Consider the following 72,089-nt stretch of genomic DNA (forward strand, 5'->3'; position numbering starts at 1 on the left):
ATCACAACGAAACCAATCGAGCTAAATACACCATTGGCAACGTCGGTTACTGTGCATGCGTCCGTCAAGATAGAACCCATGACATGGGATTAGTAACGTGCCTAGACACAAGTGTATGAAGGCGCGTCGAGACAGGGAGGATCCGACAAGGGCAGAGAGACGTATGTCCCACTATGGCAGCCTTGCATCACATAACGCAGGGGAAGGGGAGTGAACCAAGAAACCCATGTACATGGCAGACCCTAAACGGATTCATCAGTCCATGCATCCACACATCATTCCCTCATCCCGCAATGAAAACGCATGAATATTCACTCACATAATATGTGAAACTTCCATCGCGTCTGTGCGTAATGCAGTCCGCAAAAACCACTGTGCCCCTGGCCGGATCTGTAGTGTTGTGAAGCAAGATGGATTTGGGAACGTCCTGCCTCATCGTCCACTACGCTATTGCGCATCCCAATCAATTCATATCATTCATTGCCTGCTCGTTATGGGCCATGTCCCAAGGACATTCTACAATAGAACGTTACATTTCCAGCCAGACCTGTGGGCGTATCCTCGCCGCTACTTCAAAACCAAAAATGCTGGCCTTCGAATTCCTCACTTGCAACATTACGTCGAAAAGGCTTCTGTGAACGCTTGCATTCACAATTACATCAATGTAGTGCGGCTGTGTGTCATGATGCTAACTGGCTGCAATCACAAATGGGACGCCACGCCCGTCGGTGAAGTACGTTACTGTGCTGCATGAGGGTCGGCCATCGATCGAGCCCTACATACCACTGACTCTTCACAGGTATGTAAGCGGCTGCAATCATAGCATGTGTAACAATGGGAGCATAGCATGAAAATCAGTCAAAGTACATCACACTGCCATCGGGATTTGATACATGATTCCAATCCCAAGATGCCATGCGGCCAAATGCAGCCTTACGTGCGGGCCGTGCTCGACCAGAAGGGATTGCATCTGCCACAGATTCATTCAATCAGCACAGGTGGAGGCCATACAGGCCGACAGCACATATATTGCAGACCCAAACCCCTCCCACAACCACTCCCACTCCAAAATGCTACCGGCAGGACTAGCGATGTTGGGCCTGGGGTACCAGATAGCACTGCAAGTGCTACAACTACAAGAAGACGACGAACAACAACAGGTACAACAACCGGGCGCACAGGGGAGACGGAGGAGGAGGAGGAGGAGGAGGGCAAGGCAGGGTCAGCAAGGCCCACAAGCACTGCCACCACCACCACGCAGGCGGCCCGCAATCCCACGCCTCCGAGCCGATCCGTTCAACCTCACTGCTGAGCAGATCCACACCCTCTACCGTTTGGACCGGGACACCATAATCGCCATTGTGGACATGACACATGCTGACCTCGTGAGCATGATAGATAGCCCAACCGCCATCCCACCCCTACTGAAGGTGGTGTCTGCACTCCACTTCCTGGCCACAGGCACCTACCAGCACACAGTGGGACAGTTGCATGGCATTTCACAGCCACTGTTCTCACGGACACTCTTCCAAGTGCACGATGCCCTCCTGAAGCACGCCGACGACCACATCACACTACCACGCACGTACCAGGAGATTACCAACGCTAAAGTGGGATTCCATGCACTTGGCGGCATCCCGGGTTGCATTGGTGCCATCGACTGCACCCATGTTGAATTGGTTGTCCCACATGCCATGGAGGTCCAGTACCGCAACCGGAAACAATTTCATTCAATCAATGTGCAAATGGTGTGTGACTCCAACAAGATATTTACGCATTGTTGTGCCAGATTTCCAGGATCTACCCATGATTCTATGGTCCTGAGGAACACAAGAATACCACGCTACATGGAGCGACACGCAGGGCACAGATCCTGGCTACTCGGTGAGTCTCATTTCATGCATGACATCGTGGCCCATTTGATGCGTCAATGACCTTGCAGGGGGGGGGGGCTACTTAGCACTATCATTCCACTGACACCCTTTATTCGTCTCATACAGGTGATGCCGGGTATCCACTGAAGAGATGGCTCCTTACACCAATCCGGAACCCACAGAACGAGCATGAGGAGGACTACAACCATGCCCACTCACGTACCCGTGTGGTCATTGAACAGGCATTCGGCCTACTGAAGGCTCGTTTCCGCAGCCTCAGCAGGTCTGGCGGGGCACTCATATACAGCCATGAGAAGGTTTCTAAGATGGTCATGGCATGTGTCATGCTGCACAACATGTGCATACGTAGGAATGTGCCCATGCCCCCTGACGCTGTACTGCATGCACCTGAAGATGATGATGATGATGAGGGTGGGGATGTGGAGGCACCTCAAGGAGTCCATGAGGCACAGGATGCACGTGCAATCCGACAGAGCATCATAGATGCATGCTTCTAGCAACCACGCATGGTGCCTATTACACGGAAAGGGGACCTGTGGCACTGTGTGTGTGTAGTACAGGCACATTGTGGACTGTACGCCTATGAAGGCCTCGTACGCAAATATCAATGTCCACACATGTCATTGGATGATAATGAGGTGCTGTATTGTTAATGTGATTTGATTCATACACCCTATGGACCCGCCACCCAGTGAAGCCCAACACACCCCCTCCACCCTACTACCTCCCCCCCCAACACCAGTGTCCAAATATGCATGCTGTCCGTGGGTAGACGCTATTGCAAGCCCCCTCTACGGGTATCAGGGGCACCCCTGCCCGTGGAGCGCAGGTTCCTGCCAGATCTGCGTTGGGGGCTGCCCTGGACGGAACTTGCCACGGATGAGGTCTCTGCCTGCTCGCGTCCATGCATGTCTCTGAGGGTTTGTGAGAGCTCCGAGAGCACACGGCGCACAGCAGCAAGTTCAGCACAGACGTCTTTGGACGTCGCATGCAGTTCCCCCCTCAGGCTCTCGGTGCTTTTCTCCATTTGTGCTCTCAGGCTCTCGGTGCTTCTCTCCATTTCTCCCCTGAGGCTCTCACTACTTTTCTCTATTTGTGCCCTGAGTGTCTCGGTGGATGTTTCCATGGCTGCCCTGGAACCCCCGCATTCATTTGCATGGTCCTTGAGTAGCGTGGACGCTTCCTGCTGTTGCTCGATCAGCAGGTCGAGGGACTGTTGCCTCTGCTGGGCCATGGACATTTGCGGTGGTGTGACAGGGGGGCTGCTCAACACATGTTGCCTTGGCACAGGACTTGTGGGGGTTGGCCAGTCGTCGTCTTCAGGGTGCCCCTGCGTGGTTTCGTCATGGTGTAGGGGATGGAACATGCAGGGGGATTGGGAAAGGTCATGGATGGTACCTACGTCGCCAGCACTGTTTTCCGTGTCGGAGCATGCTGGCATGACAGCTGTGTCACCTATGGTGCTGCTACCACCAGAGGCGGTGCCATCAGATACGTTCTTTGGGGGGACCTGTGGTGCTGGGGTTGTGGACTTGCTGGCTGCTGGGGTGCCTGTTGCAGTCCCCTCCAGTGTGCTGCCACTTGATTCCTGCTGCTGCCGTGTCTTGATCCTTGCACCTGAGGTGGAGGCTCTTGGGACGTTGGTCCTGGCCCTCTTTGCAGGCGTGCTGGTAGGGGTGTCCTGCAGCTCGTCGTTGGTATCGGACCCTGTGGTGGAGTAAAGAGGGGCGAGCGTTAGTTATGGGTCTGTCGGATTTGGAATGGCAACGTATCAAATGCATTGGGGTGGTACATGAGGCTGATTTGGGACTGGGCCTTGGAGGTGGTCTCATTTTCGTGTGGATTGAGGATGCATTCATTTGGCTGCCTGCAGTTAGGGGGTGCATGCTGCACATGTAGGGGTTGTTTATGGCTTCTTGATTGATTTGTTTGTTCATTCTGACTTTTAGAGGGCGCTGTCAGGGCTAAGTATGTATTGCACTATGGGGTCACATGGTACTGCACATGTTCGTGGTTTGTGGATTTCGCATTGTTTCTCTTGGCCAACCTACCTGATTCTCCGGATGTCGGCACTCCTTTCTCCATCCCTCCGACTCCCTCTATGCTCTCCATTCCTATGGTGGAGGCGCAGATTTCCTCCCAGGGGGTCAACTTGATGGGCGACTCTGAACCCCCCCCGGTAGCTGTGGCGATGTTCCTGTTCGCAGAAAGTATGCTGCGTACGCGGATCCGCAGGTCGTCCCACCGCTTGCGACATTGCTGTGGCGTGCGGGGTGTTGTCCCCACCGCACTTACGCGCTGTGCCACCAGGGCCCATATGGCCTTCTTGTTGGCAAGGGCCGTCCTGGTCATTTGACTGGAGAAGACGACGGCGGAATTTTCCTGTAGGGTCTCGGTGAGCACGGTCAGTTCCTCTCGGGAGAAGTGTACCTGCCGCTTGCGGTCACACGCTTTCTTGGCTACCTTTCCCATATTTATTTTTTTAACTGGGGTTGCTAACGGGTTGGGATGTGTGTCAGGGTCGGATTTTTTATGGTTGTGTTGGGATTCGGATTTTATAGTTGTGCGGCGTGCTGTTTCCCGTTCCGGCCACATGCTTTTACTTCCGTTTCCGTATATTTACGGTGGCCGTAATTTGCGGTGCACGCTCGTTACGGTGACCGCTCATTACGGTGACCGCTAGGATGGGTGGCGGTATTGCACCTGGTGCAGCGTACGGCGGCGGTAAGGGCCGTTTTGGGGTCATTTCCGCCATCGCAGCCTTTCGGATTCCGCCATGGCGTAATGCTCGTGCCCGATGGGTCGTGATTGGCCGCACTTTGCTCCTTCGTGCAATGGCGGAAACGCTATTTACGCTGTTGCGGTCCGGTCAGTCAATTTCCGCCAGGGTCGTAATGAGGGCCATTGTCAGAAGTTGTTTAAACCACACAAAAGCATTGACAAGTGTTGTATAAGAGGAAAGGGAACAGATTTAAGCATGGAGGACATGACTCCATCAGCACATTTATGCAAACAGTTGCCAAAACACCCAAGCTAAAGAAATATAGTACCGAGTGGGTTAAAGGTACCATCCACAAGATGTTTATGCCATGGCCACAAAATAGGTCTTTATCCAAAGCCATTTTACATCATATGACGACATATTTGCATGCCACACATACAGGCAAGAAGTTAGAAAAAGGCCTTGCTGTTCTCAAGTTGTGTCAAATGTATGAACAGGTAAAGGAGGAAGAGCCGCTGACAGATTGGATACTTAATGTATGCACAGAGGGGGGTGAGACGCCTACTGCGCCACCTGCCCCTCCCAAAATGAGAGTTGAAGAAAGTAAGGACGAGGGGTTATACCCACTGAGAGAACTTAAAGCAGCCACGGGGTACAGCAATCCCGCATATGAGTCACCTACGCATAGTAGTGACAAAAATCGAGGGGAAAGATAAGGACAAGAATATTATCTCGACAGTCTCAAGGGACAAGGAGAGACATGATAACAAAAGAAGAGATCAGGCACAGACAAGTGCGTCTCTCTACAGAGAAAGAGAAGGAAAGAGATGGAAGGGAAGCAAAGGTAGAACTGATGAGATAGCATTCGCAAAGGATGAATGGATGGGAGGACAAATCTTATTGAAACTCGATGGCAAAGGCATTGATGACGCAAAACAAAAGGAGAGGCTAGATGAGACACAGAGAAAGGGGAAGGCGAAGGAGTTAAGAGACGAAAGGATAAGAAGGAAAGACAGACAAAGGCGTGAACGGCTATATCGCGAAGAGCAAGACAGAAAGCTCGATCGCAACCCAAGAGCAGCCGATGATCAAGACAGACAGAAACAGCAAAAGTTAGGGGAAGAGCAAATAATATGTGAGAAAAGAATAAGAAGACGAAGAGATGAGGAAATTCAAAGGGCAGATGAACATAGAAATGAAAAGAGAAAGGAGGAAGATAGGGTCAGAGAAGAGGTGAGGAAGCGCAAAGAATTTGATGACGATATCGAACCTAAGCGAAGACAGAGAGCATGCGATCCTCAGTATTTGGAGAAGGAGGTTAAAAAACCCGATCCAGTTGTAGACTGGGAAGACATCGAAGAATTATTTTCTGCGTACGATTCAGTACCAGGCACGTCTAGGGCAAATATTGAAGATGACTTCGACACCAGAAGCATCGAGGAAACGATCGATAGAATATATGATGAAATGGGGCTAAAACGGACACCCCAAGGGGAGCGGGAAGACAAGCGCCTGTAGAGCACTCAGCTGTATGACACTGGGGATGTCTAGCGAAGTAGTGGAAATAGAGACCTATTCCTGGATAGGCTAGAAATAAATAGGGATAAAGAGGATATGAGAAGTTGCGTGAATTGGGGACAACAAATGTCTGGCTCCGAAAGGGAGGAGCGCAAGGAAAATGAAGAAGGGAGGCGTAGCGAAAGACGACTCCCAAGGGATAAAGGGATACGATGGTCAGACACTAGCGAGTCTGCACCAAGGGCATCAGAGTCAGCCATGCAGTCTGACCGACATGAAGGAGTATCTCATGGTCAGAGGGGGGTGTCTTCACCGCCCTATGTAGACAGACTAAGGACATTGCCAGGTAGACGGCGATGCAGGAATATTACCCCTGCAATAGACAGGAGAACAATGAGAGAGGAGAAAGGGCCACACATTCCAATTTCCACTACTAGAGAAGGGGGAGTAAGACCACAATATATTCCATGGCCACACATGTATCACGAAAACTTGAAAAACAAGCTTCCAATGCTGACATCGGGATCTGGAAAGTGGATACATGAGTTAGAAAAAAATGACAGGACGAAACACATTAGCTTTTGGGACATTAAGGGTCTCCTAATCGCCATACTTGGTGAGAGAGCAGACGATGTGTGGACACGAGCAGGCTACCCTGGTATAACCACAATTAATACCTCACATGACGGAGCTCCATTTAACAATTGTAGAACCGCAGTATGGAAAGCGCTATAAGTACTGTATCCAGATACTTCTGATATGGGAGATATAATGACTTGCAAAATGAAGGATTCTGAGGATCCGTTACTTCATATACAGAATTTCCAAGACATGTGCCAAGGACTGCCAGAACCGGTGTAATAACAACTCAAGAAATTGGTGGGAATCGAAGCCAAGCCTTGGGCAGGAATACAGTTGACCATCGCACATTATTGTAGACTGTTACAGGAAAAGAATCGCAAAAAGGACGCAACTCGAAAAGGGTGAGGAAGCGAAATTGCTGCAGAAGAAATTATCAAAGTATACTCTTGAAGGAGCCATGCTAACTAGCGCAGCTGAATCAAGCATGCAGCAGGTGGCTAGTACACAACAGAATAACAAGGGTAACGTAGGGTTTTACCCAAGGGGAAGAGGATTTAGAGGAAGAGGATGGCAGAGTAATCAGGGAGGCTTCCAAAATAATCAAGGAGGATTTCAAAACATGCAAAATGGAAACCAAGGTATGTCAAATGGGCAAATAATCCGACCACCGCCAGTATGTTGGCTGTGTGGAATGACAGGGCATTTGGCACGCACATGCAGAAATCAAGGCATGATACAAAATGACCAAGGAATGGGAACAGGCATGGAGAATCCACCTGCAGTTTTACAACAGGACATTACACAGAATCACACGGTACAACAACAAGCGCCAGGAGCACAACAAGGAGTGCAACCTCAGAGCAATGCCAATTTTCCACAAGGACAATCCCAACAGGCACCATTGCAGGTGTCACAGGCAATGAGCACAGGGCAGAATCCAAACCATGGAAGGGGAAGTAACAATGGGAATGGGGAAAATCCGCAAGTGCATAGTGGGTCAAATTTGTATATGAACTAGGACAGCTCACTGAGAACCCTGATGTGTTCTATCCTATCAGTGACACCATACCCTCACAGGGAACCTAGGGTGGATGCCGTTATAGGGGGTAAAGATTATTCCTTCCCAGTAGACACGGGTGCAACACGCTCATGCATACGTGAAGGCAAGTTTTCCTTGTCCGGCGAGGCCATAGATACTCAGGGTTTTACAGGAACTCACAGTCGAGTTCCCTTTACAAGCGCACCCCCAGTCTCCATAGGAGAGTGCGAAATGAATGTACCATTATAATATTCACGTCAAACCCCAGTAAACATTTTGGGCCGAGACTTAATGACAAAGTTAAACATGACAATCTCATCCACGGAGGAGGGCATAGTATGTTCCACTCCAGGAATGCACTACTCAAATGTATGCGAAATGATTAGAGCATACTCAGGACGCATAGCCATGAGGGCTATACCATTAGAGCCAGAAATGTTTGCATATGGCATGCGTGTGCTTATGGCAGGATTGCCAGGCCTTGGAGACAAAATCATGAGAACCTCTGATGAGTTCCTATTTGGACTAAGCATACTGATGCATGAGGAGGAGGGACAAGTATTTCCTTTGATGATAAACACAGCTGCAGTGCTAGGGAAAGTGGTTTTGGTTGAGGGTTACGATGACGAGGACAGAAAATGGTGCGCAGTAATCACCATCAAAGAAGGATATCGAGTGACTGACGTTACCGATGACGATCTGTTTGAAGAACAAACAGATATAGGATAGACAATGGTAGAAGTGAGTCTCACCTTTTTGGTAAAGATGATCAAGAGAGAGGTACCTCAGAGAATGATGCTAGCATTAAATCGTCCTGAATATTTTGACGACAACATTGCTCAGGTGCCTGTCTCAGTATGGACTACAGGACCCTATGACGTAGCCCTCTTGAAGGGAGTGGGAGAAATGAAAATGAGACTAAAACCAGGAGCAATTCTACCCAAGGCATGACAATATCCCATGTCCAGAGAGGCAGATGAAGGAATTTTGAAGACAATTTCTGTCATGATGGACCAGGACATCTTAGTGACGTCAGAGTCGTCATGCGATACCGCGGTTTATCCGATCAAAAAATCAAAGGGAGGGTCTTGGTGTTTAATCCAGGATTTACACCCAATAAATGATATTGTCGATGTTGAATTCCCTCTAGTTCCTAACCCGTCTACAATCCTATGTAATATACCTGTTGAGGCAAAATATTTCACAGTGATTGACTTAAAAAATGCATTTTTCTCAATCCCGTTACACCGTGACTCACAAGATCTGATGTCATTCACGTTCAGACAAATGCGTCTGAAAAGCATGAGGCTGCCACAGGGGTACTGTGAGTCTCTGTCTATTTTCAACAGAGTCCTTCAGATGGATTTGAGCAATATTGCACTAAAAAGTGTTGTCTTACAATATGTGGATGACATCTCAATCTGCAGCACAACAGAAGAGCAATGCAGGCACGATTCTGTTCAGCTACTGACTATATTGGCTGAGAAAGGATATGAAGTTGACAAGGAGAAGTTACAACATTGTCAACAAGAAGTGCTGTACATATGCCAGCTGATCTCACATGAGGGAAAGAAGGTGACCCCAGAAAGGGCTGCAGCCATATTGAACATGGCCAAGCCATACACGATAAAGCAAATGCAGAGCTTTCTAGGCCTATGCAACTATGTTAGGGCATGGGTTTTCAACTACAGCTCTTATACTAAGCCTTTATTTGAGTCCCTAAAGAAAGCCCATGTAACGAAAGAAAAGATTGAATGGTCTGAAACAATGGAGAATGTGTTTCCTGAACTCAAAAGAGCTATTTGTGCAGCTCCAGTTCTCGGAATTCCCAATTATGCAGAGGAATTTTCACAAACAAATGGCAGCATCAACACAGCAGTGCTTGCTCAAAGAACCTTGTAGTGGTACAAGCCCCTGGCATATTACAGTGGGAATCTGGACCCAGTAATGAGAGGCCACTTTCCATGCGATCAAAGTTTAGCTGCCGCAGCATTTGCCATAGAGAAGGCGACAACCATTGTAATGGGATGCTCCATGACGTTATGCGTCGAGCACTCATTATTTGCCATTCTAAAGAAACCAAAGGGCACATTGGCATCTCAGAGAGCTTCTGCTTATGAAGTGATCATATCAAACCCATCGATTAAAATAGTCCGATGTAAGATAGTAAACCCAGCTATGTTCATAGCAGAGCCAGTCACTGAGGGAGAGCCGATACATGATGGCGCAAATTATGAAGAATTCTATGATGAAATTCCCGGGTAAAAGAAAATGCCTTGGCAGGAGGAGAGATCGTCTTTATTGACAGGTCTTTGAGAATCGATCAAAGTGATGGGCAAAGATACACAGGCGGTGCTGTGATGAAGTACACAACAAATGGAGAATTGTGAGTACTTCTTAGTGCACGAATACCATCTGATTATTCAGCACAGGCTGCAGAATTATTGGCGTTGATACTTGCCATTGAGAATTACACAGACCGGGAAGTAACGGTGTACAGTGACTCTGCCTATGTGACGTCGACAGTGCACGCAGGCTTGGCGCGCTAGAAAAGGAGAGGCTACCTCCGAGCAGACGGCACGCCAGTGCAGCACGTAACTTTATTGGACAGGCTAATTAAGGCACTACAGCTCCCAGTGGGCATAGCTGTCATAAAATGTGCCGCCCACACCAAGGGGACACATTTTATTTCACGTGGAAATCAAACAGCAGACACAGAAGCCAAGCGTATGGAATCCAAAAATGAGACGGTTATGGCAGTGGAAGCTATCCATGCCAATGGACTAATGATGTTTACACAAACCGCACCTGAGGGTTACAGCAATTTGGGGCAAATGCAGTTAATGGAACTCCAAGGGGAGGCACCGCAGGAGGAAAAGAACCTGTGGAAATGTTGAGGGTGTTCTTTAAACCCCTCTGACAGCTTGTGGTGACAAGACAGCACTGGTAAACCAGTAATGCCAGTTCCCTATTAAAAATAGCGCTGGAGCAACTACATTACCCAGCCCATATGACAAAGGAGAATCTAGCAGCAACGCTCACAGAAGACTGGTTCATACCGAATTTAGCAGAGCATGTTGCATTTTTCATGGTGAACTGCATAATCTGCCAGCAATTCACCGCTGGGCACACATTAAAGGTAATGAGAGGAGTCATCCCCAGGCCAATAGGGCCTTTTCAGCACTTGCACGTTGATTACATTGACATGATTCAAGTATGCAATGGGTGCAGATACTTAATTGTTGTGGTGTGTCCATTCTCTAGATGAATTGAGGCAGGTCCATGTACACACCCAGACTCTACCTGTGTGACAACATTTTTAGTGAGGGAAGCGTTCCCAAGGTGGGGGGTATGCAAAGTCATGAGATCAGGTAATAGCCCTCACGTTGTTAATTCAATATTTATTTATTTATTTATTTATTTATTTATTTATTTATTTGTTTAGTTTTATTTGAACAGATCAGCTTAATGCTTGGTATAAAGCACAAGTTCTCTTCAGCGTATCATCCGCAAGGTAATGGAATCTGTGAGAAGCTCAATGGCTTGCTAAAGGAAAGGATAGCCAAGTTTAAGCTTACTCTAAAGAAGGGATGGTTGCACTGCCTTCCGCTGGCACTATATGCTCTTCGGAACCAACCCGGCTCCGACCATCATCTTACGCCACACGAGATAGCCACAGGAAGAAGAATGAGAACTCTTCTAATACCCTGAGATAGAGCTAGATGTGATGTCCAGTCAACAGGAGAGATTTTAGGGTCTGAAATGCAAAACTATCTGAAATGTATGACATCTTGCCTTACTGTAATTTCAGACCAGCTGCAGCATTGACAAAAAGGGTGCAGCGCAGCACAGAACGCAGAGGAGACACTGCATCAGACTGGGGTTCAAGGTCTACGTGTTCCACTCGTCTTCCCTGGAGATGCCATCCTTGTGAAAAACCATACAAGGAAAAGGTGGGATGAGCCAAGATTCAACTGTCCTTTTATCATAGAGGACTGCACTGCGTCCGCTGTGAAGCTACAGGGCAGGAGAGCGTAGATTTTTCTTGGTGATATCAAACCCTTTATCGGAGAAGGCCACCTGCCTGCACCCATACGATAGGAATCGTTGAGCGACGGGGAAGAACCACAGCACGTGCAGACGAGATCCATGACAAGGAAGAAGGACAAATGACCAGCTAGACAAAGACAAAGAACTTTTGTGCAAAAGTTGTGGCTTCATTTTGGACATTCCTCTAAGCAAAAAAGGGGATAAGGACATAAAAACAGACACTCTGTGCATCCTAGTTGCAGGGTGAAGCAGAAAATTGCACGCGTAAGCCACAACATAATCTGTTGACTTTGAACTCTGGACTGAGGCACGCTGAAGCCTTAATTAGAAAGGATATGCAAAATTTTGATCGAGGACACATAAGAAAATACAGTACCCAGATTCTTTCCACACTGAGACAATATTTGGAATCACTTATGGTGTCCCACAGTAGAGATATCGCAAAGGACGTGGTCACCTATTTCAACCTAGTGCTAAGATCATACCCATCATTGGTAGGGAGGCTCACAAGTGTCACAGACCTTTTCCAAGAGCCTGAAAACAAATAAATAATAAGACAACTGCTTACTGTCATTGCTGAACAATTCATTCTATTCCTTGAGTACAGCGAGAAAGAATCAAATGTTCCCGACACAGGAAAAAACAAATGAGCTTATTGTCACACTGTTCCTTTGCCTAATTGAAGACTGTCCAACCATTGTCAGAAGAACGACAGACACACGTACATTTCTCCGAGACCCAGCAAACACTGAACATTTAAGCCATCTTTTAGATAAGACCATAATTCTGGTAGCACTCCACGCAAACAGACAGTGCAGACATTGTTTACATCAAGGAAAAAACATATAATCCTGAATCTCAACAAAGACAGGACAGATGTCCCTATCACCAGAAGACAGCAGGTTGGTATACCATGTCTTCTTTCACCTTATTGAGGACCTTCCAGAGTTAGTGGGGAGACCAATCCATGTTGACGTACTCACATTTCTCGGAGATCCAGTAAAGTATACTCAGCTAAGCATGCTCCTACATGGTATTGTAGCACAGATTAAACTGTCCAAACTCCATCGAAGTCTCCTGAGGAGACAGTGAAGCCTTCTGCCGAGGGGCAGATCGAGGAAGCAGTGTTAAGAACTTCACTTGTTATACCTGTTGTTATTTTTCCTATTCTTCATATTGATCAGTGTCTAACATGTCCTCAGGACTGAAGCAGATTCGAGGGGTGGACTGGGAGCTTACCTGCTTTGAACATGCACAGTAAAGGGACCCACTGAAGTATTACTTAATTTGATTTTTCCCATAGTCTTGCAAAAGAACTGTATCCTGAAATAAGAGACAATTTACACTTGCAAGAGGGGGGACACTTTTGAAGCACCAGAACACTCCTAAACACAGAACTCGAAAGACGATAATGGTTAAGGGAATAATAACATTGACATTTGGCGAATGATCGATATGGGGGTCCAGAGCAGCAACCTGGTCCTTCCACAGGAAGAGAGGCATCCCCGCTTCTATGGAAGAAAATGCTGCCACCTAACATACAACACTATCATGTACCTATGTATAATATTCATCATTATCTTACTGTCATTAACAATTAGAACTGCATTCTTTATTGATGCACAAAGCGTTCCAATTTCAGTGCACCCAACTAATGATGAACGCATGAAACCCACAAGAGCACCCAGACCTTATGTAGTTATTCCAGTCCCTAGAAGATCTGATGGTGGAGTGAATGAACTTGAAATGGATGTAATTAGCAACAATACACACACACTTGTGGTAACAAATGAAAAGAAAAGACGGAGACATGGTCGGTAAGAGATGAATGGAGTAACATCACTGACAACTACATGCATGCAAACACTGAATATACACGAAACAGGCCTAGCATCAATGACTGCAGAACCACAAACCAAGGCAGCAGAAGGGAAGAGACTGCCTGCCATAAGAAACTTCACAGAAACTGTCATGAGAAAACAAGAAGAGTTAAGAGAAAAGCCAACAGAAGCAGTCATGTTAGAAACTCTTGAGAAAACAAAAGACAACACTGAGAAACTCTCTGCACGGAGACAAATGTTAGTAGACTTACTATTCCCGCACATAGCCAGAGCGAGGAAACTGCATGAGGAACTGAAAAACAAAACTGCAGAGACGGCATTACCAAGCATATACGTTCCAACACAAGGGACACATTCCAGTTCCACAGTACAGCCATATACCGGACCAGCGCCAGGCTGGAGGGTATGGGCACTTGCATCCAACAGGGAAAGGATGCATGAAGAAAAGGAAAGAGCTGCCAGACTCTTGTCCACTCAAATGGCATAAACGAGGAGACCTGTACCATGGACCAGGATATCTGAGAACCCTCCAGCAAGAAAGAGCCATACAGATGCATTCAGAGATGTAGTAATAACAAACTACATGAAAACCTTAAGAATCAAGAGAAGCTTGCATGAAGACGACAATGAACTGAACGATTACCTAGATAGCACAGCACACCTAGGTAACAACATTTGGCACCAGCACATGAAGAAAGTTGGAAGACTAAATTCGGAAGGGGTATGCTTCGATTGTGCACTCCAACCGTACAGCATGGGGAAGTCCAAGATCTTCGTAGCTGTAGAAATCGATGTCCAGACCGCTCACTGTCTCTCACACATAGCAATGTGCAATACCAGAGGCCAGTTCATGGAAAGTGATGCCTCATTAATATCGGCAACTGAACCAGCTTACCCCGATGAAGATGACTATGTCCAAGACATTAGGACAAGAAACAGAGCTCATACTAGGAATCATGTGATCAGGTACAAGAAGCCTGGAGTTAAAGGAGCAGGAATAAGATGGGAAGTGAACCCAAGACTAAATATCCAAGGAAAAACTCCAGCAGAGGCTCACATTTGGAAAAACAGAGGCCAAATGCAGATTTAGGGAACAGTGCTTTCACCAGATGGATGGGAGAAAGGAGTAGTGATCTGCAGAGCATGGATGGTTCTCAGAGCCTACAAGGAAGCAATTGAAAATTCACAAAGACTGTGCAAGCCATTATGGCCGAAACTTGCAGATAGTGCCACTAGAAAGCCAAAAATTGTGCTTCAGGAACAATGGCACAAGAAACATGGGGGAGAATCAAAGCTGCGGACAAATCTTTGAGGCTCCAGGAATGACTCATGGGACTGCAGTGATCATGGATCATTATTGGGCATGTGGACCCAAAGCATACATCAGACTGCCGAAGAACTGGGGAGTTATTTGCACAATAGTGAACAACCACGTTCCAGCATTAGTAATCCTGAAAAGTGACCTGAATATTGACAGTTTTCTAAAAGCAGATGCGCACCAGAGGAAGAAGAGATCTGTGGAACTGACAACCCAAATGAAGAGAGAAAATTACTTCTCTGCTAAATCAGAAGAAGCCTTTCATGCAATGCAATATAAACACAGACTGTTCAGCCTCACCTCATCAGTGTTCACAACGATTTTCATGCCACGAATCCAAGTTGGAGTAAATACTAAATGGTTGCAGATAACAAGATGGGAGTTACTGCAAACCATCAACACGACAATAAAAGGATTCAATGCCATCAAGGAAGAGTTAAGAGCCATCCGACTGATGACTCTCCAGAACAGATATGTACTTGACATGATCACAGTTATGGATGGAGGAGTTTGTGCAAAAATAGGAGAATCATGTTGTACGTTTATACCTTCTCACGATGAGGAAAATGGAACTTTAACAGAAGCTATAAGTATGCTGACAAACCTACAGAACCAGAAGATCAATGAAACTGACGAAGTTGATGATGATAGCTGGTTTGGATCACTGTTTTCATGGGTTCCACAATGGATGGCGGATGCATTCAAATTCTTGGGAGCCCTGCTAGTGATGATATTACTAGGATGTTGTGTTATGAAGATAATAATCTTGCAATGCCAGAAAACTGCAAAGAAAGCCATAGGGATGAAGATCATGATTGATGTCAAACCAGGATGGAAGCCCAGAGATCTGACGGATGAAGAAATAAGAGACTTTGTGAAGGCTAGCAAGCACGCACCAGAAGGTACAAAGTTTCTCTATCCCAGGAAACGCAGAAATTATGTGGGAAGATGGATTTACTGCAGCCCAAATGGACAATGTCAGCTGATGACATGGAACAAAGACGAATATGTAAGGACAGCAGGAAGCCTGAGAGGAGTAATAAAAATATGGACTCCAAAGAGACACTTCTTCAAACCATCATGTACAGACCCAGAAGATGAAGAAGGAATGAACCCAGATGATGAAGTGAAGATGAATACAGAGGAACCAAGTAAGATGAATCCAAAGGGGAAGTGAAAGGGGTCAATGAATCGCCCAGATGGGGGAGTGTAGAGGAGGTCCCAAATAAAGCCTCCACTCCAATCGCCCATTTCGAAGTACCAGGAACATTCACACCGAAATATGTGACGTATGATGAGCAAATAAACCAGCAGAGGGAAATACCTATTAAAGTACCAATAACCATGGGCAGTAAGGTACCCATTGAGAAAACCCTACCAGAAAATGAAACGAAATGAAGATTGCTTAAATACTGTCCAGGAAGAAACCAACAAATCCTTAATGGAAGATGAATGGTGACGTCACGAGGGCCTGGACTAACGCACCCATAGAAGATATGATGATCCAAGGACGACGAAAAGAGACGAAATGCCATGAATAAAGATATCGTGAAACTAAAAGAAGAGAATGTTGTTGAAATACAAGGGAGCTTAAGCTGTAAGCAGGATGAAGATATGCAACTAGCTAACGCCTGTGCATAGGCTTATAACTGCATGAAAGCTAATAAAACAGTGCAGCTTGCTATGCTAAGTAGAAGAATAGAGCGGCAAGCGCCATTGTACACAATCTACCTCAAAACGAAGCATGTTATATAAGTGCGAGTCCACTTTGCATGAAAAGCAGAACCAACCCAGGTTATTATAGGCCAAATGCAAGAAGATTCATATTCCTGCAAAACGAGGGAAAAAGGCTGAATCGAAACTCAGCAGAGACAGCTTGTGCCAGGGGAGCCAAGGACATACCAATAGAAGCTATGAACAGTACCTACTTTTAATTGAAGCTAAGAACAGAATGTCCTGCCTCTGAAGAATCGAGATAAGAAGGCGAAGGCAGGTGGCAGGTGAAACGAAAATCAAATATACAAATTGAGAGAAATCAGGCAAATTCACGGTGTGGTAGCACGTGACCATCTGAGTGAGAAGGAGCATGGGTTCACACCTACCCTTGGCATCTGCCCAGACAGAGATATCGGAACTTTCTCGAGACAAGAAGATGCAGTTTTGAGGCCAACCACAGTGAACTAACTGACACATAGCCCATAAAGTGCTGATTGATTGAAGGAAGACAGGGTGACTTGGGGGACACCCTGCACCTGGCTGACCGTTCTGCGTGCTGCTAAGCAAAGTGGAAATGTATGCATGGGGTTGATGCCAACCCAATCACAATGGACCAAATAATCTAGGGTCCTATAGGTAGTAGAACCAATAGGGCGTCATACGTTTAGTGACCTCTACAGTGGTCATTTTTGAATGAAGGGCTTAGTTGCCCACCTGATAGTGTTTACCCAATCCCCTGACTGTGTTGCCATATACAGATATAGCACCTATATTAAAGTTACCTTTTCTTGACCAATAGAATGAGATGTTAACTTTTGAGTGTAACACGTCAGATTATGATGTGTTTTGAGAATAAAAGTTATTGTTTGTGTGAAGTTCGTTGGAGTTGAAGCGAGACGGACTATCACATCACTGTTGATTGCCATGACTCCCCGTTTTTTGTACTTGTCATTAAACGGACTCCCTTTGCCAAACCAGGGTGCCAAACCTTCCAGCGGGTCACCAGCGGTTCCTCGACTTGGCTTTGTGTTGCAGGATACTTGGAGCCTATCCTTTGTTCAGTGAGAACTCAGGAGATCGACCTGGTAGTGGTGTTTTCAGCCTCCTTTTACCCAAAGTTTCCTTTGTGCCAAAACGGAGAGGACCCAATGGGAGATCTGCTCAAAAACACACACTGCCTACGATTACTTGCTCAGTGAATCTGCACATTTGATACATGCAACTATGTCACTGTGCCCACTTGTCACCGTGCACAAATGGGGCCATCCTCCCCCACGGCAGTCATTGTTCCTACACGTTTAACACAATAAGGCTAATTAATAAGCACGCTAGGTAACGCATGGAACTCACCCCTCCTTCAACCTGTTTTTATCACAGTCTCAATGACAGTTTTAAAATTAGCACTTCCATCTCTAATAATCCTTTATTGAACCTTTTTACTTAGATCTGGGCTTCTGACTTCTGCAGATAGCCACGGTTGCTGCATTAGAAGCAGCTGCACTACTCCAAGACCATAGCCAGCGCGTCGAGCAAACGCCTCCTTGGTAGGTCTTAGTTCCTTGCATACTTCCACAATTTTTGTGCTCAAACCAGGTCACCGTTTTTAAACACAGTCTTCCTTCTTACCTTAGGATGACGCACCTCCTTTAATCCAGTCTGACTTTTGACCTACATGTCCTGAAGACGGTTCGGTACCCACTGTGCAGTGCTGCTCCATTTCCATCAGCCACTGACCCCTGTCAATCAATTACCGAACCAGAAACACGCATCAAAGTGTCGACAACGTTTTTTATGTATTGTGATTATGAACAATATATATTAATAGAATGTTACCACTACGAGAATGCTAACTGTGCAGTAAAAAGACATTGTTTAGACTGTCAGAAAGATACTAACCCACTACTGTGCAGAATACACATGCACGTTTCTATGTTGTTTGTATTGTGCTACGGCACAAAGAAGATGTCAAAATAAATCCTCATTGTTTTCTATGTACCCCACAGTGACCCCTTTTCTTCAGAACTATTAATCACACAGTTCTTTTTGCAAGGTTTCTTGACCCCCCATTACGCATTAGGCTAGGGAAGCTTTTGACTCTACCCCCTATAATTTTGGAACCAGACGTTCCAGCCCACATCCTGGAGGCACACACACAAGGCATGCAGAAGCCTGCGAAAGCATTGGGAATCGCGGGACAGTGCATGACCAAATAAGGGCTGACCCAGGTCGACTCGACCTGGGGAAGGTGAAGGGGCAAGATGGCTAAAGGACAGGAAAAAGAACCTTGTGGCATGGCCATTTTGGAGCCAGGCCACCTATTCATGCCAAATGCGCTTAACGGTGTTAACATGGCAGGAAAGGGTTAAAAATAATGCAAAAAGATAGCTGCCACCAGTCCTGTTCATGACATCTGCACAGTTCATAAAAAATCCAGCGAGAATATCTATGGCCTTTGGAAATGATTATAGACCCAAGTGTGCTGTATGTTAAGATACATTGCACACTTGTCACATGTTGCATAAAAGTTTCAACATGAGGAAAGGACTAAGGGAAACAAAGGGATCTATGTGATCACTGCGACAGCCGAAAATGCGACTTTTTCTTTTTTAACCCTTTACACCACATATATATCCGGGGGGAGACCTCCTGCAGCCCCCCATATTAATATTATCCACTTAACCCCCCCATATATATATATTTTCTGTAAAGGAGGGGTTAAAAAGAAAAATAAAGTCGGCATTTTCGGCCGTCGCAGTTCCCAGCTTGACATTTTTGTACGATTCCAAGCAAAGTCTCCCAGTACTAAATGTCTTAAGAGCATGTCAGTTTCCCCATAAAAAGTGAGCGAAAGCCCATAGGCGTGCAGCTGAAGGCTGTGCTTCCCTATCAAAATCAGTCAATGGTGTCTAAACAGCAGCAAAAAGTTTGGGGGTTGACAGATGGAGGGGAAATTACATACAATTATGAAATCATTCCTAACAGTTAGCGAGTGGGATGTCTGAGGAGATGAGTACATCCAAGGTGTGTCCAGCAGAGTGTGTCAGACCAGAGGGTAGAATGGAGAAAGAGAGTGTCACAGAGGTTGGTGAAGACCCCAGTGAAAGGATTAGAAGCATCCAGCTGGATGTGGAGGTCCCAGAGGAGGAGAAGTTGAGAGGTAGAGGCAAGGAGAGAGGAGGAGAGGTCAGCCCACTCAGGTGAAAGGGCAACCTGGCCAGGTGGCCTGCAGAAGGTGGCCACAGTTAGAGAGAGGAAAGGAGATAAAGAGCCTGCAGACCAAGTGTTCAAAGGAGGAGTAGGCCTGCATAGGAATGTCAGAAGCAGGGACCCACTCCAGAATGATCAGAGCTACTCCACCTCTGGGTCAGTTGGTTCTTGGCTCAGAAAGGATTGTGTAGCCATCAGGGCGGAGAGTGTCAAAACTTGGCAGAGCTGGGTGAGGTACAGGCTTGAGGTAAACCCATCCGAAATGGTAGAGGGGCCGGAGATTTGGCAGAAGTCATAGCCAGAGGTGGCGTAGTAGCCAGAGAGGAGGAGGAAGGTGCCAGAGAGACGGTGGAAAAAGGAGGTGCCGGAGGAGCCAGAGAGGTGCTAGTAGGAGGAGCAGGTGATGGAAGGAAGATAAGACACGGGAGACGCCTATCGAAAAGGAGGATATTGGGCTGAGGGCCCTGGAACAAGACGGTGCCCTTCAGATAGACATGATGGCCATGACGACCTCCCACCAAGATTGTAGATTGTATGATGTACAAGTGCATGCAGTGACCTCGGGGTAAGAAATTTACAAGAAGATAATTAAGGAAGCTGTTGGAATTGAAGGAAGCAGTTAGCTAAGCAAGAACCCAGATGGGAGGGGGAATTCCTGAATCAGGTAATACCATGGGCTAGGTTACAGGGCTGAGCCAAGCGCAAATGCTCCTGCTGTTGTGGTGGGACAAGGAAGCTGCAGGTATTTAGGGAGGAGGTGAGGTAGGTGATGGATGCGAAAATTGGGGGTGAAGACTGGGGAGAAGGTTATGCAGGGGAGCGCAGGTATCACTCACCTGCTTTCCCGGTGGCATAATGCTTCTAAGGAGGCTCGGAATGTGGGCTTTAACATGCCTTGACCACCGCCCAGGTGCTAATTAAGCAATATAGCTGGATTCCAAGAATATTACCATGTGGTAATGGCGCCTGTCTCAAGGAAAGCCATGGCGAGGGCCAAGGGACCTTACCACTTGGCAATGGACTGATGAGGGGGAATTATTGTTCATAGAACATTCTACCCAAACATTCTACCCACTAGGGTAGAGTGTTTTGTTTTAAACTAGGAGCGACAAGGGAGAACGAATGGAACGCTGCTAAAAAAGGACTTATACCAACCATTATTGCACTTAAGCAGTACACTGTCTGCAATAGAGTTGCCAACATTACAGTTTTGGTGGGAAGTATTGTCTCACAGTTATTAAAATCAGAAAAACATCCTACGTTGAGGTAACTACTGCTTCTGAACCTGAGAGGGGCATGGAGCTTGTGTTTAGCAAGTAGAATTACAGTGAACCTAATAATAAGAGAGGTTATTTTGAGCACTCTCCACCTGTAATCGATTTGCACTGAAAGAAGCGAACGAATCAGCAGTTTGTCTTTACTGCACTACTGGGAGCATTTTTGGTTCATGTTGAATGTATTTAGACTCCCCAACCCATGTGAACGGTGGAGACACTGGTTTGTTTCTTATGTTTCCTATTCTTTTGTAAATGAGTGAGTTCAGAGAGAGAAGCAATTGCAACAGCATGCAGATTAAAAAGAAGTCATGGCATCTAACCCTTTCGTGAGGCGCCTTGAAATCAACCAACCGATTTATTGGTTTATTTTATTTAGTGATTTTTATAGCGCACCCAGCCCAAAGGGCATCCAGGCGCTGGACTTACAGAAGGGTAGATAACAGAATATGATTGCAGGGTTTCATAGTTATGGTCAGCATAGTTTCACAGTTATTACAAGGGATAACATAATACTGCTGGTTACAAGGTCGCACAGACATGAGGCGGACATTGCGGGTCAAGAGGTCAGTGATAGTGTATAACAGGGTGGTTGCCCAGCGTGTGGAATGCTGTCTAATGTCTGAGGTTGGAAGTAATAAAAGCACGAGAGAGAGAAAGAGAGGACGAGAGAGAGAGGGACTCGCATACGCTACTGGTGAAGAGAGTAGAGCGATGCGGATCTATGTTTTAGTTCTGTAGGATTCACCCTGGTAAACATTGTCCAGTTAGGAAAGAAGACAGATTACATCATGAAACCGATGATAGATTGGCAACCCTGCCCGGGCATTAGCAGCATGGACCTATTTGCTGTTATCTTGATGGTGCAGACATATTCATTCAGCAGTAGGATCATCCACGTTGACCCATATCCTAGTTACTCCACCCACCCATTCACTATGTAGCATGATATCATATTCAATGGTGGATCTGTGTCAGGAGCCTTACCATGCCTTTCTGGGATGCCAAGAATCCAAAAATGCTGCGGTTCCCAGGCATCAAACAGAATAGAAGTCAGATTTATGAGGAAGACATACACTTACACCCGTTCTGAATTAAAACCATGCACCTTCATCAAACACTAAAGCAGAAATGCACACTTTCAGCTTGCAGCTTATGTGGTAAGAACATTAACTCATTAGAATATAAATATTTAAACTTAATTTCAATTGGTCTATATTTTAGCACCATAACAACCCTGATATTGGTTCATTTTTGTAGCAATCCTGCCTCATGATAATACAGTGGCCCAGTTAAAATTAAATGAAGCTTTGACGTTTTTCCTTTTTTCCGTGTAAGATTTCAGAGGTAGCTAATTGCTATTTATTACATGTAAATGTTTGCCCACACAAAATCAAGGTAATTTCATTCCAACTGCACACACATACCATGATTGTTTTACAATTAGGCTTTGAGGCTCACAATAAACACTTTCCTTAATTAAGTACGCATACATAATTTGAAATCATAAATCCAGAGTTTTAATTAAAATGAATCTACATGCTTACAAATGATCAAATATTATTGTTCCATCTTCCTTGCAGGAGCGTCGTCAGCATGATAGAAGAGTAGTATGCATAGTAATAAAACATTAATCATTTTCAATTAAAATAGCGTGGCTGTTTCAAACTTTTCCAAACAAGAACTTTGGAGTAAATACATTGGCCACTCCCTATACTGAACTTGAATTAATGTGCAAGTTACTTTCCCAAGTGAGTAGTATAACTGTCACTGGGCAGAATGTTTACTATTCTATTCACATCCCTACCCTCCACATATGTGGCTGGCTTCTTTCTCCCCTTTTCCTTGGACCCGTCCCTACCCTCCACATATGTGGCTGGCTTCTTTCTCCCCTTTTCCTTGGACCCGTCCCTACCCTCCACATATGTGGCTGGCTTCTTTCTCCCCTTTTCCTTGGACCCATCCCTACCCTCCACATATGTGGCTGGCTTCTTTCTCCCCTTTTCCTTGGACCCATCCCTACCCTCCACATATGTGGCTGGCTTCTTTCTCCCCTTTTCCCTGGACCCATCCCTACCCTCCACATTTGTGGCTGGCTCTTTCTCCCCTTTTCCTTGGACCCACCCCTACCCTCCACATATTTGGCTGGCTTCTTTCTCCCCTTTTCCTTGGACCACCTCAATTAAGTTTCTCCTAAATTGGTTTATCCATTGCTATGTGAGAAGGCTCTTCATTTTCAGGTAATGGACAATGCTTATTTCTTGGTCACTTGCAGATGTAAGCTGATGTTTTCTCGTGTCTCTCTTTTCAATCTGAAGTGCTTTGTCTTTCTAGTGCCTATTGTAAAGACTGGTAGGGGGTGTCTGTACTTCCGCTCTCTATATGGTAGAGGAGAGGCACAGAAGACCCCAGCCAAGATTCTCTATAAGGTAGCAATGGAAGAGCAATCAAGGCCTAGCTTCTCAGGAGGTGATGCAGGCTGGTTCTTAAGTACAGTGTAGTCCCCGAACCCCCACAAAGGAATGTCCACACACTGTATTACTGAAAACACAGTCTTTATATAATTAATATTCAAAGGTATGTACACGATCACAATAACGCACTTTGTACTCGGAAGTCAATAATGATAAATATATACAATTCTAAAGTGGTACCACTAATGTTATCAAATCTCATTAAAGTGCATCAACTGTAAGGTTAAAATGTCACACAGATTAATAATGAGGAAACCAGCAATAGAGATAGGAAGGAACGCAAGATGGTTGGAACAATAGGCAGAATACTGACCCCTACCACTAGGCACAGTTCTGTGTGGAGATCCCCCCACCTGGGCAACCTGTAAATAAAGATATATAGCACAATCCCAGTCCATGTAATGTTCGATAGTCTTACTTCTTCCTATTAAGGTTTTACCCCCCCAATGTACCTGGTGGAGTAGAGTTCTCCGACGATGCGTCAACCGATCCTTCTTGAGTACCTCCCTTTCAGGCGGGAGCCACGGATCATCGAGAGGTGTCGGGGAACTTGACTTTCGGTGTCAGAGAATCGACGGCCCTTCTTGAGTGCCCTCCCTTTAAGGCAGGAGTCACGGGTCATCGAAGGTCCGACTATGAACAGGGTGAACTACAGCATGAAGTGGCAGCTTCGTTCCTAGCGATGCTCGCCGACGACAGAGCGTTGGCGTCCTGCAAGGAAGAGGCGTGCGGGGCACCTCGGTGACGATAGTTCTGGACCGCAAAGAGATGATGAAGAACTGTGGCCCAGCAAGGGCGTCGAGTCGTCGGCGGCTCTGTGGTCTTTCGGTGGCGGGAAACCCAACGGTGGATGCTCCTCAGCGCGTCGACGGTCGGGCCTTCTCCAGCAGGAGACAAGCGGGTGACGATGCAGACGAGAGCGTCCGATGATCAATTGAAGTTCTTAGGCAAACGGGAGCACGGCGGCTCCGGTCGGCGACGGCGGTCGTCAACAGTGGTGGACAACAGTCCGAGTGCTTCTCCTTGGAGTTCCACAGCAGTCCCCGTATCAGGTCGGCAACCTGTCGAAGGTCTGTCTACCAGGGAGCATTGGCAAAGATCAGCTATGCACGATGGTCCCTCGTAGCTCGGGAAGAGGGCACCTTACCAGGTCCTCTCTGGGTCAGTCCTTGGAAACACAGCAGCCTTCAGATTGCGAGGGAGAGCCACAGCACTCCTTCTCGTCCAGCGGGGGTTTCAAGGTCAAGTGTCAGTTACTCCAGTTACTCGTCGTAGTGGACTTCAGCTTCTGATCACGATTCCTAGCAGTGAGAGGTCCCCAGATATACTGTTGATCTCCCATTCATTCCGCTGGGGCACACTCAAGCATCCAATCACGACTACGGGCATTCATACAGGCAGGCAGCCAATCAGGCACACAAGGTATTCAGGCCATTCACTTCTCTCCAGACACTCACAACAAGTTATGTGTATTGAGACAAGTACCGAGCCATTCAACACGCCAAGCTGCATTCATACCGGTTTCGGGCAGGGTTATCGCAGTCATTGTGTCAACCACCAGATACTAGACACCCAAAACACAGAATGCATATTCGTCACACACTCTAGTCACTCAGGTCCCACCTACAGGAGGTACCCACAACATACATCACCGGGAAGGCTCCAGCTAGTCTGGCCGGGCCTTCACAACAACACCATATATGGTATTTCCACCCAACAGCCAGTCAGGGGGAAGGGACAGAGTCAGGGCTCCCCAGGACTTTGGGAAAACAAGGTAATGGGTAGTAGAAAGCAAGAGGCCACTGGGGCCATCTTGTTTTCCATCAGGAATCAACTGACCCCAATGGCAGGGCCGGGGTATCCCAAAATTTAAGATACTCCGCACACCTGTCAAATTCAGTATGGAGCTGTCACCAGCCCATACCCTGCTCTGTGGGCCACCCACGGGTGCCCAAAAATATACACTCGTGGCACAGGGTTGTACCCCCACCCATGGGTGCCATAAGGGTATCCCACGGGTCCATTCACCAAACCAAAAGAAAGAGAGCTGCACCGCCAGGAGTCCCCCATGAACTCCTGCGTGGAAAACACGACAGAACACACGATAAAAAGCAGTAAAGGACAAGGATACAGAGGCCCTGTCCCTCCGATGCATTTCCAGCATCACACCTATAACCAGTTGAATGTACTTGTTTGTCTCTCAGAAGAGACCGCTGTAACCAATTCTTAGTCAATTGATACGCTGCAAGAAATAATACAAATGTTTGGAGAATAAGGTGTTACTGAGGATTCTATGAGCGCTGTCGTGACGCTTTGTTGAGTGCTCTTTTCCTTCGTACACGCTTTACTTTATACATTGATGTTTTCTTTGCGAACCACTGATGTGGACCAATTGCATTGTCTGTCTTTCTCTGGTTCCTTTTGGTTCTCTCATTGTATGACTCATCTCTTTGGGCCCTGTGTCTAGGGTGCACTGTGCCTGTCTTCAAATACTGAAGCTATCCATGGAAGACAACTTTTCAATCCAAATGAAGGTCAGACAAGCTTTCTCACAGCAAGACCATTTTGGTTCACAACAACCCCAACACCTTTAATGTAACTTGGCGTGCATTTCTACCGATCGTACATATCCTTTCATGCTACCATCACATTCTCACTCTGGGACGTGCTAGGCCATGTACACCAATCGCCAGCCCCCTTTCTGTTGAGATCCTGTGACAAACTGACTTCTGCCCTGCAGGAGTACACAGACGCATAGAATAATACATATACCTCTTTTGCCTTTTGTGGTAATGTGGGCCGAGGGAAGGCTATACTCTGAAGAGTGGTGTGAATGTGAAACAGTACCAACCCAACCAGCAAAGTATAACAGTCCAAAATAATGGAATGTCCAATCAAGGTTCTATAAAAATATATATACTTTAATAAAAACAAACTATATGCAATAATAACTAAATGGGGAACCCGACAAAAACCTACCCCTTTTGAAAGAGCACAATGAAAATATAGCAAGATGCATCACTCTGGGTAATGGTACAGAAGGAGAATGAAATTTAAACCACAGAGGTCTACCAAAAGGAAATGTTCCTGACTACTAAACGGATTAAAGTTACCCAGCTATTCTCTAGGGCTCAGAAACGGAGCAGTGGACAGTTATCAGACAATAATACCATAGCTGTTTATGGCGGTTCGACAAAGGCGAATCAGGCTTCTTAGTACTGTGCTGGTGGTTTGATTCAAGCACAAATGTGGCAGTCGAGGTAGTCCGGGTGGAAAGCAAGATGGCAAGACATGCAACCACAGCGCAAGCTTGCCTTTGGTGAGTTAATCTGGGTTCCTGGTGTAATTGTTCCCTGTGTGCAATCTGTTGAGGTACGCACACCCAGAACTTATATTTTTATTAAGATAGCCAGAGAAGAGCAGCCACCGCAACCCCCAGCTCTCTCCAACTGCCACAGGTTCCAGAACCATGGTGGTTCTGGAAGCAACAGAACTTAACACAATGCTTGCTTGGAGCCTGACAGGTTATGGTTATCACTTTCAATTAAAATAGCATATCTTGAAAGTTCACAACGCATTTGCATCCCGTTTACTAGCCTCATATTTTCTCCATCTGCTTCTTTCAGCCCCCTGCCCAGCTGTATCATTATTGAGACTATTGGAACGACTGCAACTTTTTTCCCAATCGAGGTTTTAGTAGTAATGTGTGTCTTCTGTGTAATGCAGTGCTTAATTTGTTAACAAATAAGTGCCACGGCCCAAATATTTTCGAGCGCACCTGGGACACATCGGGCGGGTTACTCCCCACCCACTGCTGCAACACCCAACGCTGCAACTCCCACTGACTTTATTGGGTGATGGATGCAGTAGCCATGGCAGATGTGCAATGTACAGATACCAAACAACATAAAATAACAAAAAATACTTGTTTAAGACAAATCTTTAAGTGCTTCTTTAAACACATCATCATTGTTAAGCTTGTGCTCCGATTATATAGGTGGCAATTAGAACATGATGACCAACTATCCACAGAAAAACAAGCCAACCTGCTTTCCTACTAAGTTTAATTGATTGACACATGCAGGAAAAATGATTACTGAACTGTTGAACTTGTCTGTCAAACATTGCAGTAAAACCTTTGTGTATAGGTTGACAATCATGAAAGGCACTTCTCTTAGGCACAGGCATTTTCCCTGGCCTTTCCCCTGTGTTTGTGCTGCAGGTTGGTGAATGTCCTCTTGTTGCTGCATATTGCAACACTGAAGTTGCTCCAATGTTATGCAGGAGGGCTGGAGATGTGTGTGGGCGTGGTCAGCACAACCACCCAGCAATGTTGCCTTCCAACTCATTGTTATCAAAGAAAATGGATAACTACCACTCTGCTGTCTACGTGGGTCATCAAGTTGATGAATAACGTACTGACAATGGGTGAAGCAAATGTGTCAGTGCACGCTGTTTTTGCTTGTTGTGTGACAACTGCTGAATGAGATTTAATAAAGTCAAAACAGAACATCATAATCAGACTGAGTATGGGACTATAAGTGCCGGGCAGAGAAATAAGTCCTGGTGCTGAGCCTTGGCAAGCACCCACACAAATTAAGCACTGGTGTAACATCAATAGTATTTAGGCACAGCAGCGCCAGATCAGGTAATAATGTTGCAGCGAGGGTAGCAGCAGTAATACAACTAATTGTTGCCTATCTACTGATATCCACATAGTGATTCTTAGGGGGTAATTTAAAACCTAGACGTGCAAACGTTGCTGTCCTTAAATGGGTTTTAACTACTCTGGACTTTTATCAGAGGGTAGATTTGACCTCTTTCAGTTTTCAAACACATGGGGCCTCATTACAACTATGCTGGTCCGGAAATAGCAGTTCCGCGATATCCAAACTGGCACCTTTTTCCGGACCAGCGTAGTCCAAGTCGCAATGCCCGTAAAACCGGCATCACAAGGGACCCATCGCATCCGGCATCACTGGCACGCGGCAGCCGTGCCTGAAATACCGGCATGGCATAAGTAAGTGCACATTCCGAGGTGCACGGACACGCAATCCCCAGCATGGACATGCCGGTAACAACATGCAAACGATGCCGGAAACACTGCCATTGTGGACCAGGCGTTAAGTGGATTCTGGTGTGTAGAAACATGCCACAGGTGCTCAAATTCAGCAACGGTGAACCCAATGGGCTGTGCTACAGCACAAAAGGACCACTCCCACATCCCACACCCCTTCCGACACTGCAATGCTAGCAGTAGCTGTAGCAGTACTGGAGCTAGAGGCCATGCCTGCAGAGCTATTATTGAAGAAGCATTGAGGCTGAGGATGCAGCTGAGGCGCTTTAGGAGAAGGAGGGCCATCATGGGCCAGCAAATCCCCAATGTCCAGCAGATTGCAGCCTGCAGGCACCAATCCCTTGCTTAAGGGCCACACCATTCAACCTCAGCCCAGGACAGATCCACACCTTGTATTGGCTAGACAGGGACACCATCACCTCAATACTGGACCTGATCCATGAAGACCTGGTCAGCATCATCAATATCCACACAGTCATTCCCCCCTTGCTGTAGGTAGTGTCTGTGCTACACTTTCTGGCCACAGACACATACGAGCACACTATTGGTGAGCTGCATGGTATGTCACAACCCAGTTTCTCCCGTGTGCTATTCCAGGTGATTGATGCACTCCCGTGTCACGTACAAGACCACATCAGCCTGCTCAGGACTGCTGACAAGGTAAATGCCACAAAAATTACCTGCCATGCTTTTGCAGGCATGCCTAACGCCATTGGTGCCGTGGACTGCACACATGTGTAGCTGGTGGCCAGGCATGATGTAGAGGCAGTGTACCGCAACAGGAAGCTCTTTCATTCGCTAAACGTGCAGATGGTGTGTGATGCCCGCCACCTCATCACCCATTGCTGTGCAAGATATCCAGGGCAACACACAAATCCATGGTGCTGCGCAACTCCATGCTGCCTCAGTACATGGCACGACACACTGCACAGCGTACCTGGCTTCTGGGTGAGTGTAACTACTAGACCATGTGCAGTGTTGAATTGGGGGGGGGGGCAGTAAACAGCATAGCACACCTGGCTGCTGGGAGAGTCTAACTACTAGGCTATGTGCAGTGTTGTATTATGGCCCAGTATGCAAGCCATGACCAGTGGATGTGCATGCTGCATGCATGAATCCATCATTACTCCCACAGCGATTTCCTAAAACTATTAGAAAACCTCCATGTAAGTGCACAGAGGCCTTATAGAGCGGCAAAAGCCGAAGGCAGATCAAGAAGAAGAGCAAGGAATAGTATTACAGACAACTGTAAAACAAGTACACCTCAAACATTGAAGTGGAGATGACTCCACTCAGTGTTGGGAGTGCATGAAATGTGCAAGTGTGTAGGTGTTACTCAAGGTGCAACACAGTAGTAGCATGGTAGAGTGCAAGTCCTTGACAGGTATTTATCCATGAATAAAAAATACCCAGTGCATACATACCGACATCTATCCTGTACAGTGAAAAACTAAAGAACTGCATGTACCAGAATGCACCATAGCACAAACACAGTGAAGCAAAACCACAACTCATGATGCACAGCCAAAGAATACTGATGCACCCACCCACAAAACACTTTTTTGCTGCACACAAATTGGAAATGTACACTGCCTGTCACGACCACACAATCACACATGCATTTCATAGAAATGCTAAATGTACCGTTGTACATGGCCATATAGCTGGAATGCATTTGTAACACCTTGATGCCATTTACATCCATTCCATGTGCGTCAGTTGTACAAAAAGGGTCAGAGGTCATGTTGTCTGTGAACGGCCCATGTCAATGCCACTGCACAACCCCCCCCCACGCATTCTGACAAAGTGCTGTTCTGGTACCTGAAAATTGACATATGCTAGCTAATCTCAAAAATGCTTGTGCATGTTTGTCTTCTCAAATGAACACTAAACAACCTGTGCCAGCATGAAATGACCAGTGATTTCTAAATCAAACTGTCATGCCTCTGTGGCTGACCGGCGCAGGCAGTAGAGGGAATACACAGGAGTACAGGTTAGTGTTTGTTAGTATATGTGTGAGTGTGTGTTTATGTTTGTGTGTGTTGTGTGTGTGTGTTTATGGTGTAGGAGTATGCTTGGGTGGGGAGGAAGGTGGTGGCTGTTTGGGGGAGGAGCACCCAGGGGTGAAACCACCCCCCGACTTCAAAGAATCCCACCAGTGAGGAGAGAGGTGGGGGCAAAGGATTGTGCTACTTTCGCTTTTTATGGGCCACTGAAAATCAGCAGAAAAAATCTTTCTTTTTGGTAGGTGGCCTACAAAAAGTGACAATATCACATATAAGCCTTTATACAGCCCACGTTTTAGAGGTTTATAAAGGAAATGTGTTGTATATTTAACTAAAGATACTGTATAAGTTTAAAAATGGACAGAGGTCATGTTTACCCCCTGATGAAAGTTCAGAGCAGTTATGGCGCATTTAAGGACAGAAACATGTGCATGACAGGGTTTACTTATCTGTACTGTTGAGACAATTTATTATAAAAAAAATTGAGTGGTGTAGCAATTAATTGTTAGATTATATTGTCTATTTTTTTGTATTTTCTATTGTGTTTATAATTTTTTGATGTGATGATGCTTTTTGACTATGTTAAAAAAAAGTATATATTTTTATAACACAAAATCATTTTCTTGATATATTTGGTATAAAATAAAAGTATGTTTCTATATATACAATGTTTTGAATATATTTTCTAGAGGCTGCAGACAATAGAGACTGCTTTTATTTTAAATCCACAGTTTCTGTTGTCTGTGTTTAGTTATCTGGAGGTTTCCTAAAGCAGGAAAGCAGGGTTTGAGGATTTATATAATCTAGATGCTTAAGAGGATATTGATAGTGCAATACTCTCAGGGAAAATAATCATATGGCCTGATCCAGATACCAGTGTTGGATGATTTGGGTTATTTGTTTATCTTAAGTACATCCACATGCAAGGCCGTCCTTTTGGGAATACATAACAACAGTACTTAGGTAGCTCATCCTTGCTAATTGATGTTATCTAGCACAAAAACAAGGAAACATCTAAATACAATCAAAGCTGTCCACAAGACAGAATTCATGAAGCTAGCTGGTTCGTTTAGTCAAATATAAATTAACATATGACACTGCCACACCTCGTCCCCTTTCGAGTATAGGCATGCCAGAGAGCAAGAACTAATATGCATAAAGTTTTGATTCTTGGATGAAGGTGGCTGTCGTTTGCTGCATGCGGGAACAGCACATCTCTGGTTCCTTCGGATACCGTATGTTACTGTGACCATGAGTAATCGGTGTATTCGGGAACTGTCAAGTAGCTGCCTACAGTTCTAAGTCTCTGTCCTAAGGGGACTGTGCGTCTGTAGAATGGTCAAAGGCAAATACACATGCAATGATCACGCTAATGACCAACCAGCTATCTGTAAGTCATTCCCTCTGTTATCAAGAGGACAAGTGTTACATGTGAAGTGGGAGAATGGGAGAAAAAGCTCCCCCCAATCTCCTCACGACCATGGCCTAGAGGATCGCGGCCCAGACACCCACCACGAGATGAATTCGTCTATCTACCAGATGACCAAATACCCTGGTTCAAGAACATAAGGATATGCCCACCAGCCTGCCCTACTCAAGCCAACACCTGCGGCATGGATGAACTTGACTAAGACCTCAACAACAAGCACCCACATCGTTAGAGATGCCATAACGACCTAGCCAACTGCCAAGAACACACCTGCCACCATGCACACTGGTTACTCACGCACCAACCTACACAAAGAATATATTCAGTGCTATGGCGTAGGTGACGGATACACCCACTGACGCGCATCTTTATTATTTTTCACATAGGTTTTTTAGTAATGCAGAAACGCAAGACGCATAAAGCACTCGCGTATACGCTTGCTGATGCTTCTCCCACCCCTCGCATCATGATGAGAATATAAAGAAGATGTAATACTGCCTATGAAGCCATGTCAAACCGCAACACAGGTGCCGTGCATTACACATCCCCACCCATGAACCAGGCCCAAGTAGGCCGCAAGCAAGAACCGCCATGAACACTGGATGAGCGAGAGTACAAGTGCTGATCACGCAGAACAAGCCCAGCGAGAGCTCACAACCAAGGGGGCGATGTTGCAACTCGTATGCTACCAGCCGGCGCCAAGGTCACACCTGTAAGCAAAGCCAAGCACACAGAAGCAAAATACAACTTTAAATGTGCAGAATTCCGCCCCAGCTACGGTCTCTCCACACGTGACCAAGCCGACCTGACAATGTGCCAGACCCACGAGGAAGAAGTCGCCTGGGTTCCACGTCTGGGACACAGGTTGCAACAGTGAAATGACCAGATGGACACCTACAGCGATGGGAATGGCCTGCTCTCAAGCCTATGAGCAAACCCGCACATTGTCTGCACGAACACATAGTTACACATTGTTGCTAGTGACAGGTACACCGCGAGCTGGGAACAACGATGGTCCCAGACTGGGGGGCTCGCGGGAGGACCAATCAGAACATGGGGGCACTCATCACTGACGCCACTAACATTAGCCAATCATCAGGGGTCTTCGTGTAACAATTTTCAACTATCTAATAGAAGGGACAACCCAAGTATACCACCTGACTCATCCTCAACCACTAATATTGCTCTCTATATGTATACTATACTAACCCTACCACTCGACGAACCAATCCGGCATGGTAATAGGTTTTTCGCTAACTTTCCCAGGTGACGCAAGTAACTTGTCATACTGCGGCAAAAAGGGCCTGCAAGCCCCACGAATTTTGAGAGTCTGGACGGACGCGTACGATCCTAGACCCATCCCTGCCGTTGTTTTAATAAACAGCAGAACCGCCTTGCTTCTTGTGTGTGTCTCATACTCATTTTTTGGGGAACACGGGAGGAGTTGGGGCCTCCCAGCCCAGATGATAATCACCCCGACAAGTTGGAGGCACTGCTGAGATAAACATTGGACGCTTGCCCACAGCCCATCCCATGGTCACGAGATCACAAAGTAAACAAACCTCCGCCCAATTGAGCCCCAGCCCCTCCCCTATAAGGTCACCCCCGATTGAAGGACGTTGTATAACAAACTTGGGTATTGCACACACACACATATAAAACACTTGTATGTTTTCTCTTTTTTCTTCTCTCGCACATGCAGGTACCATGTATAATTGTATTGTTAAGAAAATAAGTAACTAACAGTGTACTCTTCCCAGGAGTAGATGCTGCCCATGGATGATAACACCCCTGAAGCCCTATAACACCAATTTGTATATCATATAAGAAGACCAAAGTACCTAAAAAGAAGGAGGGTATGCGTATATTACACCGCATTTGTTTTGGCCATAGGACAATCATTTCCCCACCTTCACGACCACTTACCGGCTCTAAGAGATAGATCACTAAGATTAGCGTGGGAACAGCTCTTCGCCTGGGCACTGAACGATTACTTGATAGGGAGAGCTTAATAACAACAACTAACAATAATAATAAGCGTATTGAGGATTTTCAGGCGGGCACCTTTAACCTCACAAGAATAAGCTACTGGACCGCAGCAAGGTAAGAGCAAAATGCCGGTGAGACTAGCTCTTGTAATAACAATGATAGGAGTATTGGTCATCACTGGTCTGCTGGTTGCCTCTGTATGGCAGAAAAGTTATGCTATCAATATTATGGCCGCACCCAAAACTAACATGCCCCCTCCCACGGCTGCAACAGGTATGACGCCAGGTGGTGCTAGCAACCCTACGGATAAGGGAAGTAGAGTTAAACGCAGCACATATACTGATAACAAGGGTATTGATAATTACATAACAGATTCAGCACACGTCTCAAACAACATGTGGTACCAGCACATGTCCCAAATTGGTAAGCAGACAACAGAAGATAGCTGTTATGTGTGTTCATGGATCCCATACGCCATGAGCGCTTCACGGACATTCGTCGCCACAGAAATACAGGAAAAGACGGCGCGATGTATAGTATATTTGGCACTATTTCAAACGAGAGGCCGATTTCAAGGGACGGTGGTGAGAATGCAGTGGGAAACAAGAGACACATACCCATACGAAAACAATTACCTCAAGTTATATTTGAGTTACCATAAGGGTAGCTTACACGCTGAAGCATTCAGATAAATGACGAGTGGCCCTGAAAAGGGTGAAACGAAGAAGATAACACTACAATACCTACCATGTGATTGGTACGCCACTGAAGCTCCTGGTATACAAGGATGTTGGGAAAGGCCACGGATAACAATAACAGGGAAGGTATACATGAACAATGAATGGGAAATAGGAGTGGTCGGTAGCAACATTATAACAAGAGAAAATATTACCACCATACAGGAACACAACGACAGATGTTGGACGACATGGGGCAAATACGTACCCATGCTGACATGGATGGAGAAGGATGAAGACCCAATAAGCATACTACCGCTGACCGCACCCAAGTTATGCTACCAACACAGAGGAGATGTGGAGGTGGGATATAACACCAACTGTGGAAGTGTGTTAGAATTACCAGAGGGGGGTGCTGGAACGGCAGTGATAATGGATCACTATTGGGCCTGCGGAGATAAGGCATATCACACCCTGCCTCCGTTGTGGAATGGTATATGCACAATGGTACACATCAACGTACCATCACTAGTAGTGCCCCAAAAACATATGAACATGGCCAATTTCCCCAAATTGGATGAATGAAACAAGATGAAGAGGAGATCCGTACAATCACAGGAGGGAGAGAACAACAACAACAATAATGTCCTAACAAGGATAAAGAGACAAGGAGAACCCCTGACAGGAAACTACCTGTGGGGAAGGTCAGAAACAGCACTCACTTCTATTCCACCAGAATATAGATTATTCACCAGGGCGGCAATGTTCTTTTCGTCAATAATACACCCAGGACTGCAAGCTTATGCAAACACAAAATGGCTCCAGATCACCAAATGGGAACTAATGATGACGATTAATTCAACAGTAAACGGATTCAATGCCATAAAAGAGGAGCTGCGAGCGGTAAGAATGGTAGCACTACAAAACAGATATGTACTGGATCTTCTCACAGCAATGGAAGGAGGAGTTTGTGCAAAAATAGGGCAATCATGCGGCACATTTATTCCTGCTAACGATGCAGACAATGGTACACTTACTGAAGCAGTATCACAACTGGTGAAGATGCACTCCAAGATGATGGAAGAAAGTAAAGGAGTAAAGAAGGATAATAGCTGGTTTTCATTGTTATGGTCATGGATGCCGTCATGGCTGTCGGACGGGCTGAAGATAATAGTTGGATGCATAATACTGGCTGCAGCTGTATTGATTGTAATAAGGTTTTGGAAGGCCAGGAAGGCACGCACTACAGACAAAATGATCGAAATGGTTGGCATGCACCCCTTGATGCCAACTGATGATGACCAGCACACCAACGTGATAATAAAGGAAAGAGAGAAACTGCGCAAACAGATCATCACCAATCACTTAGACCCACCATCCGTAAAGCTTGAGAACCCAAGAAACCTGAGGAGCTATATCGGAAGATGGGTATACTGCAAACCGGGAGGGAGCTGTGTGTATATGTACTGGTCATTTGAAGACCATGTCAACCACTATGGACACCTGGAAAGAGTGACCAAAATATGGAGAGTAAGAGGAGATAAAGAAAAAGATATGTTTGTGGTCAACAAGTCGACCAGAGGGGGGACTGAAGTGGGAGAATGGGAGAAAAAGCTCCCCCCAATCTCCTCGCGACCATGGCATAGAGGATCGCGGCCCATACACCCACCACAAGATGAATTCGTCTATCTACCAGACGACCGAATACCCTGGTTCAAGAACATAAGGATATGCCTACCAGCCTGCCCTACTCAAGCGGACACCTGCGGCATGGATGAACTCGACTAAGACCTCAACAACAAGCACCCACATCGTTAGAGATGCCATAACGACCTAGCCAACTGCCAAGAACACACCTGCCACCATGCACACTGGTCACTCACGCACCAACCTACATGAAGAATATATTCAGTGCTATGACGTAGGTGATGGATACACCCACTGATGCACATCTTTATTATTTTTCACATAGGTTTTTTAGTAATGCAGAAACGCAAGACGCATAAAGCATCCCCACCCATGAACCAGGTCCAAGTAGGCCGCAAGCAAGAACCGCCATGAACACTGGATGAGCGAGAGTACAAGTGCTGATCACGCAGATCGAGCCCAGCGAGAGCTCACAGCCAAGGGGGCGATGTTGCAACTCGTATGCTACCAGCCGGCGCCAAGGTCACACCTGTAAGCAAAGCCAAGCACACAGAAGCAAAATACAACTTTAAATGTGCAGAATTCCACCCCAGCTACGGTCTCTCCACACGTGACCAAGCCGACCTGACAAGGTGCCAGACCCACGAGGAAGAAGTCGCCTGGGTCCCACGTCTGGGACACAGGTTGCAACAGTGAAATTACCAGATGGACACCTACAGCGATGGGAATGGCCTGCTCTCAAGCCTATGAGCAAACCCGCACATTGTCTGCACGAACACATAGTTACACATTGTTGCTAGAAACAGGTACACCGCGAGCTGGGAACAACGATGGTCCCAGACTGGGGGGCTCGCGGGAGGACCAATCAGAACATGGGGGCACTCATCACTGACGCCACTAACATTAGCCAATCATCAGGGGTCTTTATGTAACAATTTTCAACTATCTAATAGAAGGGACAACCCAAGTATACCACCTGACTCATCCTCAACCACTAATATTGCTCTCTATATGTATACTATTCTAACCCTACCACTCGAGGAACCAATCCGGAGTGGCAATAGGTTTTTCGCTAACTTTCCCAGGTGACGCAAGTAGCGCGTCATACTGCGGCAAAAAGGGCCTGCGAGCCCTACGAATTTTGAGAGTCTGGACGGACGCATACGATCCTAAACCCATCCCTGCCGTTGTTTTAATAAACAGCAGAACCGCCTTGCTTCTTGTGTGTGTCTCATACTCATTTTTTGGGGAACACGGGAGGAGTTGGGGCCTCCCAGCCTGGAGGTCCGCGGACGGCTCAGCCGACCCCGGGATAATCACCCCGACACATGCATGGGCTTAGATTCACAGAAAAGAAAACTGTATGCAATTGCATGGTGCTGAGGGCATCCATAGTGTGGGATGGGATGTTTCTAGTGATGAGAGGCATGGTGATCAGGGTACTTTGGTCTGCATAAAAAGCAAACGTTTGTCTGAACTAACAGAGCTGTAGTTATGTCATGTCATCAAGTTTTCATACTGCACACATCACCACCCAAGTGGTCTTACTCTGGCTCACCTTGTCAAAGAGGTGGTGTATTGTGACCCCACCAGGATGTCATCAGACTTTGGTTCTGTGAATTGGAAAAAGGGGTGTGAAGGTGATGGGAAAGGAAATGTGGTATTAGAAACTGGACATGGACAATGAATGTGAGAAAACCACTTGGGATGAAGGGAGAGGGATGTGAGTGTGGCTGTATGATTACATGTTTTTGACTGAGGTTAATTATCATTCCTTGGGAGAGAAACTGTCTGTAATATATAGCGTGGTTCAAGGAAGAGCTTTACCCTGAAGGCAATATATAGACAAGTCCCTTGCTAAGGTTAGTGTGTGGTTGCAGGTTGAAATTGAGAGGTCCAGAAACAGGCCCTAATAGAGGACAACTAAAACTAAAAAAGTGATGGGTGGAAAATCTTGAATTAATCTGAACTACTCCCATTGCTCTGGGCAACCTTCCACACCACCGTTTTTTAGCACGTCTGCGTCATTGCAAAAGAGGTCCAACCATATGCAAAACAGTCTGTACTGCCACCAATGGGAACAGCCCTGCCCGAACTGCTAGGCCAGGTCCCGTCTGCACGGAACACAAGCAACCCCAGACATGTTTTGGCCTTGTTGGGCCTCCTCAGTGAGGGACAGCTTGGTTCCCTATGGCGCAGCGAGCAAGGGACACATGTCTGGGCATACCCTCTCCAACATGGGGAGACAAATTAAAACCAAAAAAGTAATGGGTGGAAGGTTTCGAATTAATCTGAACCACTGGCACTCCTAATAGAGCGTAGGCTTTCCCCAACAACAGTTTATAAGAAAGAATTCATGTAGGGAAGTGGAGTTCTGGATTTGCTGAGTCAGCTGACAGAAGTGTAAACACGAAAAAAGTTAGCTTTGTATAGATGGATGCATGGGAAAGAGATGATGTAAACTGCAAAGGAGGAGAAAAGTAGATATTATGAGCTACAATCCAATTTATATCAAGTACCCAGGATTATGAGCTATGTATCCTTCCCTGTAGCTTTGAGGTAGATGAGGTAAATAGAGGATTGTAATGACCTGGTAAGGAGAGATTTCAATTAGCCCGGACCCTTAATATGGCCCCTGAATGGTAAAGGAAATTGAATAGAAAACGAATTGCTGAGCCTTCCTTGGGGCGAACAATTTGTTGAATTGTGATACACAGCATAAATATAATGTAAAACCAATACGGACATATAGGCCACAAGATGGCACAAAGGCCAAATTGGCCTGTGCTGCAGACAGCATTAGGAATGTCAAACATCATGTTCCTAATTAGCATGAGGTCATTGTACACCACACCACAGGGCATTGCAACATGAAAATGTCCTTTGACAAGATCCCAACATCCACAAAAGATTCCCTAGGTGGGCAGCTGAGAGTAATTAACTGTGTCCTGAGGACTCAAATCACTAGGATTTTAAACAATGTTATTTACGAATCATAAAGGATTTTATAAAAAAAATATATAAAACAAGATTACATTAATTCGACACAAATACAAAACATACGTATATGTATTTCAAAATCCCTACACTGTGCCTGTTGTCGAGCCTTATCCAATTCAGAAAGGAAATATGCCCTCCTTGGAATATGCGAACTAAACCATTCTGATAATGGAAATCATGCACTAAGGCTGGCGCAGGCATACACAAAAAACATTGAAATCTTTGATAATCTGGCCCTAGAAGCCAGATTATCAAAACTTTGATATGGTATGATAGGTTATTTGCAACGCGCTTAATACCCAGAGATTTCTGTGTTGCTCCGTGTCGTCTTGCTTCCAAGGCGAGCACGTTGCCGCGGAGCTATCCTCCCTTTGCTTTTGTTTTTCTTTCTTTGTGCGCTCCACCTGCGCTGCTTTCCGATAATTAGAAAGCAGCGCACAGTAGCAGCCCCCGTTTGTTTGCGGGTAAAATCTTCCTGTTTCTGCATGTCTCCCTATGGCGTTGCATGTGGACTTTTCGGCGCAGGAAGTGCGTAGATTTTGCCACGCTGGAGGACACATTTGACCTCACTGCCATTATCGAATGCTGCTGGAATGTCTTGCGTTCCGCCACAGCACAGACGGCACATTGCCTCATCTCTGTCGTTTCTCAATCAGCTAATGGGTGGCATTCAGCACCCACTGTGCATTACATGCACTACCAACATAGGTGGCAAAGCATTGATGAGAGGCTCCTTAGGAGCCTTCTACGTGTGAAGGTTTTCACATATTTAAAAGAAATGTAAGCTCTTTACATGTGTTCTTTGGTGTGACTTCACAGTTGTCTGTACATCCTGGACACCCTGAAAATTAAGATATAGATGAATGGCAATAATGATAGGGTCCTGGAATTCTTAATAATGATGTACTGTAGGCATTGCTAATGAGGATTTGTGCTTTACCTTGATTGTTGAAAGGTCATATTACCATGCATGAAGGAGTGCAGCCATTTGTTACGTTTTAAAATGCAAATTAGGCTCATGGGAGGTGCAGCCTGTTAATAGCCCAAGAAGGCTTCAGAGAGACTGTAGGTGGAATTTTGGGAATGGGGCAATGGAAGATAGAGGCAGGCGCACCCAAAGATATTTTTAAGGTGTCAACACACCGTATCTGTTCATAAGGAAACGAAAGCCAGCACTAAAGGGCTTAACACGCCCTGTGTGGCAGGTGAGGCTGACTCCCTGTCCCATTATCAAAAAGTTGCTACGGTGGGCAATTATCAAAGCAGCACTTAGAGCCCCTTTGATAATTGCTCTTCCTTGGGTCACGCTGTGGTTAAAAACAGTGCTATCTATGATAATTGCACAAAAAAAAATAGTTTAACAAAAATGCAAATCGCAATTCTTTACTATCTACAAATTTCACTTCAAGAAATAATTAAAGTGATCAATAACCAAAGCATTTATAAATGTAGTGTTGTGCAATATTGATTTTCCTGTGGGTTTAAAAGGCTAGCAGTAGGGTTTCAAGATTGGTACAAATACATAGGGCAATTATGATTTCACTCACACCTTTGGTTTAAAATAAACGCAGGGTGATTTAGCGGTTTGTTTTTCAGACCCATCCCTACTTTAGTCTGTGTTGGGGAAGTTGGACAGAAAAATTGTAATAATTTGGGGAATTTTGTGTTTCGGGCGCCCCTCCACTGAGAGGCCTGTGTTAGGGGAAGCTGCACAAAAATATTGGACTGATTTAAAAACAAAGACACCCCTCTTCCTTAAAGAAGTGGGGGGTCAACAGGACAAAAAGGATTACCCAATTAAATTATAGGCTATAGTTTTTCATTACACACTGGGAAGTGAGCTTTGTTAATTTAGAATTCTTACAAAAATCACCCTGTAGTGTTCCACCAAATGGGGAATTATTTACATTTATCGTTTTAGTTAAATAGGCTAAGGATCTACACAGTTTTACCCCCATCCACTATAAAGTGAAAGGATTTAAGGCAAGCAGACTGCTCCCCTTTTGGTTTCCCAGGGCTCAGTTCTACTTACATAGAAAGCCTTTGTTTAAAGTTCAGGAAAGCCAGCTGCATATCAGGACCCTCTGGAAAGATAGAGCAGGGTTCTGGTTGCTCCACTCTCAAGGATGGCCTCCCGCTCTCCACCGTGTCAGTTCTTAGGCCTTCCTAGATATAGCTCCACCCAGATGCACTCTCAGCAATCTCTTCTGGTGTTTCCGTGCAGCTGTCAGATGTTAAATTTCATCTGTGCTCTTCGATGGTCAATTTCAGCAGCTCTGCCCCCTCTTCCTAGTGCAGTCCCTCTTATATAGCACCATTAACACATGTTTCACTCCAAATACAACCAAGCATGCAAGTGGAGAGCTCTACCCATGAGCCAAAATCTATGCAGTGGAGACTCAATAGGGGGGCACTCTGGTTCCCAAAAGGGATTGCGGTGTTGAAAAAACACTACTTCTATCGTGTGCATTACAGAGCAAGTGCTTTTACTGAATCTGTAATGTAAAAATGCCATTGTAGTCTTTGTGTTTACAAACAACCTAAACTTTTTGGGATCCTTTCCAAACACAAAGAATGGGGAAGTTTCTAGCACCCTTCACAGCAATGTTCATGGGAAAGGGCAGGGAGATATCAAAGCTAAATTCCTATCACATGCCAAGTGCTCTGAAAGGCATTAGAATCTCCCACCTTAAGTCAAAACTTTCAGAACAGAGCTTAATTACACAGCAGGGAACGAAGGGCTTGGTGAAGGGAGGCGGCTAACCTCTGATCCCCTGTGTGGGCGTGGTGGTGGAACTTGAGGGGATCCCATCCTGAGTGAGAAGATGCCACTACTGCAGCACAGGTGCTCACCAAAAATACGCATATATGCATGTCTGTGTGCATGTTTTGGCGAAATTGTGTGTCAGAGAGAGTTTATTTGAGTAATAGAGAGTGTGTGTGAGGGCGTATGTGTCTGAGTGTGTGTGTGTGTGTGTGTTCACAGCATGTATCTTTGTGTGCATATGCATGTGTGTGTGTTGGCATTTAATGAATGCTGTGACATTTCGCCTGTCATTCAAATCTATTTCTAAATCCCACAGCTGCCTTTATAATGGATACAAAGCTGAATGACAGGACTGACAAAACTGTCTGCTTACATTTTATTTTACAGTCCTTATTACTGGCATCAATACTATCTTTAGAGAAATTGGGCCCTGGGGCATAGACAGCTTTGGGGTCTCCCGCAAAAAAAAAGAAAAAAATTAAGGGACCCACGAATTTCTGGTAGCAACTCCCCCACACCTTTTGTCTTGATTGAAACTCATATCTTCATACATTGCCATGACAGCTATTACAATAAGCATGGTATTTGCTTAATAGTCCTACGACCTCCTTCATCCATGTAGGAAAGAGAATAAAAAACAAGTGTCATTTCAAGAGCAACAATAGCTGCCGGATGTGGGTATTTGTGTTCTAGCATAGCCACAGAACATATGTTAACAATGTCAAACAGAATAACCGTATCAATGCTGTAATATTGATATAGGGCACTGATCAATATTCGTACCCGAGCATGTTCAAGCATTAATACAGAGGATAGGTATGAAGCAATGAGGAAGATATGATAGGTTATTTATAACGCGCTTAATACCAAGAGGTTTCTAAGCACGGACCCGGGAATCGCACCAATTTTTCTCTGTGGCATCTTGCTTCCAAGGCGAGCACGTTGCCGCTGAGCTGTCCTCCCGAGACTATGCTGTAGTATAGATAGATTAGAAGTTACCACAAGGGTGCAATATCTGAACATAGACCGAGATAAGAAGGGGCCCGGGTTTTGAAATGGTGTGTGCCATGAACGTGCCACAAAATGACTGGGATTGTGGTTTGCATTTTGAATGCCTAAAGACTGTCCTTGCGTGGTGGCGTTGCACCGTATAAATCAACATGAGATAACATTATACCCATGGTCACTATGATTCTACCTGAAGAATCACTGTTCTGAGTTAATTCATGAGACAGGATTTTGACAATTTTGAAATATTTAGAGACTGGCAATTTTGACAGCTGAGGCATGATGAGATTGAAGGAATTAACCAGGATAAAAGTTTAAGTGACGAATTTGGGATTTCAGCCAAGTCTACAATTTCTGCACTTAATCACATTGTTTCCCAGTTCCTGTCACACAGCAACCTTTAATTACATTTTTGTGAATGTATATGTTTTGAAAACTAAACATTATTCATCTGTTTTGCAGACCTGGCTTGGAAAATACACAAGTCATATGATCGCAATATTAAAATAAAAGATCACTATAGGATAGTGTTATGCAAAAGCAGAATAACTGGAGGTGCATTTTTGTCATCATAATGGAAGACTGCAAGTATCGAAAGGCCACTTTATATAAGCCAACAAGATTGTATCTGGTTTTTACTGCTGTATTTTGTTTTCAAATTTAGTTTATTAGTAAAGTGGCTCAGTTACACCATATCAAGTCGGTATCAAGCATATAAATGTACCACATCACCATAAAGGTTTGTAAACATTTTCACCCTTCCCACCAACAGTGGGTATGAACTCCCCAACCCTCTCACGCCCCCCCACCCCCAACACCCTGCCAGTCTTGTGGCTCCAGTACTGCCACATCAAAAGTCTCTTTGGGTCAAGTGTTCATGTTTCGCGGGATATACCCCATTAGCCTCTGATCTTGTTTTTGGGTCCATCTCGGGGCACACATATTCACTCCTTTTCTCTTCTCCCCGTTACTGGCATGGTACCCACTCTACATTTCTGCTCTCTCCATTGACCGGGGGAGAGTTCTGTCTATGACACCCCCGCTCTATCCCCTTCTTCCCTCACACCATTATTCCCTTGCGGTCTCTCCGGGTCATATTTACCCAGGAATGCGGCCCATTCTGTGGCCCTCGTTGAGCTTTTGTCATGAAAACGCCTGGTTAGTCCTTCCATTCTATATAGGTCCAAGGCTTTGTGAGCCCATTCTTTCTCAGACCAGAGCTTCTCCCTCTTCCAGCCTCCTGCCAGGGACGCTCTGGCCATCAGGAGGAGATAGTGTGGCATGTGTGGGAGTCTCAACCATTCTCCTTCAGCTGTTTTCATGACGAACAGTACCAGTATGGGGTCCGTATCCCTGTCGATTCCTTCTAGTCCCTTGATCCACCCCAGGACCTCTTTCCAATAATGTTGCACCTTCTCACAACCCCATCACATGTATTAAAATGTAAATAAACCCAACAAAAGAAATTGTTAGATAGGTTCACATGCTTAGTTACATTTTGACAGATGTTTGCAGATTGTTTTTAAGAATTTTATGACCATATGAAATTGTCGAAAAATGCCTTCTTTTTATTGTGTCAAGTAAGCAGGCCCAAAAATATGCTTGGCACAGGCCTAAATGTTCTATGTGATTATTGTTATATAGCGCACACCTATCTGTGAGACAAAAGAGTGCTGCACATGGTGATGCAGTTAGAGGGTACACTAATATGGATGCACCTAGATTCTAGGAACAGACTATTAAGGAAGACTCGGAAGGAAATTGAGAGGTGGTACATTGACAATGGGTTACAGGCACAGGAAACAGGCTAGGAGGGCAAATACCTGTGATACTTAGTTGGCTTTCAACTGTCTGGTACCCCTTACTCTCTAACTGATTACAAGAAAAGAAATAGCAAGCAATGGGCTAATAAATCCATTATAATGAGAGAAGGCAAACCTTTGTATTGAAGACAACATGGCACGATACAGCGAGATAAGATTATCCAAGATCTCCCCTCGACTGCCTTCAATTTGGCTTCTAATCACCCCCCTTATTACGAGTTTGGTGGTACAGGGAAAAGGGTCGCAAAGTGGTGGTAACATAATTACTGCCACTGTATTGCCAGTTTCCTGCACCAACAAATTACAAAGTGGCAGATGAAGTGGATAAAGCTTGAGGTGAATCCTCCACTTTACAACCAGAAATTGAGGGGGTGAGGTTACAGTGGCAGAACTACTACTCTCAGTAAAACTGCCAACATCTCTATGCGGTCCTAAGGACTCCAAAAATGTGTCAAATCCACGGGATAGAAAAGTGGCAAAGGAAAATGAGTTTGTCAGTATTTCTGACGGAATGAGATCAAGCTTGTAATGAGCCACTGGGCTGGCGGCTCAATCTTTACAACCCTGTTTAGGAGGGGCCCAGCTATAGATCTGCACCATGCTGATGCTGTATTATTTTTCATAACTAGTAGTTTCTGGTGCAGGTATGTTGTTTTGCAGCAGAGTAGTTCTTACTATCACCTGAGTCTGCATACTTTATGTTTAACATTACACAGTATAGGTGAAATCTGCCATGCCAGGATTTGAAAGTGTGATCTGGCATAGGAACACAGATTTTTGAAACAAGTGCTTAACACACTGAGTTACCTTCTGAACCATAGTGGTACTTGAGCTTATAAATATACATTTCAACTTTGGTTATTGCATGTGATCAGTACTTCTCAAAGAAAGTTAAAAAAAAGCTGCACAGGTTGTTCTATAGTAAACACACAAACTGTAAGTAGCACAGTGAACACCAAATGTGTTACAGGATTAATTGGTCATACTAAACTTTAGTTCTTAAGAACAGACAGTCAGTAGACACAGAGCCTTAGCAAATAATTATTGAAGATCAAGATATGTTTATATTTTGTAAAATAATTGCACTGCCTCCTTTACATTAGGCAGTCATTTGAGGGTCTCCCTCAAAGTGAGGGTCTGAGAAACATGCCACATTTGCCCTCTTCCAAAGACGTCTCTGGCTGGCATTAAGGGAAAAGCAACATTGAGTGTTATTGCGCAGATACTGGCCTACTTTAGCACAGCCTGCTTGTACATGGTTTCTTATGGTGGCATAATTACTGGCATTCAGGGCAAAACAACATGAGTATGTGTATGTTCATATACTGGCCTCATATACTGGCCTATATTGGCACAGGCTGCATGTTTTGTTACATTGTAACTGGCCTTAAGGCAAAGCGGCATAAATGTACACACATGCAGATAGTGGTAGATATTGCCACAGCACACATGGGCATGTTTTCTTTCAGTGGTATTATTACTGGTATTATGGGCATAGCAAACAAAAGATGGCTGGAAGGTTTTGAATTAATCTGTACCTCTGGCATCACTCTGGGCAACCCTCCAAACAATGGTTCTTCACCTGCCAAGCCATTACAGAAAGGGGAAAGACCACATGCAAATCAGTCTTGCTCCCATGCCAAAAGGGGAAGTCCAGTCTGAACTCCATGGTCACATCACTTCTGCACGAGACCACAAGCAACTTCAGGCATGTTTCGGCCTCATTGGGCATCATCAGTGAGGTGTAGCTAGCTTGGGTCTCTAGGCTCAGGAGGCACGGGACTCATGTCTGGGCATACCCGCCCCACTCAGGCTGACTAAAGCAAAGAAAAGAGATGATGGCTGGAAGGTTTTGAATTACTCTGAACCTCTTGCATTGCCCTGGGCAACCCTCCAAACAATTGTTCTTCGCCTGCCAAGTGGTTACAGAAAAGGGAAAGACCATATACAAATCATGCTTGGTCCTACCTCAAAAGGGTCCGTCCAGATAAAACTTCATGGTCACATCCCTTCTGCACGAGACTACAAGCAACCCCAGACATGTTTCAGCCTCATTGGATGTCATCAGTGAGGTGTAGCTTGGGTTTCTAGGTACTTGATGCATGGGAACCACGTCTGTGCATACCTGTCCCACTTGGGGTGACTAAGGCAAACAAAAGAGGTAATGGCTGAAAGGTTTTGAATTAATCTGAACCTCTGGCATCAGTCTGGACAACCCTCCAAACAATTATTCTTTGCCTTCCAAGTGGTTACAGACAAGGGAAAGACCATATGTAAATCAGGCTTGGTCCCACCCCAAAAGGGACGTCCAGACCAAACTTCATGGTCACATCCCTTCTGCGCGAGACTACAAGCAACCCCAGACATGTTTCATCCTCATTGGATGTCATCAGTGAGGTGTAGCTTGGGTTTCAAGGTACATGAGGCATGGGACCCATGTCTGGGCATACCTGTCCCACTTGGGGTGACTAAGGAGAACAAAATAGGTAATGCTGGACGGTTTTGAATTAATCTGAACCTTTGACATCACTCTGAGCAACCATCCAAACAGTTGTTCTTCACCTGAAAAGCCATTGAAGAAAGGGGGAAAGACTGTATGCAAATTAGGCTTGGTCCCACCCCAAATGGGGCAGTCCAGCCTGAAGTACTTGGTTACATCCCGTATGCACGAGACCACAAGCAACTCCAGACATGTTGCAGCCTTGGGCCATGGACCCACATCGGGGCATACTTGTCTTACTCAGGGTGACTAAAGCAAACAAAATAGGTCATGGATGGAAGGTTTAGAATTAATCTGAAGCACTCACATTGTTCTGGCCAACCCCCAAAGCCATTTTTCCTCAACTGCCAAGCCATTACAGAAAGGGGGAAAGACCATATGCAAATCAGGCTTGGTCGAATCCCAAAAGGGGCAGTCCATCCCGAACTTCTTGGTCACATCCATTCTGCACGAGACCACAAGCAACATGAGTATTCTTACATGGGGATATTGGTCTATATGGAAATACTGGGATAATGTGGCACCTACCTCATGGGCAAGGCTTCTTACAGTAGAATCATTACTGTCATTAAGGTTAAAGCAATATAAGTGTTCTTGTGTGTGGATGCTAGCCTATATATTATTAACCCTGATCGACTTGGTTTCTTACAGTGGCATTATTGCACGCATGAATGACAAATTTGCATGAGTGTTCTTGGGTGCGGATACTGGTCCATAGTGACACAGTCTGGATAGACGTATTCTCTGTCAGTGGCATTATTTTTAGATTTATGGAAAAAGCAAAATGAGAATTCTTAGATGGGGATACTTGCTTATATGGCAATACTGGAATATTTTGGCAGCGTCAGTATAGATATGCCTTTTACTAGTGGCATTACTGGCATTATGGCAAAGCTGACATGAGTGTGTTCTTACGTGGTAATACTGGCATACATTGGCACAAGCACATGTATTTTCCTTCTGGAAATGGCATACTGGTGTTAGTGAGAGCAGCCAGCATCAAATATCTACTTACAATGGCAGAATACTGACAAGCATAGCCTCTATGAGACTACTTGTCCATGATTATTTTGATTACGAAAACTTTGAATACGAAAATTACAAATTCGAAATTTTCATAATGACAATAATCATGAACCCCCCCGCCCCTAGTCCCCCTCCCTAACACTAATACTTACCTCTGCTGTCCAAACTTACACTTTCTCCTTCGCTGCAGCGCACACCCTGCACCGTGAATTCCACCTCCCCATCTAGAGGCAGAACTTCTGTCGCAGGGTGCTTTTCTTTTGTTTGTTTTCTTCCAACTTTCTTTGTCCCCCACTTTCCCCATGCCATTAGAGCGAGCAAGGGTGCGCGGAACAACCCCACAACTCCACCTCCTCCTGTTTACTATATTGGCACCGTATGGGGTATTTCTTCAAAGTTTTTAGCTGTACGTAATTTTCGCACAGCCGAAATTTGAACAAATAAACCATACAGTTATTTCTAGTCTCTCATTTCTATGGATAGCGTATAAAAGCAGTATAGCATAGCATACATTGTGGGCAAAGGCACAATGAAAATGCTTTGTAAAATGCTCCTCTCTACTTTTAGGCACCTGGAATCTTTGGGATTTTTTTAATGTCTTATCCTAAAATAATTGCATGGCTTTTTACCCACTTTTTCACAAAAGGTGTGCTGCAAAATCCACCATTTTGACTGATTTTTTAAAACTATTTCTGCGGGGGGAGAATCCATGAACATTCTTGGTAAATATCTATGCCTCTATAGTGAAAAAATCACTAGCCACTGATGAATCTACCCTTGGTGTAAAAAATAGCATTGAAGCCCCCATGTATTGATGCTGCAGGAAAACCATGCACTAGGGAAAGTGAACTTTGATTTCCTTACAAACTGGGGGACGTTAGCGATATTACACAGATTATTCCACTCATGCCTGGGGGGTTCTCACATTAATAAACCCTTCACTGGGATGTAAATGGTTGGGCAGCAGAAGAGACTCCCTGGGACGATATGTGGTGGTTTGGTGTGATATAGCGGGACAACCTGTTATTCTAGTTAACTCCTATGGACCCAATATTGATGACCCAGACTTCCTCATTAAAATTCTAGATATACTCACCACGCTAGATGAAGCTCCAATACTGTGGGTAGGGGACTTTAATGCGGTTTTAGACACCAACCGTGATAGATCGTCTAATATTCACTGGGCACCCATGAGGGCAGCCACTGCCTTTCTCTAGATAATGGCACAATTATCACTGATCGATGTGTGGACAACGCTCCACCCGGTTGAAAGGCAATATTCATATTATTCCTCGGTGCACGACTCCGAGTCGCGCATTGGTTATTGGCTCCTGTACTCTTCCTTCTCAAACATGTTGACGTGCTGTGACATCTACCCCTGCACACTCTCTGATCATTCCCCGATATCACTAGAAATAGTACTACGTGAGATCCCACCATCAGCTAGGAGATGGAGGATGTCTGCAGGTATCCTAAAAGAAAGACCCCAATGTGACTGAGTCTCTCCACACGGAGATTGAAGAATTCTTTATGAATAACGTCGGTTCAGTGGATCGCTATGCAACACTTTGGGAAACCTTCAAGGTCTGGGTGAGGGGAATCGTTATGTCCAAGACCACGGGGCTCTTGAAATCTGTGAGACTGGAACTGAGGAAGGCGGAGTCACAAATCTGTGAATTGGTACTCAAAAACAGCGATTCACATGAAAAATAAACTGTGCAAACATTAGCGGTCTTTTAAAAGATTTTGATAAACTGATGGCCAGGGAAATACAATATATGGCTACCCTTGCTAGGGCACGCAGATATGGGGAGGGTAATAAGGCAAGTCGGTCACTGGCAAATCTTATAAAAGCTGAACGACAACATAACCCTATTGCAAGTATCCACAGGAAGGACGGCACAGTAGTCACCAGGGAAGAAGGGATTTAATCAAGAATTCACTAAGTTTTATGCAGAACTATATTCTAACCGAGATACCAAATCCATCTTAGGAACACAGGAGTATCTTGATGCATTAAAACTCCTGAAACTATCCCCTGAGCTCATACTAACCCTTGAGCAACCAATCAGCTGCGAGGAGATAATAGAAGCAATCAAGGCCCTATCACAGGGGAGGGCCACAGGCTCAGATGGTGCCGACCTTTACAAAGAATACAATGCAGAACTTGCTCCAGTGCTTCTAAAGGAATGGGAGGAGGCGATGGACCGCAATATAATGCCGGAAGCCATGCACAAAGCCATAATCATTGTATTGTTGAAACCCAGACGTCCTCCACACGACATGTCTTTGTATAGACCGCTATCGTTAATTAACTGACGCCAAAATATTTGCTAAAGTCCTAGCGACCAAACCCACAGCCTTAAACCTCCACAGACTGTTTGGGGTCATGGAACAAATGAATCCTGAAGCAAGAGCTGCTGTGACTCCGTTTCTTGGGAATATCTGTTCGCAGCACTAAAGTCCTTTGGGATGGGCCCTTACTTTATCAAGTGGTTACAACTATTATACACTGCACCTGGGGCTAGGGTTCTTACAAATTATATGATGTCCACATTCTTTTTATTGGAAAAGGGCACCAGACAGGGCTGTCCTTTCTCCCCTATACTGTTTGCTCTAACGATCAAACCGATGGCACCATTCATATGACAAAATCACAGGAACAGGGGCATAAGAATGACGGACCCAACCCTATCCATATCATTATACGCAGATGACACACTTCTGTATGTCTGAGACCCCGAGGAGAACCTAAGCCCCATTATGTCTGACATACATGAGTTTGCTTGCTAAACACTAGGGTTACAGGATAAACAAGGCCAAGTCTGAGATATTTCCGTTAATCCCAGCCACGCGGTGCCCAAGGGACACTTGTGGACTTAAATGGACCACCCAACACATTCGTTACCTAGGCATACTTGTATCGAGGGATAGGCAGACACTGTTTGCGGATATCTATGAACAACTCCTGCATTCACTCAACACTAAATTACAGATAATGGGCTGGGATTCCTATCTCCTTGTATGGCCGGATAGCTATTCTGAAAATGGTAGTACTCCCCAAACGTGTGTATCTTTTTGGCAATATACCCATTTGGCCAGGGAGAGCTTTCTTTGGGAGACTCCGGTCCATGGTCACGACATTCATATGGAGTGCGGATGCAGCTAGGATGAAGCGGGAAAAGATGGTCGAACCGTACAACATGGGGGGCATCGCAGCACCAGACTTTGAACTTTACTACCTGGTATCGCAAGCTCAATTCACCAAGCATTGGTATGAACCTTTGGACACTGCACCGCACATCCAGATAGAGAGGTATGCCGCAACCCCAACTGATCTCCGCTCCGTCCTATTCAGCACAAAACACAGAGACAAATGCCGATTTGATCCGGTTAGTTTTACGGTCCATGCCTGGACTGCACACTACAAAAAACTACGGCTCGAGACATCCTATGACCCAGAGGCCCCACTTTGGAATTTCCCCAGCATCTCCCCCTCACTCGATGAAGCCTTGCAGAAAATGTGGGACCCAAATAGGGACATAAAAATGCACGACATGTTCCCTAATGGGAAATATGTGACCTTAGATGACTTCAAAAATGCAGTCGTGGGGACAGCTCAAGTCATTCCAATTTCACAGCATGAGAGCAGCGTTCAATGCTAGATGGCCATTATTCCCCGATGAACCCCCCCACACATGCATTCCTGCGAGCCATGACATTCGGTACTGGTCCCGGTATATCCACACTTTATACCATGATGCAAACACATTCCCAATCCCTGAACAACGTCAAGGCAACATGGGAGGCGGACATGGATGGAACTATCACGGAAGAGAAGTGGTCCATATATTGGCAATTGACCAAAGCTGTATCGTTGAACGCTGGTCTCCGCCTGATATAATGTAAAATTCTAAACAAATTGCACTATACACCGGCCAAAATATTCAATGTGAACTGCTCTGGGGAATGTCAAAAATGTGGAGAGCCGCAGGTGGCTCGTTTCAAATGTATTGGGCCTGTCCTGTGATGGCGAGATTCTGGGGGGCAGTGGCTGACGTTGTTGAGGAGATAACTCAAATTCCGGCATCACTCACTCCGCAAAAGTATCTGTTTAGGGATATTTGGAAAGTGTCGGAAACCACCAGAAGGCTGTTTAATGTGTCCTGTGTAATAGCGAAACGTTGCATATTGCAAAGCTGGAAAAGCCCCTCAGCTCCGCATATAGAACATTTTCTCCGGGAATTGACATTCGTTAATGAATGAGAGGAACAATATGTGATGACACTGGCTAAGACAAATCACCCCAAGGACATTTGGGCTCCATTTAGGATGTACCTGTGTGATATGGTATCAGATGATGAAGTCTCTCCTAGGCCCACGCCATAAGTATTATAAACTTGTTTGTGCAATGCTGTTGCAAATACCTTTTTTGTATTATGTTCCATCGGAGTGTGCTGTATGTGGCAGTCATGACCATCAATAAATAAAAGTTAAAAAAAAAATAGTATTGAGTTTGTAAGCTATGTGATAATGAAATAGCTTTCCCAAACGCCCAAATGTGTTGTAAACGTGTATTATGATATATTCATCTTGGTTCAGACATCTAAATGTTTTTCTGAATGTGCTTGCTCTTAAGGTAAGCTGTCCCACCCTACAGCAAGTGGTTGCAGCACTGGAAACTGAAAAGCCTTGGTTTACTTCAACGCGTACATAATGAAATGAATTTGCATTTCAATGCAGGGTGAAAAACATTAATATTTTAACTTACATCTTTTTTCACACAAGTGTTTTACATTTTGACTATTTTGCATGTAATCAAGGAGTGAATTTTATGCCAAATAAATTTGCATTGACATTCTTTTTTTTAAGTATGTATTTAATTGCAACATGTTTTCATGGAAGACAAGCATTCGGAAAACCAATAGGTGTGTTGTTTTTCCAAAATAAGAGGATACACTTTTTTTTACCTGTAGGGTATTTATTTAAACAATTAACCCTGTACATTTATGAAGCCAGACGTTTTTGCTTCGCCAACACTTGGTGAAACTGTTTGTGAAGAGTTAGAAAGTGGTGCTTTATGTCAAGGGTTCTGAACCTGTGCACCTTGATACATGAAAAGATTATCAATCATTATTGTACTTGCTGGGTGGCACACCCCATCTGCAGAGGTAGAAGTGTGCCAAAAAAGCAGTGGAACAGTAACTTTGGCAAGGGAGAGGGTAAGCGAGACGGAGCAAGGTGCAACACGTTTCATGCGGTTGTGGATGGGCCAGGTTGACAGCCAAATTGGTGGAACAGGCAAAAGAAGGAGGTCTTCTGTCTTGTTTTTCATTAATTTCTCTCAGTTGGTCAGTCAATTTGAAAATGTATATATGGCGGTGTGAAATGAATTCCCTCTTCTTGCTTATCTGAACTCTGCTGAACCCCATACTTAACACCTACCTGAACAGCAGTTGCTTCAACAGGGGCCTACCACTAGAAAAATGGGTGCTGTCATTAATAGAATCTGGTAATCTAAGCCTGCATCTCAAGAATGCAAATATGTTGGTCTGAAAGAGTCTGATGAATGAATAGTTAGTGTTCCTGAAGGACCCCACAGAGATGCACACTTGTCCAGTGCCATGAAGAGCAGATCCCAAGTAGCCACCTTATGTTAAAATATAATCTTGTGCAAATGGCCTGGACCTTTATCAACTGTAATCTAAGCAATTAACCTGAGATAACAACTTGACATGTTTTTCCAAAATAAGGGTAAGATGGGGTTTAATGAGGGATAATTTCATAGTGTTATCAGAACCTCCCCCAGCTTCTGGGTGAAGATGAAGCCAGATAGCCTTCCTCCAGGCTATGTCATTCAGTGAATGTACAGTGAAACAGATTTCAGTTTTGCTGTAAATGCTGTTGGGTTGGTAAATGAAGAGCTATGTTAACTGTAAAAAGAACTGTTCTGGAATGGAAAAAATGGTTGTAAAAAGTAGTAGAACTGTTAACAGCAAAAATAAAAGAAGTGTTACTCCGCTCCTGAAAGCTCCTGTTCACTTGGACCACTGCCCATCAGCCCCCTCTCTGTGATTGAAAAAACCCTTCTCAAAGCCTACGTAATTTGAAACCCTGTGTGTGTTTGTTCCATTTGGCAATGGGTAGAAGGCCAAAAAGAAAAGGTATTTGCCAAGCTGAGATTCAAACCCAGCTCTCACAGCAGCTCTTCATTGCAGGTAAATGTCCAAAACCCTTCACTGGCAACCTCATAGCAGTGAAGCCTGTGCAAGGGTGTTTAAGTTTGAGTACATTGCATTACATTACTAGACCAAAAGTTGTGAACACGCAGTGGGGATATGCTGTGGTGGGACACAAATACATAAATCAACCAGTGGGCCCTTTTAACACATTAGGTCCAGTATTGGAACAGAGGGTGCATCTGTAGACGAATGATATTTGTCTACTGTATGTCCAACAACCATAAAACATTTACCAGCAGTGCTATTGTTAAAATATGACATTAGGAACAGCTTTGGGATTCTGCGTACTCCACCAGATAAGTGTCTCTAATAAAGGTTCAATGGGCGCCATTTGATTGTACAAGATCTGACAACCAGTCACTTAAAGGCCACCTGGCCATTGCAATGGGGACAGACAATTCATGATCCCTGGCTTGGTCGCACGTTGCATTGCAGCTTATCTGACCCGAGTCATACGCATACGACATGCCTTAGAAGGTTTCTTTGGATAAACTGCACTACTGATAATGAATCCCCAGGTAGGTCTAATGCCGGCTAAAGGAAAGAGCGAGTGTGCCTATAGAGTAGGTCTTGCTTGGAAATTATTAAAGAAAACATGCAAAAATAGTATGGCCAAGGAGCACATCACCAACCAGCAGGCATGCAGAAATAAGCAAACACATCCTCAAATGCGTTTACTCATTATTCAAAATTAGCTTTACCTATTAGTGTGGGAGGAACCAACACATGGGTCTCATTACGAGGAGGGCGGTAAGGGAATACCGGCACCGGTAAGGGCAACAGTGCAGGTAATCCCTTACCGCCCTACTATGAGTTCCCTTTGCGGGTCCTTCCTTAACGCCTGTTTTTTTCAGGCGTTAAGGACGGGACCCGCAAAGGGACTCTAGAGCTAATAACGGTACTGCAATTTTCGGTACCGTTATTAGCGCCTTCCCCATTCCCATTGAGCCCTATGGGGGCTCAATGGGAATGGGGAATGTCCCTGGTGGATGGGGAATTACCGGTCCCGCCAACCTTGGAATGGACCGGTAATTGCTCCATTCACCAGGGCAGAGTCGGAACGAGTTTGGAGGCAGCCATGGCGCTAATAGCGCATGGCTACCTCCAACCTCGTAATGAGGCCATCTGAAAGAAGTATCAGTTTTTAAATAAATATTGGCTTTGCCAGCAACATTGCTGTGCTGTAAACACATTACAAATCCAGACACTGAATTGTCTCCTGAAATGCCTCCACGCTGGCCCATCAGGAAAGAGGGTAATCCCGATAGGTAGATACAGCACAATCCCAAGCAGCCTCTCCTGTGAAAGTGAGCTCAAAAGACTGGACCCACACCAGAAGGAAGAAAATCAGAACAAGGTTCACAGGCTCCACCTGGCACCACATGAGCAGCTTGTCACACAAGGAAAGTGTTCTCAGCTTAACATGTTCAGGAAAATACTGAAGAAGAAGTGGATTTCTCATTGTTAGATGTACGTGTGAGTGAGATGACTCATCCAATGTAAGGTAAAGTATCCAAACATCTTCTAAAGTACTGAGACGAGGAAGAGTAGGGACTACCTGTGTGAATCCTGCAAAAGTACTGAGATGAAGAAGATTGCAAGCAGCCCATTTTAGAGGAAGGTTGGGGCTTGCCTGGACCAGCTGGTGGGAACACTGGACAGATCTGGGAACCCCTTAAGAAGGGCAAAAGTACACTGGAATTGAAGGCTGGGAAGAAAGCCTCGGAAAGAGACTTTAACAGAACAACTAAGTAGGGGTCCGGGACCCTAAGTACAAGAATGAGTATGAAGAAATAATTACAGATGGAACAAGGGTTTGGGAACCCCAACGACAGATGAAATTATTACAACCACTATGTAAACAATAGCAGCACCTGGTAGGATAGTGAACCAGGTCTGCTATCCTATCTAAAGAAACCATAACATGAACATTCTAGCTGGCAGGACAGTGAACTAGGTCTACCCTCTAAATAGCAGAGAAGCTGGGAAACAACCAGGGTAAGGAAGTCATTCCCTCTGGGTTTATGAGATGTTGAAAAAGAGTCAGATGAAAGGGAGTAATTTCCTCTGGCATCATGAGGAGCTGGAAACAGACCAGGGAAAGGGTGTCATTCCCCCTGGGGATACGAGAAGCTGCAAAGGAGCCAGAGGAAAGGGAGTCATTCCCTCTGGCATCCTAAAAGGTCTCAGAAAAGCCAGGTGAAGGGAGACATTCCCCCACCATTTGTTGAACTGCTTGAAAGATCTGAGAAAGACCAGGGGAAGGGAGACATTCCCCCACCATTTGTTGAACTGTTTACAAAGTCTAAGAAAAGACCTGGGGAAGGCAGACATTCCCCCATTGCTTGCTGAGTCGTCGCAGTGAGTTGCAGAAATGCCAGAAACCACAGAGCCAGCCCCCTGGTATTGTGAATAGAGTAAGTCATTTCAAGGTCCTTTCTTGTCTGTGCCTGCCATTGATGGAGAACCCTTCTAAGAGAACTGTTGGAACTTTTTGTTTTATGCAATCTGGAAAACACGTTTCATCACCAGGTGAATACAAAGCCTCAGTCCAGAAGAAGGGACTCATTCTTCTGGATTAAGAAGATCTTAGTATTCTCTTACTTAGTGAAGAGTGTAAGGTACGGAAATAGGTTTTGCCACAGGACAGTGGATGATTTGCTTTAGACGGACATCCTGACGGAGTCCTTAGTATTTAGTTCAGACAGGGAAACCCCTCTTAGTGTTAGGGACAGTGTTCTATATCTGTGTGTGTGTCCAGTGGGAACCAGCAGAAAACAAACACACTCTTAATAGGTTTGATTTTGCTGACACAATTAACTCACTCAGGAAGAAAGGAAATGCCTTATAGTTTGGATTTATTTTAGCAATAAGTAGATAACATAGGCAATAAGCTCTACAAACTGCATAGGACTTTATGTTAGCAAAATGGAAAACAAATGCAAGTTATAAGTTCCAAATTACAAGGAGCACAATCTTACATTCCTTAGGTGTTTGTACTATGCCAGGGATCACCTTGACTGGGCACTGACCCAGACTCGACTGGACTCTCTGGACTTGACTCTCTGCCACCCCCTCTAGTCAGTACCCAGCAATAAGGGAAAGCCGCAAGAGGGCCCCACCCCAGGACAGTCTGCATGTGAACAACACAAGCACGCTGGCGAATCCACCCGCCCTTTGTAGGTGCAAATCTTTTACCAAGTGTGCCTGAAAATCAACATGATGCAACCCCTGCTTGAATCCTCAGCAACTTGTTTGTGCTGGAAAATGACTGTCTTGCACCTGATGCCAGCATGCTCCTATCCCTCCCTCCTCAGAGACAGGCCAAGTCTCTGGGACGCACATCTGGGAGGCATCCTTATCAGTAGCCGAGGACAAAGCTACCCTGCCGGCGCAACCTCATACCTGTTTACCCACAGAAAAGCAGGGAAAAGGGAAACACTGTTATGTGGAAGCATTTTTGGTGTGCGTGTCGAAAAGCAAGTAACCTTAGCAGCACTCATGCAGGCTGCATACCTATGCACTGCCTGGTCATTACATGACAAACAGTTAGGGCTTTTCCTCTTTCATTTTGACCCAAATAAATGTCTATAACCATAACAATGTTGTGTGTCTGTCTCCTTCTTCCACACTCTTATATATGATGTCAAGGGTTGGATCCAGCCTGGGTGACACAAACCAGGGAATCCTAAAATTCACAAAACCTAATGAAAGGGCTTTCAAATCCTCAGTGACCACCGGTGAGTCAATTGGCTCAGATCTCTCCAGTAGTCAAGACCTAATCATAGAACAAAACCCCAGAACTGAAACACCAAAGGTGGATACTGAGGAGGCAGAAGTAATACCAGATCTGGCATTTGCGCAGCATAATGACCCTACCTTAGCTGATGCTTTACTTAACAAGGTAGTCCCCAGCATACCAAGCTCTAAAATGGGAGTAAAGTATTATCTGTTGACTGCCCAGGCCATTTTTCCAGTGCCTAAGTTTGTTGAGGGGAATAGTTATAATCTCTTTTGTCCCAGATAGTGTCTGGTTCCTGCTAGAGACAAGGTTGTAATGTCGCTAGATCTAAGGATAAACCTCCCCAGTAATATTGTCATCTATACTATACTCCTTTGGAAAGTGGCCAGAAAAGAGAATGAAAGATGCTTGCCCTCCTCTCCTATGAAGAGGAAATATAATGTGTCCTCATGAACTACTCATCAAGCCCAAGTAAGATTGGAAGGTGCAAGTTAATTGGACGTCTGACATACGAAAACCTGTGGGAGTTTTCGGCCAGCCAGACCCACATGGAGAAGGACAAAAGTCATCCCAAGGAGAACAGGACCCAAGAAAATGTTTTCTATCACCCGGAAGAGGAGACTGAGATGGGCTCTTACTTGAATCAGGCTGAGGACGAGTTCTCATGGGAAAATACCAGTCTTTTCAGTTCTATAATATCTTGGGTAAGATCCATCGACCCTGGAGAAGAAAAATGTGGAGGTCTAGAGTTTAAAACAATAGCGTCCAACTACAGCAGTGGACCTTAAAGATGCACCTGCTGGGGAATCCTCCAGCTACCCTGTCTCCCCACTAAAGTCATTGGCCCTCATTACGACCCTGGCGGTAAGGGGTTTGCGCCAGCGTTAGCTGCGCCGACCCCTTACCGCCAACTACGAGTTCCCATAGCGCCATGGTCATTTTTCCGCCCGCTTTTTGCGGGCGTAAAAATCCATGGCGCTATGGGACCTTGGTGTTAATTACGCCACCGTAATTTACGGTGGCGTAATTAACTCCTTCCCCACTCCCATTATACCCTATGGGGCCGAAATGGGAATGGGGAAGGGTAAATGGGTCAATGGGGACTTACCGCCCCGCCGACCTCGGAATGGGGCGGTAAGTCCACCATCCGCCATGGCGTAAAGGGACTTTGCGCCATGGCGGAAAAGTCCGCCGATGGCGGAAAAAATCCGCCAGGGTCGTAATGAGGGCCATTATCCTCCATTGGGGAACCAGTAGATGCTACAGGGAAACCATCTGCCCTATTTAAACTCCCTCACAATTCCCAGGAGTTAGAGACTCTAACAGAATCTAGAGATAGTGACCCGGATAGGAATATGATATGATATGGTATTTATAACGCGCCTATACACAAGCGTTCCAAGGCGTGAAATAGTTTTGTAGTAGGAGGAGAAGATAGAAAAATTTTGTCACACAGACTCCCATCTCCTAGACGAAAAAAAACATGTTTCTCATGTGGTAAAACTGGACATCTTGCAAGGTATTGCCCCTTTAATAAGCGGTATTCCTCAACTATGCCACCGTTAAAAGAACCCAGACAAGATAGGTGAGTTAAGAAAGCAGTGGTTGAACCATCTTTTGCTACTACCGTTTATGCCCAACCCAGTGAGAAAATGGAAAATTGGGAAGAGAGCCCATGATGATATCTAGAAAAAGAGTCTGAAGAACTCCAAAATACATTTTTATGCAGGGAATAAAAACACCCACAGAGTCCCTACCACCCAAAAAGGAGGAAAAACATGGGCTCAATTAGGGGTAGGAACGGACAAAAGAGAACATGGTACCATCACCCCGACAAAATCATCCTCCATGGAATCCCTAGAACTCATATTAATAGCTTCAGATGGGGCAGCTAGCGGCATGAGGGGAAGGGTATGTGATGAATCCCAGGATATCGTCCCTGCTTCCCTAGGCTGAGACCATTCCCATGATGCCAGGGAGGTGAGGCTGCTACCCGTTAGCCCCCCTTGGGTGGTACTCAGTGGATGGATTTTATGGGAGAGAAACTCCCCTTGTGGAACTAGGGGCGATTATCAGGGAAGAACGCATTATACCGGGAATATCCCACACCTCCCTCATCTCCCTACCGATACAGGGTAAGATGATTCCACACTCTTCCATGTACCTATGTAAGGAAGAGCATCCAAACATCTTACAAAGTGCTGAGACAAGGAAGAGTCCCCTTCAAAGCTTAAGGAGAAACTAGGAAGGGTTTTGACAGTTCAGAAGAGAACATAAGATAATAATTCCCAAGGCACAAGACATATTTCTCTAAGAATAATTAAAGAACAACCAACCTTTGAATACCAGGTGCCAAGTAATTAGAAGCTAAAAATTCATAAAGAGTGGATCAACTATGTCTCTAGTGGTCAGATAAGTAATAACACTCAAACTCAAATTAGCTAAAATCTTAATAAATGCAGGGTGAAATAATTCAGAACCTGGTCCTCTCATACATGATCCATAATTTAGCAACACTGTCTATTCATTAGCCTAGACACAGATAAACACCTGCATCGGACGTCTCTTCCCCTACTCCCATTTTGGCTCATGCAGTGATGACCTGTCAGTTGTACAAAGTTGAGCCTTAAAGCGTACCTGATGCTTTTGCCAGGTAAGCAACTACTACCGCCCCTCAAACATGACCTAAATCACCAGAACCTTCACCTTAATGACACTGTCACTGCTTTGCAGGTCCACAACTGCCTATCATCACATCTGCTTTCTACATAATATTTCCTTCTTGCAACGTCCCTTGTCACAATCTCTATGACATACATTGGGTCCCTAATGTGGACTGCAACCGCATCTTGCCTCGCATACCCAAACCTTGTGTTATTTAACTGCGGATCCTGCCATTTGTATCTTTGTGATACTGCCTCCCTGCAACATGGGGTAGGCTTCATGCAGGTAAACAGCCTAATTGACATTTGTATTTGTGTGATGCTGCCTAATTGACATTTGTATCTGTGTGATGCTGCCACCCTGCAACATGGGGTAGGCGCCATGTAGGTAAACAGCCTAATTGACATTTGTATATGTGTGATGCTGCCACCCTGCAACATGGGGTAGGCGCCATGTAGGTAAACAGCCTAATTGACATTTGTATCTGTGTGATGCTGCCACCCTGCAACATGGGGTAGGCACCATGTAGGTAAACAGCCTAATTGACATTTGTATCTGTGTCATGCTGCCACCCTGCAACATGGGGTAGGTGCCATGTAGGTCATCTGTGTGATGCTGCCTAATTGACATCTGTATTTGTGTGATGCTGCCTTGCATCACCCTCTTCATGACCAAATATGTACCTGGTGTAGCTCTTTGCATAAATCTGCAAAGCCTTTCCATGTATGTATTCTCCTTCACGACCCAGTCCTAATGTTCGCCTCTATATAATTACTGTACCACACTTATTGTAACCATATGCCTAATTTTAAGCGCCAAGTTGCCCACGGGCTGTGTGCGCTATACAAATAAACAACCAAACCAAAGTTGCTCAGTAAGATGCCAACCAATGAAAACCCTCAATGTTATGCCACCCAGTACATGTTGCATTAGCCAATCCAGTAATAAAGAAATTACATGTATTTGTCATTATCAATTTAGAGGTGGTCTCAGGTGGAGCTATCAGATAGAATGTAACCAATGAGAAGACTAACCCCTATATATTATATATGTATACAATTCCCTTAATGAAGCCCTCAACCCCCTAGGTATTTGTAACTAAAATTGTGGTTTGACATCAGTAGTGATGTATTTTTTACTTTTGATCCATTGGTGTATATGAGGAGCGCTGAGAACCTCGAGACTGTATTGCTTGTTCGCTGTCCCTGCTTTATTTGGATTGTTAATAAAGCAGGTGTTGCCATTTACTTTGACTATTTCTGTTATTGGGTGCAGGATTTCCCAGCCTACTGTTTCTGCTAAAACTGGGGGTTTTCAGGCCACCTTAACATATAGCTGTGGTTCGGATGGTTTTGGCCAGCCCATTCGGATTGTCGAAGTTCTCTGCCATGGCCTGAACACTGCGAGGTGACCTGTGGAGACTGGTATCATGCAAGAGGTAAGAAAAGTCGACAGGAGTGCCCTTGGAGAAATTCCTGTCTGATCCCTGTGAGGTGCCAATTTAAGGCAGAAGGTGTTTGGCAGATTGGTGGAAATTCGAAACCGAAGGCCTCGGCTAATCCACGGATGTAAGTATATAGCATCATCCTGGCAAAACGGGGGATTTAATTGGTTGTGTATTGAGGAACTGTGAGATTATAAAAGATGGGCATAGTAGAATACCTATGACAAGCTTGCTACCTATGGCAAGGTCACAGAAGAGTGCGTCAAATAACCCCTTCTGTGGTACGATAAAAAGAGTTTACCTCACCAGGTGATGAGAAGACAGATATATTGTATTGAGGTATATATATATATATATATATATATATATATATATATAGAGTGATTTTTGGCACCAGCCGTAGGTTGTACGTTGATTTCGTTTTGTGGAGGTGAAGTTTTTGGCTACATTGGTGCACACTGTAGAAGATGGAAAGTTGTGGTTTGGACCATAGGGTGTGGTCTGGATTGTGGACAGCGTTTGTGGTGCTTGCCAGGGTAGTTGTTGAGACAAAGTAGGTGTGGTGTTGGAAGGAAAGACCTAGAAGTGTTGGAAAAGGAGTATAAAGTAGGGGTGAGCAAGGGAGTAAGTGGAATGAAAATAGTATTTGGTTTGGTAAGTATTGGCAGATTAAATTGTAATGTGCAATCATGAGAGACACTCCCCTTGTTTATTTATCTAAAGCATGACCCTGGTACAAGGACAAAATAGCCAAGCATCACACCCAGTGGGTGAAGAGCTCTGCAAGTAAGCTGTTCAAGGTACTCTTTCGAGGTCAGTATTGCAACACATGACAACATATTTGCATGTTGCATGCAAAGGGAAGAAGTTAGAAAAATGATTAACCATTCTAGAAATATGGGACATATATGAGGAAGAGACAGAAGAGTCATCTGAGAAGGAGTGGATGCTTAATAGGCATGAAGTGGAGGGCAAAGCGCCCTCGGCTCCTCCTCTTCCTCCTCCCCAGAACACTGATCCGTCTCCTGAAACACAGGGACTATTCCCAATACAAGAATTAAAGGAAGCTGCCAGGTACACTAATCCCACATATGTGCCCCCCACCTAGAGCAGTGAACATGTTATAAACTGAATAAAAATAAACAGACCAAATTCAGTATCTGTGCGCGATGAATATAGTGAACACTGTGAACTACAGGCACAATTGACAGAGGCTGAGGAGGAGATCCAGAGACACAGAAGCAGGCAGGGCAATAGGGAAGCGACTACAGCATTCACGTAACTCGCGTTATGAACTGTGAATTTGATCTTATGTGTTTCCTTTGATGTTGCAGATGTGAATTTAGAAGTTGACCATTGATCACTTCTCTTCAGTTCGCCCCAGTTTTTGATAGGAGCCGGTATGCTCGCTAGCTCTTCCCTCTGGGTCCTAGCTAACCAGCAGGAGGGGGGGTGCCCGACAGTCCGACTGGAACTGTGACGCCCCCCCTCCTGCTCCCCACTACTCAGATTAATGATGACCCTATTTTCTGCCCTTGCAGACGTTTTTACCTACGCATACAGATGCGCGAGTACAATTTGATTCTTCTCCTGATTGACACTATTGCAGCGCCGCTCGCAATACGGCTCTGTACGGCTTACTGCCCACACCAACATGGCGGCTTAAGCGCCAACGCGCATGCGTGGCGTCCGTGACAACCACTTTATCTAGGTTCACTTACGAGTGACTCGTCTTGGCGATGGGCCGCTCGGGTTATCCTCCCTGCAGAGATCCAGTAAGTACAATTGAATTTCAAACCAATAAGATACTCCATACGGAGAGATTCTCACTCCTATTACTATACACGTTCGAACTAGCTCATCACGCTAGTACAAGGGGGCGATGTTTTCGAGCGGGAAAAACAGTCTGTCAGTGTGACTTCTAAATTGCTTTAGTATGAATCTGCCATCACCTCTGATGGGGGCTTTTCCCTTTTACCTGCAGATACCTGCATGAGACCTGAATCCCGCCACCATTTACCAATGATCTAGATGGGAGGCGACTCTCTCCAGACCCGACAACACCTTTTTGAGTCCAGTTCCCTCGACTCACTAGGTCAGTGTATTTACTAAGCCTATTAGTTACTTTATTTATTTATTTATTTATTTTTTTTATTTGTTACACGCCCAGACCCTCAGGTGTCACGGCGTGGTTAAAAGACAGCTTAGCAATTAGTAAAATTCAAAACATTACATTCGTTCCATTACATGATATAAATTACAGAATATTCACAACATTATACAATAACCTAAGTATTCACAGCAGTATAAGATGGACGGGGTCCTATCTTTGGGTGCTAATATTGGTTGAATAACCAGGTTTTTAACTGTTTCTTAAAGATCATGAAGGAAGATGCTTTTTTAATGTGGATGGGTAGGGTGTTCCAGTGTTTAGGGGCTAAAGTGGTGAAGCTGCTGCCCCCTGCTCTTGGTTTTTGAATCGGGGGGGGTCCAGGAGGAGTTTGTCATTGGATCTAAGTCGGCTCATGTCGGATTTGGGATGCAGAGTGTTATTGAGGTAGATAGGTCCTTTTTTGGTAAGGCATTTGTGGGTGATGCATAATGTTTTGAAGATAATTCGGGCTTTGATGGGGAGCCAGTGGGCATTTTTCCTAATCTTGGATATGTGGTCTGATTTTTTTATGCCTAGAGCAGCCCTCAGGACTTTATTTTGCAAAAGTTGCATTTTGGCTAGGTTGGTGTTAGAGGTGCCCAGTAGTAATACATTACAGTAATCCAATTTCGATAGGACCAGTGCTCTGGCTAGGGTGAGGCAATTTGCTGGGGTCAGAAATTGTCTGCTGAGTGCAATTAATTTAGAGGTGTAGGCCGTGGAGGAGGAAAGTACATTGATCTGTTTAGTCATCGTCAGGCTGGCATCGATGTACACGCCCAGTGTTTTTACTTGCTTTAACACTGGAATATTGGTACCGTCGATATTGATGATTGAATATTCTGGCTGAAGGGTTGCTATTTTGACTGGAGATCCTACGATGAGGACTTCTGTCTTCTCATCGTTAAGACATAGGCTGTTTAATGCCATCCAGTTTTGTATGATGACGTAGATTTTATTGATTGTTAGTGTGTCCTGGTCATAGTTGCCTGTCAGTGGTATAAGGATCTGGGTGTCATCCGCAAAGTTTGTGTATATGACACCCATTTCGTCAAGTGCTGAGAACAGGAGCTTGGTATATGCATTGTACAGCGTGGGAGAAAGGCAAGAGCCTTGGGGTACTCCTATGGGGACTGGGATGGGGTTGGCTGCTTCTTTGCCTATGGACACTCTGGAGGTGCGGTCGGTTAAGAAGGATTTCACCCAAGCAGTGGCTGCCCTGGAGAAGTTAAACTCGCGGGTAAGTGAGTTGCAGAGTTTGTCGTGGTCCACCAGGTCGAACGCGGCTGAGAGGTCCAACAGCAGAAGAATGCAAAGTTTCCCTAAATCTCTGATGGCATCCATCTGGATTTTGAGGTCCAAGAGAGCTGTTTCAGTGCTGTGGTTAGGCCTGAAACCTGATTGTCTGGTGCCGAGGAGCTGATTGGATTCTAAATGGGTTTGAATTTGGTTGTAGGCTAGTTTGTCGATGATTTTGAGTAAAAATGGGACCGTGGTTATGGGGCGATAATTAGTTGGAATGGTGGGGTCTAGATTTGTTTTTTTTAGAAGCGGGGTAACCCAGGCTTCTTTAATGCAGGTCGGAACTGTATTGGAGTTGAATGAGGCATTGACAAATTTAGTGATGAGAGGGGTCAGGGTGTGTGCACAGGCTTTGACTAATTTGGCCGGGACAGTGTCTCCTTTGCAGTTGGATGCTTTTAGTTTGGAGATTGTGTCGAGTATGAGGTCGTGGGTGACTGGTGTGAATTGGAAGGGGGGGTTGGAGTTGTCACTGGAAAGGGTGCAGGGATTAGGGGAGGGGGAGTTTTTGGTTGCTAGGAGTAGTTTTTTGGAATTGATTTTATTTTGCAGCATAGTGATTTTGGAGGCAAGAGCGTCTTGTATGGTGGTACACCATTCTTTACTTGTGTTTGTGGGTCTGTCGGTTGGGAGTGGATTTTCAAGTTCTCTAAGGATAGAGAAGAGCTCTTTGGAGTCTGATGCTGCACTGCTAATGCGAGCATTGTAGGCGTTTGCTTTGTGGGTGATGATAGCTGATTTGTAGAGGGTATTTGCGTCTTTGAATGCTTTGGCTGCGTCCGGGGAGGGATGTTTATTATGGACGTGCTCGAGAGAGCGTTTTTTCCTTCTAAGGACGATTAGTTCCTCGTTGAACCAGAAGTTGCATTTTTTATTGAGGCGTCTTAGTTTGGAGGTGACAGGTGCTATGGTGTCAATCGCTGTGGAGAGGCATTTGTGGTAGTACTCAGCGATGGTAGTTGGGTCATTGCTGAGGATTGAGTGTGTATCTAGCAATTTGTTCAAGGTGGGGTCGAAGTTCTCAGCTGTGAGTTTTTTCGGGTTTCTACTTTCAATGGTGTCCATAGTTATATTCTTGGGTGTGCAGGGGTCGTCACTAGTGATAGTAAATTATATGCAGTAGTGGTCTGTCCAACTAAGTGGGGTAATCGGGCCTAGAGTGATGTTGGTGTTGAGGGAGAGGATCCAATCAAGGGTTCTGCCCTTGGTGTGAGTGGGGACATTGATGTGTTGACAGAAATTCATGTCATTTAGTGCCAGGAGAAGGGCGGTGGCTTTGGTATCTTGGTTGTCATTAAAACCGAGATTCAAGTCACCAATGATGATACATTTCGTTTTGGGTTTAAGGAAGGGCGCCAGTATTAGTGGGATGTCTGTTTCTGGGTGGCTGTTTGTGCTAGGGGATCTATAGATGACCACTATGTTAATTGTGGTGTTTTCATTCAAGGTGAGTTTGGCGAGCAGTAGTTCGTACCCTGCGATTATTTCAATGGAACTTGATCTAAGTTTGATGCTATTTTTAGTAATGATTGCAACACCGCCTCCTGGAGTGGTGGTCCTATCAGATCTGAGAATGGTGTAATCTGGTGGGATGGCCAGTGCTAAAAGAGGACCTGAGGCTTGGTGTAGCCAGGTTTCTGTGATTACTAACAGGTCTAGGTCGAGTTCGATGATGAGGTCATGAATTTCAATGGCGTGGGCTCCAAGGGAGCGGGCGTTGATGAGTGCATTTTTTAGACTAATGGGGGGGTTGGGATCCTTAGTGAGATCATTTTTAGTAGGTGGGCAACACGGTGGAGTAGTTTTAGTTACTGTAGGCTGAGTGTGTTTATTATTTGTTGTGTGGGCCGAAGGATTAGGTGATCTGGGTGGCTGGGACCTGGTAATGGTGTTGTGGTGTGGTAACCTTGTGCGTGCTCTTAATCGGGATGTTCTCTTATATCCTAGGATAGGGTATGTTTTACCATTGATTGAAGGGTTGGGGAGTACATGTGGATCATTGATGATGGCTGGGGTGGGATGGTGTTCCTTACTGGTTATGTAGGGGTCCTTGGGACTGGGAGTGAGAATGGAGGAGGATGGGAAAGGAGGTATGGTGGGGAGGAAGGGGGTAGGACACGGGATGGGATGGTGTCTTGGGCAAGCTAGTTTGGTGTGCCCATTACTGAGGGCGAGGAAGTGGTTGCCAGTGCATGGGGTGTCCGCTGGGACAAGGCAGAAGGGGAACATGATGCACAATATCCAGTTTATCATAGCTAAGGATGTGGGGTGGTGTAAGATGAGGCTAGGCTCACTTTGTCTATACCAATAAGGCTAGATACCGTAGTCAATAGTAAAGTGCTAGTAGGCTGGTAGCAATAATCCTAGGAGGGGTGCAGTTTAGGCTAGATGACATTATCATACATGCAGAAGCATTAGGCTAACAACAATAATCCTAAGTGGGACACGAGCTAGGCTAAATACCATTGATGCACGTGGGACAGCGTTAGGCTGAGAGCTGGGCTGTAAGCTACAGTATTAGAATACAGTGTAAACACAGGATCAGAGTGCCAATTGGGCAAGAGCGGCACAGGAGAGCACTGGCTGTAAGTACAATGCTGCAGTGATCTGATCAGGGCAGTCAGTGATATAGTCTCTGGTGGTGCACAGGCAGTGCAATGGGGCACAATGAAGGATTAGCTCTAATAGGAAGTACGGTGCTGGCCGGGTGTCAGCAGATTATACAGATGAAGCGTAAACAATAGTCATTGATCTGCAAGCACAAGTGGCATGGTTAGCAACCAGATGGGGCTCTCACCTTTTGCAGACTAGTAGTAACTGGGCGAGCGGTGGGATGTGGTGGTGGAGCTAGATGACTTAGTCCTTGGAGTCGGAATAGGCGGCTGGCGGCATCCACCGGCGAACAAGGGCAAACAAGGCCTTTTCCTCTGGCCGGCGTTTCCGCCTGCCGGCGGATGTTTGACGAGTTCATTTGAATTATTCTTAGGACCCAATGAAAGAGATTCTACTTGAATACATTATGAAATATGAGCACATCCGGCCCTGAAGATGGATTAATGGAATCCGAAACGCGTTGGCACCTCATACCAACTAAGAGTGCTTTTTTATGTCGAAAATTTCAAAAGGATTTATGTTGGAAACTGTACATGTTATCACCACTGATGTAATTGGGACACAACTTGTCATACTCATTCGATTCACCTTCTTTTTGGCTACCCGAATTTTTTATAGCTTAAACCATACCATTGTTGTATTTTGAATTACTGTATTTTACGACACCCTTCACGGTGCACTGTGGAAACTAACAGTGCAACAGACAGAGACTTTTGTTCATATAAAACCTGTTTACTTTCTGTTTTAACCTGTTTTGAGTCAGTTTGGTCCTTTTCCTTATCTTACTCCAGCAGGCGTACAGAAATATTGAAATACACACTTTAATGATTACGTATTGTGTTAAACTATTGAGCACAGTTGTATGCTGCTCGCCATCTAAATTACAAATTTACAGCCTAAACTGTTATGGATATGTGACTCATTGGAGCCATCTAACTTCTGTTCTAGTTGAGATATTTGACCTGGGATATTATCCCGCAAGGAGTGCAGCTTTGGGCTCCTGGTCGGCAACGTCCAGGGTGTGTGTTTTTTGTACCTAAGAAAGTGTAGGCAGTCACTCAGTGGCAGTCTCCTCATGCTTTCAAGGATGTTCAGGTCTTCCTGGGATTTGTCAATTTTTACCAGTGATTTATTAGCACTTTCTCACACATCCTTTCCCCAATAACACAATTACTTAAGAAGGCAACTAGGTTTGCTTGGGATGAGGAAGCAGAGGTGGCTTTTAAGAAATTAAAGACGCTTTCACTGAGGCTCCAATACTGCGATATGGTGTGCAGTTAAATGTCGAATCAATAATTTCGAATGCATTAATTTCAAAAACAAAAAATGTGAATATTTAGTTTTTATTTTATATGTTTTTTTGGGGTTTGGCTAGTAAAAAAAGGGTTATTAAAAAAAACACGGGGTTGGGGGGAACCCCCCCATTAAAAAAATAAATGTAAACAAAAATGAATTCGATTTTTTTTTTCAACATTATTGATTCGAAATTATGCATTCGAAATTATTGAATTTGAAAATATCACTATAAACCCTGCGATATGCGGATTTAGAGAGGCTGTTCCCAGTGGAGACTTATGTATCCAACTTAGCGATTGGAGCCATTCTCTTGCAACGAGCGGAACCCGAGTTGATGCATTCCGTAGCATTCTTTTCCCGGAAATTGACCACAAAAATGCACAGTTTTTGAAATCAGCCAAGTCCTTAAGTCCACATCAGTTGTAGTGGTCACAGTTTTTGAAGGAATTCGATTTTATAGTCCCTTACCTGCCAGGAAAGAATAACAGAAAGGTGGATGCCTTATCTAGACAGGGACACACAGAGGCTGCTATTCAGGAAGAGTGAAATATTATAGCAGTGGATAGAATAGTTGGGGCAGTGTCTATTGACATCTTAAGTGAAGTTCGGAGGAGTCTCTTTGCAAAGGAGTTGCAGGATTGGGAGGACAGGAATGAGAAAAGGACTATATGGGATGGGTTGCCTTATCAGGCAGGCAGACTATATCTACCTACCCAAACTCTGAGGGAAAATGTGCTATTTTGGTGTCTAAAGTCTTGTTTGGCTTGTCATGCAGGTGAACTGAAAATCTTGAAAATGTTAAAGAGGTATTTTTGGTGATGGGGAATGAACCTCAATACGTTTATATTCAGTGATGTGATACTTGTATGAGATCCAAGAATGAGCACTCAAAGAGAGTAGAGTTATTGCAGTCTCTCCCAATCCCAGAGGAACACATATGTCCATGGATTTTGTAACAGATCTCCCTAAAGTCGGGCTAATACAACACCATAATGGTTGTGGTGAATTACTTTTCTAAGCAGGCACACTTCATTCCTTGTGTGGGGATACTCAATGCGAGGGAGTTGGCTAGTCTGTTTCTACAACATGTAGTGAGGTTGCATGGTATGCTAAGGGATGTTGTCTGGGTTACAAAACCTCAGATGTCTGGAAGGACACTACATGAGTGAACACATGTATTTTGTTCCTTTTGTTTGATATTCTCAGTGGTCCCATACATTCAATAAGTATTAAATGTAAACAGAAACATTCTTTCAATTTTCATAGACAGTGGGGCAGCCTTGTGTGTGTGGAAACTACAGTTTCCGTGAGGCCCGGCAGGCGGGGCAGCGTTCAAGTGACTGGACAAGTGGAGGTGAGGCTGCCGTTGCAGCTTCTTAAGCCCTGCCTTGGCCCGTGCTGCTTGCTGGTGATTTTGGGATATGCAATCGTAGGCCGGGGCCAAGGTCAGGAACGATTGCGGACACTGAGGTGGAGGACTGGAGGCGAATGGCAGAGGAGGCAGTGGGAGAGTGGGTGAACTAGCAGTGTCCATAGGGAACTCTGTGCTCCATACCGGTCCGCTCACACATGGTCTCCGGTGCACGCCACCTCACTCTCCCCAGCGGAGCGGTAGGTCTCTGCAAGGTGGTGTCTCTTCATTTGTTGTTTGGGATTCACTGCAAACCCCTGGGGATTCCAGGGATGGGTCCCCAGGCCAGAGATAAGTACCCAAGCACAACGTGTCTTGATTAGTGTGTGCTCTGACCATTATGGGCATGGAAATTGAGATTAGGACACAACGGAAAAATTCATAATGAGTGCTTGGTTATCAGGGAGATGGGATGGGCTCAATAGGGACAATTTTTACACATGAGGGGGAAGAATCGTTCCAGGAAATAACGGAATAAAAGACTAATTGTTGCCGCTAATTTATTACTAATGCTTTCATGTTGTTTTGTGTCAAATGTTTCTCATGCTGCTTGCTTCTGAGTATTAAGGGACCAGCTTATGTGCTTACAGGTGTTTGTTACATTGTCATGCAACTATGTGCTTCCAATCATGCTGAAT

The sequence above is a fragment of the Ambystoma mexicanum genome, chromosome 2p, assembly GCF_040938575.1.
Source record: "Ambystoma mexicanum isolate Mex_15411 chromosome 2p, UKY_AmexF1_1, whole genome shotgun sequence".
Taxonomy (NCBI): domain Eukaryota; kingdom Metazoa; phylum Chordata; class Amphibia; order Caudata; family Ambystomatidae; genus Ambystoma; species Ambystoma mexicanum.